The sequence below is a fragment of the Paralichthys olivaceus genome, chromosome 14 (genome assembly GCF_024713975.1).
Source record: "Paralichthys olivaceus isolate ysfri-2021 chromosome 14, ASM2471397v2, whole genome shotgun sequence".
Classification (NCBI taxonomy): Eukaryota; Metazoa; Chordata; class Actinopteri; order Pleuronectiformes; family Paralichthyidae; genus Paralichthys; species Paralichthys olivaceus.
The window spans coordinates 852,074-924,162 of NC_091106.1; the positions used below are offsets into that span (position 1 = coordinate 852,074).

At 41.1% G+C, this 72,089-nt stretch overlaps 2 protein-coding genes and 1 long non-coding RNA gene across 9 annotated transcripts; 1 reads left to right on the plus strand and 2 right to left on the minus strand.

Moving 5' to 3' along the window:
- Positions 1 to 11,757: 11,757 nt before the first annotated feature.
- tlx1 (T cell leukemia homeobox 1) lies at positions 11,758 to 25,469 on the minus strand. Of its 7 annotated transcripts, none has more exons than XR_011246103.1 (13): positions 24,883 to 25,469; positions 23,568 to 23,805; positions 18,963 to 20,830; positions 17,982 to 18,051; positions 16,436 to 16,534; positions 15,496 to 15,608; positions 15,233 to 15,328; positions 14,914 to 15,143; positions 13,502 to 14,816; positions 13,308 to 13,385; positions 12,952 to 13,107; positions 12,759 to 12,828; positions 11,758 to 12,656 (listed from the first exon to the last, which is right to left on the minus strand). XR_011246103.1 is itself a non-coding variant. In XM_020110024.2 (3 exons), the coding sequence occupies exons 1-3, from the start codon at positions 25,313 to 25,315 to the stop codon at positions 20,620 to 20,622; spliced, it is 882 nt and encodes a 293-aa protein (XP_019965583.1). In that variant the 5' UTR covers positions 25,316 to 25,469; the 3' UTR covers positions 17,557 to 20,619. The 7 variants fall into 7 exon arrangements, 1 of the variants encoding a protein (XP_019965583.1); XR_011246106.1 differs by having other exon boundaries at positions 13,502 to 14,550; positions 14,638 to 14,816; positions 17,982 to 20,830; XR_011246107.1 differs by having other exon boundaries at positions 11,758 to 12,076; positions 12,445 to 12,656; positions 17,982 to 20,830.
- A 15,820-nt stretch (positions 25,470 to 41,289) lies between these two features.
- On the minus strand, positions 41,290 to 43,925 carry LOC138413657 (uncharacterized). Its single transcript, XR_011246068.1, has 3 exons — positions 42,501 to 43,925; positions 42,030 to 42,341; positions 41,290 to 41,846 (listed from the first exon to the last, which is right to left on the minus strand). It is a non-coding gene; the product is annotated as an uncharacterized lncRNA (long non-coding RNA).
- An 18,089-nt stretch (positions 43,926 to 62,014) lies between these two features.
- On the plus strand, positions 62,015 to 63,642 carry LOC138413685 (E3 SUMO-protein ligase ZBED1-like). Its single transcript, XM_069539073.1, has 5 exons — positions 62,015 to 62,153; positions 62,259 to 62,490; positions 62,593 to 62,730; positions 62,851 to 62,916; positions 62,999 to 63,642. The coding sequence occupies exons 1-5, from the start codon at positions 62,023 to 62,025 to the stop codon at positions 63,404 to 63,406; spliced, it is 975 nt and encodes a 324-aa protein (XP_069395174.1). The 5' UTR covers positions 62,015 to 62,022; the 3' UTR covers positions 63,407 to 63,642.
- The last annotated feature ends 8,447 nt before the right edge of the window (positions 63,643 to 72,089 follow it).

The window sequence follows — 72,089 nt, forward strand, 5'->3', positions numbered from 1 at the left end:
TTATCTCAAGGCACTTTACATAGAAGGTCCAGACCTTAAAATCAAAATATAGAGAAACCCAACAGTTCCCACAATGAGCAAGCACTTTGGCGACTGTGGAGAGGAAAAACTCCCTCATTACCGGGAGAAACTTCTAGCAGAACATAATGATTTGTCTATCATTATTAATGATACAGTGATCTGACAAAGGCCAGGCTAATATTTTGCATGAGGGCTGCACAATATTAGGACAACGTAGGATATGCCATCATGTTTATTCCGATGACGATATGACTTACGATAAATAAACAAATGGTGAAATATGTGCTGTTTTTCTGCTTTGGTTTCACTGCTTACATAGACCCCATACAGTGAGGGGTCTCTTCAGACACTTAAAAAAACAATTAAAAGCAATATTACTATTCCAACAACATGGTTTTATTCAAAAAATTCCACCTGGCTATGGATTCAGGGACCACGGATGGCTCCACAGTCTGAGGGAGAGGGCGCACAGCTTGGCTGCAGTGGCACCAAGTCTAGGGCATTGTTGTATAAAATTCTGTATTGATTATATCTACATTGATTCTTTTCAAACTTGTGTACTCATTCTGCATGACAGTGCTGAGAAGACCTCAGAAAACTTCATGCAGCCTGCTTGAACAAGATCCAGGGAGAAAGGGAAGGCTGCTAGCATAATGAGAGCCGCGACGCTGTCTCATAAGCTGGAGCCAAGTTAGACCGACCCGGGTGACTATATAATCAGGCCAAGGGTGTCGCTTTGTGGTGAATCTATGCATAGCACCGAAATGACAGAGATGGAAGATGGTGTTTGAAGTTGTATCAATCGTAGTGTCAGAGTTGTATGATTATTAATATCATTAAAAAACTAGTGATCTAAAGCCAAAAATCTGCAAAGAAAGTGTGAAACGGTTAGATTCAGATGAATCAGAAACTTTAAAACAAGGAAGGAGGTGGGAAAGACACATATCAATCGATACCATGAACATATATACCAAGGTTTGTAACTTATATTTTCAGTTAGGTTCTGGAGCCTGCTCAGGTTTATTGCTTGTAAAAGAATGAACTCTACTGCTTTGAATTTTGATCATCTCCAGTGAATTATTTTGACCGAAGAGTGAAGACTCCAGTAGAGATAAAAGACAAATGTTGATGAAGAAGTCTGGACTTATTATCTGGACTTTTTATTTCCAATATTTAATGGTGTCTGAATGCAGGATTCCGCCCAGGTGAGGGAAATCAGAAAGTCTTTTCTCTAAAGGAACCTAGCTAAAATTACTGAAACAGATTGATTTGAATACAAAATCTTACGAAAAACTAAAAATCACTGGTGGGGTAAAAGTTCAATGCAGAACATATCTGATGCATGATTGATGGCATGATATGATGAATACCATGGTGCGGAGAGAATGGATGAGTTTCTACTGAATGTATGTATTGCATGTTGGATGATTGCATGCTTTGTATTTGCTGGGGGATTAGTTTTGGTTAACATTACAATCCTCTGAACAAAATAAAGCACTGAATGGGAGTAATTAAATAGAAGGATAAGAGTAAGTGAAAATAGAAAGATAAGAGTAAGTGAAAGTAGAAGGAGAAAACAGTGTGGACACACTCTTAGTTTAAAGCACTCCAAGTGCAAAATAGTTTTAGTTTTAGTAAAAGAAGATAATACAGGGTCAATGGATAATGCCTTTCGTTACTGAAGGGTTTCAGCTGCGTCTTGTGACACTCCAAAGATGAGAGGGTCTGCCAGGTAGAGGGCTGATGGAAGTTAACTGCGCGTGTGACAAAGGGACCTATTTGGACGGCGACAATTAACTGCGAGCGTCGCCTATGGGCCTTTTTGGACGGCGACAAACTGGTATATTAGCAATGGCCAGAAAAAGTGTATATTAGTGCATGTAAATTCTGCTAAATAATAAACGTATAGAACTATTTAAAAATTTGAAGGTGATTAATGTGTTAAAGAGCAATAATAATAATAATAATAATTTGGGTGTGTATGGCGCCTTTCAGGGTGCCCAAGGCAAACACAAAATAAAAGAAACAAACACAAGATAATAATACTAATAATTGGCTGAATACTGATGGTTGACTCAGGCTAGAGTCCACAAGCTGTGGTGAATAAGTGGGTCTTCATGAGTTTCCTGTAAGTGCGCTAAAGTAGTAAAGTATAAATTATATGTAACTGTAAATAAACAAATGATAATAAATTGACGTGGGGAATAGTGAAGGGGACGAGATAATATCACCAGTTGTGGACATAGAAACACAGGGGATAAGAACGTACTTCTGTAAGAGCAAACCCATATAAATGAGAGAGGCAAAGAGTGGTGGCTGCCTTTAAAAATAAATAAATAAATAAATGTGGAAATAAATACGTGGAAATAAAATTAGAACATTTATTTATTTATTTCCACATTTATTTATTTATGTATTTCTGTGTCATATGCAAATGAGTAAGGGCGGTCCTAACCTCAGTCTCATGCAGAATTGTTCAATTGAGCAATCCAGACAGAAGCAATCTGTTCTTAGCCAATCTTCTGTGCCTGTGCCTCCCCCGAAAACAAGTCAAGACTTAAACTGATGTTTTCTCGAGTTTATTGAAGTTCTCTGTGAGAGATGGATATATAGACTCACAAAAAAGAAGACTGCACACGTTAGCCATGTTTCTTTAGAAATACATCGTGTTTCCATAGCTCGGAGCTGGGTTAACTTAAGCTAACATCAATTCCGTTAAAGACGTATATGGTAAATGGTTGTATTTGTATAGCGCTTTTCTAGTCTTGATGACCACTCAAAGCGCTTTACACTAGTTTGCCATTCACCCATTCACACACACATTCATACAGTGCATTAGCAGCACTTTTTTTGTTCTATGGGGCAATTCGGGGTTCAGCATCTTGCCTAAGGACACTGTGACTACGGGAGGAGGGATGTAGACACCAATGGCATGAACGGACATCAGTAAAATTAGGATGGCCAAGAACTGGCATCTTTGACGAAGACTGCTTTGATGAGGTGGAAGCTAACAAAACATTAAAAAGTAAAAAACTCAAGTGACAAGCTGGAGGGAAAGCGTTTGAGAAGTATTGGGGTGGTTCAGACAAGGGAGCAGATAAAAACAACACAGATACAGGCACTGATGAAATATATAAAAATACATAAGGAAGAGGAAAAAGAAGGAAAGATAAGAGAACAGGGTCAACAGCCCTCTTCCCCTCTGTGGCCTGACAGGCCACCACCATATGCCCCCAAAGGAGGACCTCACAATGCAGGACAGTTACCATTGACACAATCAAAACACGATTGCAAGAAGGAACACAAAGTAGAAGGAGAGGTACAAGGGAAGTTAACTATGACATGGAACAAGGAAGAAAGTGATGAGGAGAAGTTTAAAAGACACCAGCCTGGGCACCCTAGTGGCAATTATCACCCCAGAAGACAGCCAGGAGAAAGAGGTAGTTCACCCCGAAGAGGAGGGGGAAAAGATTCCCCCAACGCAATACAGGCACTCTCAATCACACCCACAGATAAACCAACCTCAACCTAAGGAAGCACTGTGTTGGCGATGTGATCAACCAGACTACTATCGCAGAGACTGCCCAACCAAACCTAGCATAGGCTCATTAGCAGACTGGCAGTAGGGGGCCCCAGAGAAGTCAAAGAGGGATTTAATGGCACCTGCAGACACCTATCAATCTCCTGAGAAGAGATATTTTGTGTCCCCTTAAGGCCAATATTATGTGTACATGAAAAGGCCTTTATGTAGACTTCCCTGAAGATGTCAAAGCAACAATGATGCCGTTCTAGGCATCCAGAAAGATTAAAAATCAAATTAAGTGCTTGGTGTATTGGATCCGCTTGATGTCAAAACCAGAATTGTTACACTAGTGGGAAACATGGAAACCATGAGTATGGAAAAAGGTTAATCTCAGCTTCAAAAATAGATGCTATCATTTAAGCTCCAAAACCACAAATGGTTGGACAGATGCTCTCGTTTCTGGGAATGGCAGGATGTAGCCATTCATGGATTTGTGATTATGCATTTAAAGCTGCACCATAACGAGCCCTTTTATGGGCAACATGAGAAACTAATAACTCTGCTCAATTACAATGGACGAAGGAAGCAGAGGGAGCTTTCCAAGCACTAAAAGGAGACTTGCAATCTGCCCCAGCACTTGGAAACCCAGGTTATTCTAAAGCATTTCACTTGTATCTTGCAGGACGGTTGGGTTATGCAACTGCAGTGTTAATGCAGGAAATGCCAACAGGTAAACAACCACTAGCCTATTATAACACAAAATTAGACAGTATGGAATCAGGACTGCCACCTTGCTATCAGGGTTTTGCTGCAGCAGTTTTTGTTTTTCAGAAAGCATCCTCAGTAACTATGGGACACTCAGTGATCCTGTATACTTCTCACCTCAGCCTTGTTATGTTCAATTAGCAGACATTCATGCATTAACAGCAGCATATAAATTAAGGCATGGGAAACCCCTTAATGTATATACAGACTCAGCCTAATAGCTACGTTGGTCCACTTGGAAAAATGTAGACAGGCCAAATTGTGAGATGTCTACGTTTTTGTCTTCCCATTGATTTGCATTGGCCTGTGCGCACGTCACATGACTCTCAGGTTCCCGTCTGCGAAAACGAAAACATGGCCGACATTCCTTGCATTTTCAGATAAAAATGTCATTTTCTAACATAGTTTGGGCATTAAAATGACTTTTGATAACATTTCTAGCGAGAAATGTGCCCTTTACTTTCACAATCTTCCACCAGGTCATGCTTATGGTCTGTATTTTATTAGTTATCGCGGATATTTTTTCTGATCACGCCAGAAAATTGTAGAACTGTAACGTTTTAATCGCCGCTATGGAGTTGCTACGGACTCTGCGATCCCAGAAACGCCGTAGTCGCAGGTTGTTTGAATCATCGTCCATGCGTTGTGACCAAGCGGCAACATCCCGGGCTGAGCGCTGAGGCCAATGCGGAAGTGCAAAACACTGCAATTCACTGGGTGGCCAATTGAGGCTGGCTCCAAGAAGCATGTTAAAAAGCCCGACTTTAGAGCAGAATTAAACGTGTTTACAGCCTGGTTCAAAAAACGGTTTTAGTCTCAATCAGTAAGTTCTTCCTTCATGACAACTCTGGAGGGGGTGAATTTTTTTCTAACTCACTCGTTTAGATAATAAAGAGGTTTGAAATTGTGAATAACAATCACTTGATTGACATGTGATGTCACCGTTAGCTCGTCAGTCTGGCTGTTAGCCTGTGGTCTGCTCGGCTTCACCTGAGCTAACAGGCTAATCCCCATCACCGAACATGAGCGGAGTCTGTGAAGGAGTTTTCACTCACATGTCGGATGATTATTATCGTTTGTTGTTCGGCTGATTGTCCTGACAGAGAAGTCGAAGACGTCTATGCTGCAGTGTCTGTGGTGAGTAAAGTACTGTTTTTTATTTACGTTTCAGTAGCATAGAATGTATATAAAGAGGTCAGTAGTGATGAGCAGGTATCATTATCTCTGTACCTGGCTGGTTAGCTTAGCTCCACTAACCTCCAGGCAAGATACCAGCAGTAATGGCGATGCTAACGGGAGCGACGGGGGTTATTAAACCGACATGAACGTCCACACAGCGGAGAGAGAAGCGTTAGAGTTTATGGTGATAAATCTTTTAAACTGAAGGCGACTGTGTGTTTAGTGAATATCACCAAGTTAGATATTTAATCCACGACGGGTACTTACAGTTTATTCTGTGTTCAGCAGGTGGAAGCACCACAGATTTCAGCCAAACTGATGTACTAAAATAAATAAACATTGTACAAATATATAAAATGTCTTTCTACCACATCTGTAATATTCAAGGTGATAATCTCTCACAGTGCTGTTGATAATAGTCCACATCAAGTCCCTCAACTTCTCTCAGTGTTAAAACAGATACATATATAATAAATATGAGCGCTGTTTACAACAGTGGTGTGTGGAGATTATAATCACATCTTAACTGTCATATAATTACACATCTGCACTGAGTCTAATTCACTGTGAATTCCATAACAGGCTAAAAAAAGAGGTTGTGATAGTAATGGTGGTTATACGAGCCTGTATCAGAACATTTGTGAAACATAGTTACTATCACATGCAATTTACACATGCAGCTTATGAGTATTAACTAAAAATTACAATCAAATGACAAAACACAACCTTTTACTAAAGGTAGTTAACTTGCTTCAAACTTCATTAGACGTGTTAAATAAACGGTAAATTACCACAACAACATCAAAAACCACTTGAGGCATGTAAGTATATGTGGTATGATTATGATAATGAATAAATCAATAGGTTTTGTTCTTGTAAAGTTTCAGGGTAACTTACCTCTGTTCGGTTCGTTGTTACGACTGCGACCATCCCGGAGCAACAATACCGCAGCGTTAGCCAGTTAGCAGTCGCGGGAAGCATTTAGCCTAGCTCCTTAGTAACGATAAGCTCAGTGGGCGTGGCTCAGTTGTCAGTCTTCACTCGGCCCACTTAGCGTCCACTCGCGTGCCACCTCTTTGCCCATTTATGGGTTAGCCAGGAACTAGGAGGAGTCAGGCCCCGGGAATATGGCGCTGGGTGAAACGCCCACTACGAGCCTCATTTTCACTCTTCAGAAACCAACGGGTGACGTCACGGACACTACGTCCATCTTTATATACAGTCTATGGTTGTGACGTTCAGTTAGCGTGGATGCTATTCCTGTTACTTGGTTACCATTAGATGATAGATTACACAAGCACTTGGACAAACTAAATGGGGATGGAAATGGCCTGTGCCCATGTCATGTGTTTTAATAGTCTATAGGCCTATTGTGTTTCTGATAAATTCGATGATGATTAACATGGATTATTTTTCTTATATTGCATTTTTCTCTTTTTCAATAAATTTTAAGTATTTGTATTTCTGCTATGTACAGTTTTGTTTGTACACACTGTTAATCTTCATGTGCTCTGTAACAGCAATGAGTTAACAGCTCCCTATCTGATGTTTACTTAAAGTTGTTTTTATACAATAAAAATAAAGAGCAAAGAATTAAAAAAAAATTTTTATAAAAAAAGGAATGCTGAGTGTGAAACATTCTGTACAAATAGGATGATGGTTGATGGCAAGTAAAAATAGTACTAAAAATAACTGTATAACTGGGCAAAAACAGATGATGATAGACAAACTGTATGTATAAGGGTAAAATTAAAAGTTTCAGCATTTCACACAATCACACAAGGCTTTGGGGTTTTTAGGTATTTTTAATGTTTAATTTATACAGAACAAATTACAACATTCCAAAACCACAAAGTTAACAATAAGCTTAAATATAAATAATATTATTAATATATATATGTGACATGTGGTTAGGGCGCCAACTGCTGGACAACAGGGAGGAGGTGGCTCAGCTGGGGATCGGACAGCTGTGCAGTATCAGGTAATCAGGCAATCAATAAGAGCATGCTGGTAAACTGGTTCTGTTCTCTTGTAGTAGGCTGGGTTCGAGAAGCTTGAGCAGCCGTGTGAGCATGTGAGGATCCACAAGCCGGTGTATATGTCTGTGGTGTGAGGATCCACTCCTCCTTTGATTGAGGTACCTTTTGAGAGAATGGGCATGGACCTCATCGGGCCATTAGACCGGAGCGCACAGGGACATCTTTGTGTTGGTTCTAGTGGATTACGCAACGCGATATCCTGAGGCTGTGCCACTGCGAACCATCTCCGCGAAGAGCGTTGCGCAGGCACTGTTTCATGTCATCTCCCATGTCGGGATTCCAAAAGAAATCCTGACGGATCAGGGCACATCTTTTATGTCATGTACACTACGCGAGCTGTACGAATTGCTGGGCATCCATTCAATCCGGACTAGTGTTTACCACCCACAGACTGACAGACTGATGGAGCGGTTTAACAAGACACTAAAGAACATGATTCGTAAGTCCGTGCACAAGGATAGCCGTAAGTGAGATAAATGGTTAGACAGTTTGCAGTGTGGGAGTTTCCCCAGTCCTCCACGGACATTTTTTACCCCCAATTACAACTAAACTAACCTTAAGTGTTTTTTCTTTTCAGTACCCTCTTCACTGGATAAAAGTGTCCACCGGTAATTGAATGGTTGCATTCTGAAAGAGCATAACAAGTGTACAATTATTCTCAATCTGACCTCATATATATGAATTATAGCATTGTTGCACAATCTGATAATCAATTGTCATCGAACATCCTAATACTCCTAGACCTAAGCTATGCATTCGGCACATGCATCATGGAGATCATGGGACCCTACTGGAAATGATAAGAATCTGGGTGTGTCAATCAATGGCTGCAATTAATCGATTAATAATCCACTTCCACTCCAACAAAAAACAATTAGTGTGTGTGGCACTTTTAACTTTTACATGATTCCCCATGGCTTTATCATCAGCAAACATAACATCTCATTATCTGCTGATTACTTCAAACCCTAAACTAGTCAGCTGCTCTGAATAAATTAACCACTAGATGGCAGCAAACCTTATATAGCTTTATAATAGAGAAAAGGCTTAGATCATGGTTAATGGTTTGAAGCGCAGACACTAGGGCTGCACAATACATCAAAAATTTTGTATCATCGCAATATCAACATGCACGATATATGTATCGCAAAATACTGCTTGGACTGCAATAAATGGTATGCCATGTTCCATGCATTCACGCTCTGCTTGTCAATATATTTGGCCAAATAGATGGATCTCTGCTCCATCTAACTGGGTCTAACTGGGCTCCAACTGGGTGGCTGTGGCTGAGGGGGTAGAGCGGTCGTCCTCCAACCAGAAGGTCAGAAGTTTGATCCCCAGTCTTCCAATCTGCATGCCAAAGTGTCCTTGGGCAAGATACTGAACCCCAAACTGCCTAATAGAACAACAAAAAGTGCTAGCTATAGAAGCACTCTGTGTATGAATGTGTGTGTGAATGGGTGAATGGAAAACTGTTGTGTAAAGCGCTTTGAGTGGTCTTCAAGACTAGAAAAGTGCTATATAAATACAACCATTTACCATTTTACCATTTAGAAGCGGTTGGTTGGATGGTGGGGGTTTGGTGAGTGGAGGGACGTTGGTCACTTCAACCTCAATTGGACAAAAACATGGTAACGTTTTATGGCACATACTTGCAAATTCATCAATTGCAATATATTAATAAAATATATCCATACAAATGTATTTTATCTATGCTTTATTAAAAGTAAAGTGTGATATTTATGAGTTTTTGCAGTAGACTGAGCTATATATTCAAATTATCACAAATTAGACTTACGTTGTATTAGCACCTTAAATAGAGCCGTCATCCGATCAAGACATTAGTCAGCCTGACCAGACAGCTGCCATTGGGGGTGCAGGACATGGATAAACCAGGTGGCAGGCTTTTTTCCTGGTTTAGCATGTAGGATTTTTGCCCTGTGCCCCAAAGTGTGCAACTTTTCAAGCTAAAAAAAGAAACAGTCGATAAAAAAAGTCATATAGAAATATCACAAGCCTTACTTTTGTGAACTTCAACTACAGACGTTAAAAACTTACCAAAACAGATGCCTCATCCATAACATGTGAGGTGTTTTTTTTCTTTTTGGTTTTCCAACCAGCCCTCTTTTTTTGCTTCAAAAATCTTAAGTTTTTTTGCCAGTCTTTGCTTGGCTGGGCTGCACTGCCTTGCAAGACTTGCAGGTCTTGGTAGCCACAGCAATCATGGCTTTGCAGCCAACGCATGTTGTTGTTGTATATCCTCTTTGCATTTTAAATCTGGAAGAAAAAGACATAAACAACCAAACTGACAAAATAACTCAATTAGTTTAACTATTGTGTTTATTTTTCATTTTCAGTTTATGATCTTCAGTAAAATATAATTTCTGTCTTTCCCTTTATAATCACACAAACACATACACACAATAATTTCTCAGGACACACATACACACTATACTCTGGCATTCATATCGACACACCCACACCATTTAAGTTGCATACATTTATTCCTTTGTATTTGCTCATAGGTCAAAAATGGCTTAATCTGATGGAAAATATATGGATATAAACTGAATAATTACAAATACAAGATTTTATGTTGTAATAGGTTTCAATGGGGAGTGTAGCAATGTGTATTATATACATTATGGAAGCTGAGGCTGAAATCACACAGGAACTCAGGTGACCATAACGTGCCCTCTGCTAGCTACATACACTGTATATACAATGCTCAATCTCAGTCACACCAAGCTGAAATGTTAGCAGCCAATATATATGTCTGCCCCCTACTCTGGTTCTGACCTAACCCTTACTCTGACCAATCACATATCTTTCCTAAACATTGATTTTTGACTGTATAGCTCTGGTGCCAATTAGGACTAGTAGCCAATCAGAGGGAGAGTAGTGCGGGCGATGACTTCCTCATGCAACACATGTCTCTCCACCACCACCAGCCCCCCTCCAGCCACCCCCACCCACTGTTGTACATACTTTTTGGACTGCTAATTAATCAACTTACAACAATATTTATACTTGTGTCCACATATTATGTCCATATACTTACACCAATACTATTTTTGACTACTGAACATTCTTAATGTTCTCATTCTGTATGTATCTTAATGTTTTCATTTCCTACTTTCACAACTGTCATTGACTTTGTATAAATCTATGGTATATATATCTAAATATATACACATATCAGCATTTAAATTTGGGCAAGTTTAGACCTAATTTTCCTTGCGAACCACTTCATATCCCCATTTTCCCTTCGATTTTTAACATTGTGGCTCCCTTCCCCTAGGCCCCCATGCAGCATGGTCCTCGATTGTCAGTAATACAGTATGCAGTACCTAGCGGGTGCATGATTTTAAGATAAGATGTCACATTATGTCTCTTGAGCTCATGGAAATGACCTTCACCTTCAACCTATTGTCACCTGCATAAGTACTTTGTTGAGGGAAACATAATACAAACATAAATATGAAAAAAATAACAAACTAAATTAATGTAATCTCTGGATGTGATTGAAGGTTTTGAGTTGTGGTGTGGGACAGCCTCACATTTGGATGAAGACCAATTCATAACATATTTGCTTATACTGGAGATCTTTTAAATTTATTTCACAGAAATGATTTGTGATCATTCATTGTAATATCAATTTGGTTAAAGCCAGACTGCTGCTTACCAGCTACTAATTTAACAAACAGATGGGAGAGTGATGGGAGACTCAAATATAGGTGGCAGAATTGATTGTGTGAAGTTATGCAGGTATGCGTACCTGGGGCTATGATCATTTAAGCAGTGCTGAAATAGTAAACACCTATGTATTGATTTATGTGGAAAGAAACAAAGCAAAGCTGTTTCTCATACGACCTTTATAAGATTACATTGTGAAACAGCTGGGCGGCATAATTTTAGTGTAACCAAGAGGATGGACTGACTAATGAATGAATTTAGCACTGATATGCAAGCTTGATGTTACATGAAACAATGATATGGTCACCACTTGGACAACCAGAGCTTTGGGCCTCGCTATAACTAAATAACTGAAACCTCAGATCAGGAGAAAGTTATTCTGTTATGGTTGTTTCAGTAACTGAGGTACTCTCCACAGAATGTAGTGTACCCTTATATTTCAAATATATTTGATTTGCTTCCACTGCATAGATGTTATGCATCTTAACTTAGCCAATAACATGGTGTAGGAGTGCAAGGAAAACTCACAATATGTTATATTAAATGTAATTTATTATGCACAAAAAATGACAGTAAGGTAGTTGCTTGAAATTATATGAACAATGGTAATGCAGAGTACAAAAATAGTGGAGCAAAATAAAAATGAAAATCTGGGGCATATGAAATAATTCAGTTAGAGCACTTTAAGATACTCAGACACTTTATAAAGGTTAATACAACTATAAAAACACAGCTGCAGTTCCCCCAGTTTGTGTGCGTGGTCCCAAGTGATGGAGACAGGAGGTTAGCATCAGGAGTGTGGTGGGGGAGCACAGTGGTACAGCTTCACTTGAGAAGAACTGAAGGACACACACTAACCATAGTGTTAGAATTATGAAGAATTTTCCCTGTGGGTTTTTTTTTATTATTATTATTTATTATTTTATTTTTTTAAAGACAGGAAGCTAAAAACTTAATATATTGAAAGTAACAGATACCTACCAACAAGCTAGAGACAAATGGCTTCAACCAAAGCCTGTACATATACTCGGCATATAGAGTCTATTCCTCTTTTCTACCCACATGTTAAAATGACAGGCATACAAAGTATGTGGTAAAGGAAGACATGACACTTTCTTACCTATACAGGACAGGGCATGTCAACAATTTGCCACTACCATGGCACAGACAGACATACTGTACTGACATCATCATATAACACCAGGTCATTCACAACTTTACCTAGAACTCCAATCACAGTTCTTCACCAGTGGAGGAGTTACTCTCCAAGTTTTCCTCTTCAGAGGAGGTGTCATCCAAAGAAGTTTGCTGTTCCAGGATGTGTTGGTACATTCTACCCGCTGCAGCCTGCTGAGCTTGAACTTCGTGCAATCTTCTCTTCAGCACGCAGAGTAGACCCTCACTTCCCATCCCTGTCAATGCCTCAGTACTGCCTGAGAATGTATGATAAAAAAGAAAATGTTTTAATAGTGTGTGTGTGTGTGTATATATACATACATACATATATATATATATATAAATAAAATGTATATTACCGATGGCCTCAGAAAGCTGGGAGGAAAGCTCTCCCACCATACTCCTCAAGTACTCCCAATGCTGTTTGACCTCATGAACCACAATAACAACTTCCTCTTTAAGTCTCGACAGCAGCATTACCAATTATATCACATTTATAGCAAGGGTTAAGTGAGCAATTTTGTATTCAGTGGCTTTCAATACAATACTTACATTGCCAGGAATAGTTGTCATTAGCCAAGAGTTTGTTAGGAGGAGGGAGTTTGTCGGCTTCCTCCACAACAGCATTGTATTGAGCAATGGCATCCTCCAAGGCTTTCTTTTCTACAGCTATCTTTTTCCTGAGTTGATGTCTCTGCTTATTGCCATCTAGAATGTGAAACAACAAAATATTTAGTGTACTGTATAAGATGGCCAATGTAACACCAATAAAATCAAGTCTACTACACAAACATATTTATGGCTCTGTGTCAGTGATAGCTAGTGACTATTAAATAGTAATCAGTAACATTTGTCACAGCATGTTACATAAAGAAATGTGCATTAATGGTGGCATCTTGTTGTCTCACCAGTCTGACGATAAAGCTGCTTAATGCTCAGATACAGTCCTTCAATGGTCTTCTGCAAGTCATTTTGACTGGTTGCTCCTTGTGAAGAGGAGAATTAAATTCATGTCAGTTTACAATCAAACTTTGTGTAGACTTTGTGTAAACACAGTCAAAGGACATTTTGCAAGAATTACAATATTTTCTTGCCACAGTACCTGCCGTCCACTGCTGAACATCTGACACCCATTGCTGGACTGTGTCTTCCTCTAGAGACAACTCAGTGGTGATGTTCTCAACATCCTATGTTGCTTCTGTAATCCTTTGCACAGTCTGTCAAAACAAAATCAAAGTTACAAAATGATGACACACCCCTTCCACAAAAAAGTATAAAGAGGATGTTTGTCGGCTTTTCCACAGACAAAAGATCAGGAAGGCACCCGGCCCAGACGGTGTGTCACCCTCCTGTCTGAAGGTCAGTGCTGACCAGCTGGCCCCCATCTTCACCCAGATCTTCAACAGATCCCTGGAGCTGTGCAAAGTCCCCTCATGCTTCAAACTCTCCACAATTATCCCGGTCCCCAAGAAAATCACAGGACTGAATGACTTCAGGCCTGTCGCCCTCACTTCTGTAGTCATGAAGTCCTTCGAGAGACTGGTATTGTCGCACCTGTAGGACATCACAGACCCCCTGCTGGACCCCCTGCAGTTTGCCTACCGGGCAAACAGGTCAGCAGATGATGCTGTCAACATGGGACTGCACTACATCCTGCAACACCTCGACTCTGCAGGGACATACGCCAGGATCCTGTTTGTGGACTTCAGTTCCCGTTTTAAGAACAGCTTTTTCCCTCAGGCTGTCTCTGTGTCAAACAGCTAAAACTGGACTCAAATATCAGAAACATCACCTGTAATATATCTGTACATTCAATATACTGTACAAAGTGAATATGTATATTTATAATTTCATCCTTGCACTATGCACCATTTGCACCAACTATTTAGCTTTTTTGTACATGTACATAGCTTTTGTTATTGTCTTTTGTCCTTGTTCATCTCTGTTTGTTTGTTGTTTTTTTAAACTGTTGTACTAAGAGAACAAAGAAAAACCGGAGTCAAATTCCTCGTTTGTTCACATACCTGGCAATAAAAGCGATTCTGATTCTGAAATGTACTTATGTGTTTTGTCGTCCCGTAGATGTAGTCAACAAAGGTAGACACCTCAGAGTCCTTGGCCAGAAATACGCCATCAAAAAATCCATCAGGTCTTACACATAAAAAATAAATAAATAAAGATTTACAAATATTTATTTCATGGCACTCTGAATTTTCTATGGACAATAATTCTACATACCCTGGTTGGCTCTTAAAGCATGACAGTTTACGGTTCCCATCCACTGCAACAGCCAACATGGTAGGTGTGCATGCAGGGCACTGAAAATACTGCACCTGAGACTGTCTCTCAACCTCAAATTTGGCATAGATCCACTCCAGAAATGCCTTCTGCATGGTATCCCCACATATCTTTCCACTCTGGTAGCAAAAGATAGAAAAATCCAACAACATATGATAATACATATATGGGAAACTCATTGCAAGCAGTGGGCAATCAATACCAACTTATACTCACCCGTCCAAAGACTTAAGTGCGATGTGCAAGCATGCTAACAAAAGCTTGCCGTGACATTCCCGGAGCCGTGACCTTGAGATCCTCAAATGTAGTGAACAAATCCACTGCATACAAGGTTTCAAAATTGACTGTGGCTGGCCGGTACCCACTTTCAACCAGAGCAGCAATGTCCACCGAACAAGACTTTCCACAGGAGCAGCTACCATGTGGGAGAGACAGATTATATCGCCCTGAAATTCCAAGACAAAAAGAATTTACTTCAGTGCACCAGCAATTTAAAATTACATTACTATATGAAAAATGTAGTAAAAACCATTACCATTCATTCCAATCAAAATGACTTGCTTTCATGTGGAAAAACTTGTTTTCCCAGTTAAACAATCACAGCAGGGAAGCATGATTGGTAAGAAACATTCTAAGAAGCAAGAGAAAAATAATTTTATATATTCAATTCCAGTAACATCAACTTTAATCAGTGGAGGTATTCTTTCAGTGTGATAACTTATTTCACCCAGCATATTGCATTAATCAAATTTACTATATTATATAAAATGGCCGGTGTGTTTTGTAACTTAGAAGTACCTCTTTCATGGTAGGAGAATTGTCCTCCCTCATCTTCCTTGATGTATGTGGATGGTGGCAGTGGCCTGAAGAACCCCTCTACCATGGATGCTCTATTATGGAGCACCATAGACCTGTGCATGACAAAATAGCAGGTTGTACAGTAAAGTGGTCTTGGTAAACAATCTTGACACCTTACTACTGCAACCTTTTGTCTGCATTGCTGGCAAAGCAATGCAGACTGTCTGAATCACACTCTTGATCTTGTTCTGACATATGGCATAGACATTGAAAATGTAATAATATTTCAACAGAACTCTCTTCTCTCCGACCATTTTTTAATTACATTTGAATTTACAATTACTAATTACACCGATTCTGGACAGAAATTCTATTATAGTCGGTGTTTAAAACTGTGAACAAATTTAAAGAACTGCTTCCCTCTACACTTACCTCTCAGCCATGTGTCAGTACAATACAGGAAAGTTATCAAAATTTTACCCCCACATTAGTTGATAACTTAGTTAATAGTACAGCAGCTTCATTAAAAACAATCATTGACGCTGTCGCCCCTCTAAAAAAGAAGGCAAATCAGAGGAGATCAGCTCCGTGGTATAATTCTCAAACACGTTTTCTAAAACAGACATCGCGGAAACTAGAGAGGAGGTGGCGTTCCACCAATAATCATGACTTTCACATAGCCTGAAAGGATAGCTTGATATGTTACAAGAAAGCACTTAGAAATGCCAGAACTTGTTATTATTCATTTTTAATAGAATAAAATAAGAACAACCCCAGGTTCCTCTTCAGCACTGTAGCCAGGGTGACAGAAAGTCACACCTCTACTGACGAATCTATTCCTCTAACCCTAAGAAGCAATGATTTCATGAGCTTCTTTACAAATAAAATTATAACCATCAGGGATAAAATCCACCACCTCTTCCAAATGAATATCACATACATAGAAACATTGCCTGGTCCTGGTCCTGCTCCTGTGGGGCTGAGGCTGCACGTTCCATCATTATCAGTTCTATGAAGTCCTTTAGCCAGGTTTTTTTTTCTTAATAAACAAAAACAATTCGATTTAATTTCATTTTTTTACAGATAGGAATGCCAACATTATCAAACATTGTGTTACTGCAGATTGTGAACCATCCATTTGATTTCCTAGAAAGCATACTTCTGGGGAGACTGATACATCTTCCTTCCCAGAATTTCCTTACTTCTGGGCAGAGAATGACTCTTAATAAACAGCAAAGCTTGGCCAACTGAAGAAGATCAATCAATTAATATATATACTATATATGCAGTGGAGCTTTGCTGTAGAACCATTTATACTGCGATGATTGTTGATATTGTATTATTCCCCAGAGAGCATTTTTAAAACCATCTGTGAGAAAAATGTATTTAAAGTGAACTTTGACATTTCAGCTTAGTCAATATCCGTTCCACTCTGATGAAGCAGATGTAAGACCTACACCACAGTTAGCCACCATGGTGCAAATGAATTGGCTTCATTTTTGAAGGTGTCATGTCATCCATCTTTATAGTCTGGGTTGCATCGCTCCTCTGCATTTTCAAAGTATGAGCTTAAGACTTAATGTGTGCTTGTCACTTTCTAATTTAAGAACATGATTCACAAAATAATTTGAAGTAAAGTGTTAGAAAATGTTTCTATAGGGACCCACTTCAACATAGACCCATAGTTGCTTAGGCTACAAGCTCATTCCCTTCACTCAGTATACCTTCAGCTGCAGCAACAGCTGTTCTCAGAAAAACAGTTGTAAAAAGCCATTGTCCGCCTACTCAGCAGCAAGTGAGAGTTATCAGACAGCTGGTGAACACAGTGGAACAGCTGACAAGCCATATATTCAACATTTAGATTCAAGATTAATTTTATTGTCCCTCAGAATAAAATGTGTCCTGTAGGCTCTTAATCCATGTTGCAGCCATAAAACAACAATTTATATGATATACATATGTGATGGGTCACAGCCATCTGTGAGATGCAGCTCCACACTACTGTTGCTTCTACAGACCACAGACTATGACCAGGTGGATTATGGGGTGTTTTATTACAGCTCTGCAACACAGCATACAGCAGCACAGTGGTGAGGGAAAGTTCCACCATCACAGTCTCGGGATAATAACACCACAGTGGAGTCCTCTTTTCTCTGTGCAGCATTATACAGTTAAATAAAATACCAAAACCTGTTCATATAAAATTAAAATTACATCCTAGTGTGATCGTATAGTGTATATTGTTATTCCATAAATCATAAATGAAAAATCCCCACATAACCATTATGTGACATGAAATGTCTTTTAAGAACACATTCAACATTTACCTTGAGGTAAGTATAAAAATCACAAGTAGCTCATTAACATTAAATTCAGAGATAGATAACAAATGTGAGCCATTTATCTGAACAATGAAAAAGGCTGTTCACAGACTGGTATACAAAAAAACATATGAAATGTTACATAAGAAGTGCACTACATATTACCTGCAACACAGCATACAGCAGCACAGTGGTGAGGGAAAGTTCCACCATCACAGTCTCGGGATAATAACACCTGACACGAGGGAAAATATTTAAGCTAGTTTAGCAACATTAACAAGTCTCTAACATCATTTTACGGTCTAATAAGTCACAGTTATTGCTCAAAACTGTTAGCATAGGTCACAGTGAGTACTTGACACGGTAGAATATAAAGTATAAACATCTGGAACATTAAAGGAAATAATTAATTATCCCGGACCATGCGAGATGACGTCTTACCACAGTGGAGTCCTCTTTTCTCTGTGCAGTACCCACACCAACCACTGCGCCAGTAAAAGGCGGTGTTGCACATTTTTCTGCCATAATTTAACAGGCATAGATCTACTCCTTTACACATATGAAGACCCAGGAGGCAGTGGAGACCAAAAGCAGTGTTTTTCTTTTGTCCACATGGGTACATGTAAAGCGCCCTTAGGCCTCTTGAAAGGCGTTATTTAAATTCAAGCTATTATTATTTGATTATTTCAAAAAAGGCACTAGAAATGTCAAATGGACAAATACCAGTCCCAAATAATCATGTTGTTATGTTCCTACTGAATGTGAAAATGAACAACTGTTTGCTGACAAGTTCACCAAAAATGTGATGTGTCAATATGTAAACAAAAGTGAAAATATGCAACAATCCTGCAATGGGTTTGTTGGACCGTTTATTGTGTAATTGTTTGTAATATTTCGGACAGATAGTTGATCTGTTGTCTTCCAATTATGGATATCTTTTGTTGTCACTGTCATCATTCTCAGATAAGAGTAAAATATAGTCAATTATTGCAGCTCATGAATATCAATGACTATATATTGTGAGATCTAAACATTGTACAGTTATCAAGGAAGACGCTGATTTGAATGCTTCTACCCTTTTTGCCTTTCGTTTACTTTAAAGGGACAATTCATCCAAAAATGAAAATTCACTCATTATCTACTCACCACTATGCCGATGGAGGGGTGGGTGAAGTGTTTGAGTCCACAAAACACTTCTGGAGTCTCAGGGGTAAACTTTGTGAGGAGAATCCAATACACTTCAATCAATGGTGAGTCATTCTTCGGACGTAATAAAACAAAAAAACTAACATAATATGCCTTGGGAGACTTGGATGTACCACACCAGCAGTACATCCAAGTCTCCGCAAGCCCCGACATTCAAATTCAACTCGAAGAGGCATCATTTACACCACGTTGCAAGCCTAAATGTCCATTGATAGCCTTCAACGAGGTGCATTCATGGACCGTCAGAAATGCTATGTTCGCTAGCCTAGCCAATTCTGGTCGACTCTTAGCCTTTAAACCAGTGGCGGTTGGTCAATAGAGTGCGTTAGGGCGCCGCCCTCCCTCGTGGAGAGTGTTTTATTTTTATTATTAAAAAAATATAAAAATAAATCTAAGAAATCACCACACGAGCATTATGGAAGCATGTTGTGTTTTTTCTGTTGTTTTATTAAGTCACTAGTGAAGTAAAGTCACTAATGTTTTCAATTGTATGTATTGGATTTGGCTGCTACACTAATTAAGAAGAAACCCATTTTATATTAGGAATGCAATAAACTACTATTTCAATTTTCAATAAATGTATTAACAGTTCTGTGATTATGGTTTGTGTATAAAATAACAATAAACTGAACATATCTGATACAATATTTTCAACAATCCAATGTGACATTTTAAATGGGTTTTTTACAGAACAACATTCAACACAAAGATATATTTGTGGCATAAGACAAATAAAAATCATAAAAACTGTGGACACAGCAAATGTTTGACATTTCTGTTTAAAAATGACTTGACTGATTAATCACTTATCAAAATGTTTGATTTCATTTTCATGTAAAATGTCTCATCAATTAAATGACTAATTGCTACAGCTGTAAACTAAACATATGTATTTAATACTTCCATTATCAACTCTGCAGAGAGAAAAATATATTTCAGTCGTCAGAATATATTATGGTCATTAGAATATTATCAAATGTTTTAACTGTTTCTATTGCATTTTTAATTTCTTTTAGCAAGCCCTGTATTATAATACACACACATATCACACATGGAAATGGTGAGATAAGATAGAATATGCCCTGTGGATATAGTAAAATACAGTGAAAGATTTGTATACAAATTTGAAGAAGGAAATGTGAAATACTACACTGTGGTCAAAAGTATGCTTAGCCATTATGTTTGTATTCTAATGTGATGGATGTTTGATATAGGCCTATGTCAAAACTGCTACAAGTGCCCTGATATTTTGCAGTTAAGTAAAAGGTCATTAAATATGGCAGATAATGAGTAATATGCTGTAAGTGCCAGTTCTCTGACAAAGGATACCTCCACAATGTTTCCACAAATGTCAGTCCTACAGTTTGCTCTGTGCAGGGCTGAATCTACCATTCAGTTCAGTGCTTGGAGGGATCCACACCAGACCATGATGGAAGCAGTGCTTGATGTTAACTGCAGAGAGCAGGCGAGAAGAGTGGTTGGGGGATGACCTGTCTATCAAACATGTCCTGCGGGGTATAGCCTACAGCCCTTGTATTTACCCTCTAGCAGACCATCAGTGCCGGCGCGGTTACCAGCTGCAGTCTGTGTGTTGTCTCTAATCGCAGGCCGACACGCTGCTGATCTTCGCGGTATTCTCGGTCCAGGGCTGCAGGTTCTGCAGTGCGAACAGAGAGCTGTTCTGCAGGCACAGCGGGTCAGGGGTCAACGGCTGGTTGATGGTTTTCTGAAAGGCTTCCTGATGAAGTTGCATAAGAATCCGGTTGGCCTGCTGCCGCTCGGCCTCCCGCTCCTCCGCAGTCTGCCGCCTGCAACAAGGAAACACCGCTGAGTGCTCACATACCAACGCATGTCTTGACATAGTGTTTATACCTCAGGACCTGCTACTCGCGCCTTTGTAATTTGAAAATCGAAAGATATATGATCATTATCGAAAAATAAAATAGATTAAGACAACAGTCATAAAAAATAAAAGAACCACAATGGAAATAGAATATTTTGAAAATTAATGTTTTTGAAATTGGCCTACAGTAAATATAGAAGGACATTTCAAAATGGAAGAACGTTACTGTGAAATAGACTTTTAATTAAATTGTATTTGTATAGTGCCAAATCATAATATACATTATCTCAAGGCACTTTACATTGAAGGTTAAGACCTTCAGGAATATTGAGAAACCCACAATGAGCAACCACTAACATCCTCTCTGTTAATAACAAGTTCTGTCTCTCACGTTAAAAAAATTGAATTTGCCCAAAACGCTACTAAAATTATGACAAATGCAAATATAATGCACAATATTTAATGTTAACGTTTTTGTGCATTCTCAGATTGTTGTTTTTAAACAAAACATTGCGGCATCTCAACAAACTCGAAATGATGGAAAGTAACCAACACTTATCTTGTATTTATGAAAATCAGTCAAAACTCATAAAATGTTTAATTATCCATATACATATGTACTTTACTTGTAATAGGGGCTTTCTCTCTTTTCGTTCTTTAACCTTATTTCATTTTCAATTAAATTATATGCTGAAAATAATAGACTTGAAATAATATAAATCAGGTTGTCTTATTTCTGTAGTTTTTTTTTTATTCAACAAGAGCCTTGTCTGTCTTGTTTGTCAATTCACATATTTTAGACGCTCAGTTTGTTAGGTGCATCCAGTTTTGCAATAAACCCATTCATCACGACAGCCGTTTCTTTTCTTTCTTTTTTTTAATCCACCCTATTAATATAAATGAAGGTAGACAAAAAACGTGTATTTCAGTACAGCTCAGTGAAATCCTCCATAATGATCCCAGTTGAATCAGCTCCTCTGAAGCAGTTTTCAACAAATACTGAACATTAGAAGGATTTATTAGGCTTACAGTAGTGTTGTATTAGACAACATTGGTCTGAACAGAGTGGACATATAGCCTAAACTGATAGCTAAATGTTTTTACTTATATTTTGCATTAAACGCTCTGATAAGGCCAAGGGAGAAAAGAGGTGTTAGGTAGTAAGCTAATGATCAAAACAGTGATTATGTATAACATTACATAGCATAAAACATAAAATTTGTGCATTCAACATCAATGAGGGGCCATTCGAGGTTCAGCATCTTGCTCAGGTTTGGAAATCCAGGCCCTTGAATCGCATTCATACATTGTGTTACAGTAACATCAGTCCTGAGAGGTGAGATCCGATCACAAGTCCCATGCGACACACCCAAGACGCATTTTAATACCAAATGCACGCGTGCTTAACGCTGCCCACTTGTGCTAGGATTTCTCAGGAAGGATACTAATACCAAAAGACATGCAGTCCTCTTTAAAATAAAAAACGTTGTTTAAAATAGTCAAATCTCAATATCTGTTTCAGAGATTACAAGAGGAAAACAATATGCTTCATGTTAGAAAGTACTCCTAAATGTCTCTTAAATTTGTTCGTATGGTGATTTCGAACGTGCCATGTTAGATTCAATAAACGCTTATAACTTCAGAAAAGTGTGCGAATGACCTGCGTAAACATCGCAGTATTCAAAGGCCCTGTAATATCATGAGGTTACAATTCCTGTACCATGTGTTATGAAGTGTTTGTTGATTAAGTTGGTATCAAAGAGTAAAATTAGATCAGAAAATATTTCAGAGACCTAGAAAAGATTTTAGCAGTGGAATTAAGAGACTGACTTAAACGAAATAATCGCAAAAATAACAACAAGAAAATGTTAGTTGGGAGAGAAGGAAGATAATTGGATAAAATGGAACGATTAGATGAACAGACACGTGCCATAAAGGTGGCGCATTTCTGTTGTTGCGGGTTCAGGCAATGTGATACCTTCGTTGTTGCAATATTGTGTAATAAACAGCATGTTAAAATAAGTAGACATGCCTTCTCTGGTATGCAGAGCAGCCACCAGCTGTGTCAACGCACATCCACTTGACCACCACCACCACCAACTATGCGCGGCACGACTGCGCATTTGACGCTCGTTGTGTGAGCGCTCCAGTCTTGTTTGAGGGTTGACTAGATGTGTCATGAGCCAGGGACTTCCAGCATAACATCAATCACCTGGAGAATGTAATTCATTTTGGATAAAATGCTCTGAAAAAATATAGCTTACATGCATGGCAACAATTAACATTTGACAAATCAAGCCAGCCGTCTCCGTGCGCGCCTTGCTCAAAGCACATGTCAAGTTGTGCACTCCTAATAGCGCAGCGACATTTATAAAGTACCAATTATTTTAATATCATTCAAATTGCGGAGACTAATGTCAACATAAAGATGAGTTTGAATATCCTATTTATATGTATTCATAATTGCTTCAAAGTAATGAAATACTATCAGTTTGTGAAAAACTTGATTTGAATAATTGCAGACTAATTTCGCTTGACTCACACGACAGGTCTGGACCACACGTAAATTGCGTTCGCACCTGAAAAAAACCTCAAAATATGAGAAATTGTCGAATCACTCCTGAACCACTCACACATCAGATCTGTTTGTAGGAATGGTTCATAAATCAGGCCCTTTTATCTTATATTTATTTATATTTCACCTCCATTTGGTCCGTCTGTTTTGAAACCAGGTTTTGACCTGAGCATCAGTCATCTTCAGAACTTTGGCTAGAGCAGCTCGCTCAGCAGACGCCAGGTATTTTTGCCTGTGGAACCGTTTTTCTAGCTCACAGATCTGCAGGCGTGAAAAAGATGTCCGTGGCTTCTTCTTCTTAGGAGGGTTCCGGGTCTGATAGGGATGACCTACGCGACGTGTTACTGTGAGGGGTGAGAAGGACACTGGACAGCACACAGGACATGACAGAAACGAAAACGACAGGACAGGATAGAAAATGACAGGACAGGTCAAAGCAGGGTAGACATGCTAAAAGGCAAAAACAGCAGGAGAACGGAGGCGTTGTACCAAGTAAAGACTTCGACAAAACACATTTGATCTCAAGATAGTCCGTAGGCCTATTGAAAATATTAACACAGTTCAGATAATACACTTAATAATGCCCTTTCCATATATTGTCAATTTAGCAACCTTGGTCAAACAGCATTATTAATATTTTTAATTATTAAGTTTTATAAACAATGACACCTTTTGCATGTTTTCTATTTATTTAATATTGAGCCTTAACCACCAAACAGTTTTGCCTACTTTGGAGAATTTTAACTATTTTTAAGTTTAAGTATGTAAATAAAAATATGCATTTATTCATGTTTTATGAATATTTTTCATTTTTCTATTTTTTAATGAGGGACGGTTCTATGAAATGATTTATCAGAAATATTGTGTCAATGTAATGTCAAGTAATCAGTGGTAGGCATATATCAGTTAAAGTTAATGAGTTGCAAATCAATATAGGGCAACTATAATTCACTCGATAGTCTGCGAGCATATCCTCTTGCACAAAGAGAAGAGTTACACAGCTAACGTTGTTCATGACAAAGAAAAAGTAATACACTGAAAAATGTCAGACAACACATTTAAAGAATAACACCATTCTTTCCATTCATATAGCATAATAATAATAATAACAAAAATAATCATAATAAATGTTTTTCATGCTTTTGAAACGGGACGCTTTTTGGGTTTCTTAACTTGAATTACTTAAAGTGAATTTAGTTGATGTGAATCGTATTCTGGTGGGTTGAGAGACAAACATCAAGCTAAAACTGACAGAACATTAAACTGTAAGGACGTTTATCTTTGACTTAACAATATATCCATGATAATCTATTCAAGTGAAATTATGTCAAGGTGTGTGACTAAACACCTATCCCATCTCGGCCATTTAAAATTGGACAACCGCCGTAAAATTACATATATTTATTCCTTGTTAGGTATATTACATTACATTATATTATTACCGGGGAACCTGTCTTTGGTGTAGCGTCGGTTGCTCTCCATCCAGGGGAAGGTGAGTGCAGTCAGGTTGTTGATGGTCCCGCTCACCGGCGGCATGGAGTTCCCTCCGTTCAGAGGCCGTTGTGCGGGTACACGGATAACACCAGCGGCATTCGCGTTAGTCCCGCTCACATTGACACCCATATTCATGTGATAAGTCGAGCTACCAGTTCCATTGTATCCAGTGCTACCGCACGCGAATCCGTCGCTGTCCCCGCCACCGCTCACGTTGCCGCTGTACCCCGGATGTCCGTAGTCTGGCCCGTGCATCTTTACGCCCAGCATGCAATTATGCTCCACGTTGCTGAGGATCTGATCAATGCCAAAGCTGATGGGCTCTAGGTGGGCATGCTGTTGTAGATGCGACCCCAATAAGCTTATCCCTATGTGATCCATGGCCTCCCCTCGCAGCCGCGGGGAACCCAGCTTACTCTTCGCGCTGCTTCAGACTTTTCCGTCTGGGCTTTTTCGAGCTCGTTATCTAGTGGGCACGGGCTCACGGATGCACGTCTGCATGCACATCAGAGAAGCGAGGTTACCCCCCACCTCCTTAGTGGGAGAACATCCGTCCGCGTATACACGGCGCGAAACAAAGAAGCGATTTTAGGCCTAACGACTGCATGATTTCTGTGATACACATCCTAAAACACACTCTAACGCATGCACACACATACACACACATTTACAATTTCTTGCATCAGAGAATGTTTTAGACACATGAAATATGCGTGTGAGATCTCTACTGAGTACAAAATAAATCACATAGACAATTCTCTTTTTTTGGAACACTAATAAACTAGCCAAATTACTTTAAGTTTTCCATAATAAATAGGTTAAAAATGATTGATGTTGTCTATACGCTATACTCTAAATATTGTCATGAACCAGCTCCATTATTAATTCATGCTCAGACTGATGACATGGCTGCAAACACTGGTGCGTTTTTATTACTCTCACTGACAACAGAAGAGAACTGAATGCGTTGCTGAAATATTTCACCATTGTGTCTCTTTAATATCTCTGTCTCTATAATATTAATGTTAATAATAAAATGATGAGTTAGTTTTTGACATTAGGCTACATTCATAAAAATGTCATGAATTCGGATGTGATCAAAGACTGCAGCAGCTTTACATGGGAGGGATATTAATGTACCAGAACAAACGTTTAAAAGTAAATCATAAATAACTGTGCATTTTACTGCTTTATTTCCCATTAACAAAAACGTGGCTGTACTGCTCCAAGACATAAACAAGGCACAATAGTTAAATGACAAATTATTTTCTCTCCTTCTACAAGCCATTTGGAGATAATTACTTAACATGGGGCATTAAAGTATTAATATTTGATATGCTCTCAGTGTGTTTTGTTGAACAGACCAACATCAAATTTTAATGCATGCAGTAGCCACACTGCAGTGCACATTGAGATAGCCTACACCTATTCATTTAAGTGTCAACTAATAATGATATCTGTAAAATGTCCACAGATTTTTCTCCACAAAAGTATCTGTACTTATTCAACACCCACTTGTAGTGACTCCAGTATTGTTTAAGTGGTTTGTGATTCTGATCTATACAAAAAAGTTCACAGTAACTTCAGACACAACTCCTTATTTACATTATACCTCCACCACAATTTGCCACTAACCTGTGAGTTTATGTTTTCTACTTAATATTTTTACAGTTGCATTTAAGTTGTAGGCTATATAAGTGTGTAGTTATTAGCTGTTATTAATTGTAAAACCAATTCTAGATTGGATATGATAGTGGACTGTGTGTAAAGAACTTAATCCTTAACATGGAGCCAACATGTGTATAACTGTTTAATCCATTGTTAAGTGGCAAACACATCCCATTTTCTATTAACAGCAGCTTAATGCATTGATTTGTTGCCCCTTTATGGAGCAGAAGCTCCACAGGCCACATAATCCAGGTTCTAATGTTTGAATAAACATGCTAATATAGGAGCTTTGGTTTGTGTTGTTTTAAAGTGGTGTTGGATCCCTGATTGGTTTGTCTAACTGTCTGCTACATATTACTGTGAAATTCCTTATTCCTATCGATATTCTGCTGGCTTTATAGATATAAGTACTGTGGACCATATCTTAGAAACACTTACCATTGTCGGAGCACAGCCCCTACAATTAGCTTCAAGATCAACTCTGAAAACTAAGCATTAGAACTTTGAACACCTAGTCATCCAAAATAACATTAAACACGTTACAACACAATGATAGTTTGTTTCTGCCCCTTCCATAGTCACTCATCCTGTGTTCTGATCCTTCCCAAATCGTTTATGTTGTCATTATTATACCTTAAGCGTGTCACCATTAAATGGTGTGCTTTTGGGCATTCAATAAATATGGCTATCAGAAAGATATTGAATAATAATAAATACATATAAATAATATGAATAATAAACAATAACTTTAATTGATTAAAGCTACCTCAAGGCACCACCCTTCAAAGGAAGGGAAAAGATAGTCCATTTATTGATTAGGTCTCATGAAAGTACTAACTACAAATCTGGAATTCTGATCAATAATTAAATTAATAACTTTAACCAAAATGACCACATCAGTAGTTTGCAAAGTTGAAGGATATAGAGTTTAGAAGTTGGCAAAATTCACCCTTATGCAACATTAATGAAGGCAACATGTGTGTTAAAGAAAAATATTTATTATGAAACTAACAAAAGTATAAACACACAAACTAACTAAAGGTGTACTTACTGTATACAGATGTGCAGATGTGTATGTGAGTATGCGTATGTGATTTTGTGTGTGTGTGTGTGTGTGTGTGTGTGTGTGTGTGTGAGTGAGTGAGTGATTGATGAAGTTCTTAGGCAGGCTCTCGCGTTGCTGCCTTTTGGAAGGTTTTAGCAGCCTGCTCCAGGCAGGCCTGCTTGAAGGATGAAAAAGCTTTGGTAGGGAGAGGTCTCCCAGGCCGGGTGAGCAGAAGAGATACACCTCTCGTCCTGAAGAAGTCAGTAGAAAAGAGATAAACCACAGCCACCCCTAGATACCATGCGTCATGTACAGTAAAACAGAACTCAAACCAATGTTTACAGTGAAATATACCCACTGACCCACAGCTTTACATACTTTTCCCATACAAGGCCTCATGCCAGTCTTGTTCAGTGCTGTTGACCTCTTGACGAAGACAGACTGAGTAGCTGGTGGGAGGAATAGTTGGCTCTATCTGAAGGAACAGGGAGGAAGCTAACATTGCTTGATGTTTGGCCTGAGCTGAGATGAAGATGAGACATAGCTAATGAGGAAGAGGTCTCTCTCCACTACGATCTCTTTGGGATTACAGAATAATTATTAGAATTTCCACAGAGGAAGACACATGTTGGCATCAATCAATCAAAGTGACTGAACACTAAATGTGAATACTCCCCAACATGCTTGAAGAACTAAAAGAGGAGACACAATGCTCCTATTAGAGACATGCTTTAATTTCATCTGCAGTCCACTTAATGTTAATACATCATCCATGTTTACCCGCTTTCTTGAAAAATTTAATTTAAAATGGCATTTCTGTTACAGTAATTCATTTGCACAATAGATGTCATACTCTCCTCTTGGCTGCTGTCTCTTTTCTGACAGACACAAATCTGGCCTAATGCAAGAACCATTTATACCAACAGATTTTTTCCAAAGTAATGCATACAAGTGATTTAGGAATGCTAAACTGACAGTGATAGTAATCACCTATTATCTGGTATTTAGATGTATGAACAGAATTTAGGTGTGTTGTAGGAGTCACATGAAATTAGTCTGCTAGTATTCAGATCAAGTTTTTCACTAAGTAATTGACATTTCTAGTAATTTCAAGCAATTAAACATACATGTGTCATGTATCTGTTTAACCCTGCAATTTTAAATATAATTCTATTCTAAATATATTTCATCAAATTACCACTGACAGCTGTGCCCACAGTGTTTAAATGATGTATGATGGAGAAAGGGCTGCAGATAGATGCACTGCATGAATTTGGGTGTGAAAGGTAAAACTATACTCTAAAGGGCTATACACGAATAGGAATAATATAAATCTTAGAAATAGAACATTTCTCAAGTACAGTTTCCCTACATGTGTGCATATGTCAAATTATACTTGCACCATCATTACTTAATGTGGACATAGCCTTATACAATACATACTATAGGAACACAAGTGGGCTTGCATTTTGAGGGCAGGGTATGCTATTATAGTGGCTTCCCCATTTCGCATGCCAAAGTGTCCTTGGGCAAGATGGCAGTAAACCCTAAAATTCCCCCTTGTCATAGAGAACGTGCTGCACATAGATGCACTGTGTGAATGTGTGTCAACGGATGAATGACAACAACTGTACTGTAAAGTACTTTGAGTGGTCTTAAGACTAGAAAAACTACAAATAAATACAATCAATTTACACTGTACCATGAGCAATGGAATTTTCTCATTAAGGCTTGGCATGTAAGAAGAAGGATTTATAATTCTGTTTAAATTCAATTTTTTAGTTCCTGTCTGTACTCATACTGCAGCATTTTGAATCAAACGGAGAGCCCACAACCAGAAGTGGACTGGGCCAATAATTCAGGCATTTTTTTTCAGGCTATTCTTTTCATGCAAAGCGCCTCTAATTTTACAGGTTAACCCTATTTGTTAACAGGTAAACAAGTAGGCGGAGCAGTAGCTCACTGCCATCTGTCAGCTTTTCAATGATGTCATCTTTGTCAAGTGCCATAAGAATTTCCTTCTCTGTTGCCACAACCAAAAGAGTGACATTTTTTTTTATTTTCAAAGGGCTTTTACATCAGAATTTCCTGCTATTATCAGAATGAGACAGTTTGTCAATGACAGTGTTATTTTGTTGTTTGAAAAGTTTTTCTGCATTATAAAGTTTGAATCATATTTATACAGTGGTAATGAGATTAATTTCACCGGCACCACAATATAGTGCCACCTACTGATTCCCCATGAAAAAAAAAGTCCACTGTGCATTTTCCAACAGGCCCGAAAATTCTATCACATGATCAGAGTCCAGGCCTGAACAGACCTATTAGTCTGTATGAAGTGATAGTGATAGCGCCACCTACTGATCAGCGTTAAAATTAAGTTAATTTAAAGTACTTTGTCCTACTGGCCCCAAATTGGTCACGCTTCATCAGAGCCCTGACCTGAACAGATCTATTAGTCTGTAAGTAGTGATAGTGCCACCTCCTGGCAACAGGAAGTAAGCCTTTAATTTCAATTGACATAAAATTTTCACCATGTGGTTGTGGTCAGCACTTGAGGTCATGGACGATGATGTGTGATTAGCGAACAAAATGAATACAACACCAAGCTGTTTTGCCCGGTCCCCAACCGCCCTCCCCTGCTGCGTCTGCATCAGGTACCCAAGTTCACAAGTGCTCAGGCTAGCACAGTGCTGCTTTACATCCCTGGTTTATATTAGATTTTGTTTATTATTTATCAGACATCATTGACTACAATTTAAAAAAAAACTGAACAAATGTGATCTCCCATTCACAGGAAGGTCGCTTTTATTTTGAAATCACTCTAACATGATTTTAACTTAATGATTAAAAACAAGGCACTTCGTGAAATAACTGGGGGCTAGTTTGACCATTTGTATTCAGACTGGAGGCTGGCTTGACTGCAGTCCTGGTGAACATATTTTGCAATGTTTAGCTGCATTTGAGGCAAGAACTTTTCTCTTGGTTATTCCCTCCCACTCTTCTCCGTCTTTCCTTTTCTTTTGACCATAACCTTCCATTTTACCAGCAACTTGTTGTAATACTATCAGAAGCAGGTGCATGGCTACAACAATTTCAGATTGCAGAGCTGTAATATCTTTGGCTGCTATGTGCGTTGCAGAAAGTTTGCAAGTCCAGTGCAATCTCGTTGGTTTTGACAGTTGCCAAGTTTCTCAAAAGGTTCTCCCACTACAGGAATAGGCTGCAAGGGCACTGGGAGAATAACCTGGTTAGGTTTTCCTGCTAATTGAAATACATGGCATGTGAGACAATATTTAACCACATTAGTCTTTAAGCAGGGCCAGAAGAAATGTTTTAGAGTTCAATTGTAGGTCTTAGTGAACCCCAAGTATCTGTGAATGATACATAGATGGAACTGGGGAAAACCTGGTATGATTAGGAGAGATGGCATTCATTCCACTTTTGATGGGGGGGGGTTAATTAGTTACACAGTCAACACGATGACAGTCAAGGAGTAAGAGTGAGTAGTGAGTGAGTGTGTAACACACCCTCACAATATCTGTGTCTGCCCCCGACCACCTAAATTCATTAAATCAAAAGTAAACATGAGAGGAGTAATACATTCAGACTTAACACAACCAATATATCAGTAACAAGAAACAGAAGTATAAAATGCAGTTTATTAAATATCATGTCACTCAATCCCAAATCCGTAGTCATTAATGATCTAGTTACTGATCAGATTGATTTACTGTGTCTAACCGGAACCTGGCCAAAAGATGAATATGTGGGTTTAAATGAAGCAACGCCCCCACGCATATTAATATTAATATTCCTCGGAGCACAGGCAGAATAAACCCACTCACTGTTTCAGTCACACTCTTGATCTTGACATATGGCATAGACATTGCAAAGGTAATTATATTTCCCCAAAACCCTCTTCTGTCCAACCGTTTTTTTATTAAATTTGAATTTACAATTATTGACTACACCGATTTAAATTAAATTATATTTTATTTGTATAGCGCCAAATCATAATATGCATTATTTCAAGGCACTTAATATAGGTCATCACCTTAAATATCCAACAGTCCACATGAGAGGAAAAACTCCTTAATTAACTGGAAGAAACCTCTAGCAGAACCAAACCCATCTGCCTCGACCGCTTGGGGTGAGCAGGGATAAATGGGGAGGAGAGGAGAGCTGGGTGGCAAAGGGAAAAGAGAAGAGAGAGAAAGATAGTTGAAGGGGGAGAGAGGGGAAAGAGAGACCAGGAACACTTGTGCACCATCAGGTATAAGCTGTTACTAGTTATGATTAAAACAATAAAAGTGTAAAGATGTTATTTATTATTAATGATAGCAGCAACAATTTATAAAATATTTAATCAATAATAAGTATTATTGTTAATAATTAGAATAAGAATAGTTATCCTGCAGCTCTGGAGACAGAGATACCTGCAAAGAGAGAGAGAGAGAGGTATTATGGGGGGAAAAAGACAAATTAGTGACATGTATTAAAATAAATAGCTGAATGTTGGGGCAGAGAGACACAAGAGAGCCTGTTTTTTGCCAGCGAAGTGATCTATTTGGATAATATGGTGTTATGAGCTCTTTGATATATGAAGGGGCTTGATTGTTTATGGCTTTAAATGTGAGAAGCAGGATCTTGAATTCTATTCTGAATTTTACAGGGAGCCAACACAGAGAAGCTAAGACAGGAGTAATATGATCTCTCATTCTAGTTCCTGTCAGCACTTGTGCTACAGTATTTTGTAACAGCTGGAGGCTTTTCTCCAACACTTTGTGACATTCTGATCATAAAGAGTTACAGTAATCTAGTCTAGAGGTAACAAATGCGTGGACTAGTTTCTCAGCATCCTTCTGAGACAGGATCTTTCTAATTTTCACAATATTGCGCAGGTGGAAGAAAGCTGTCCTAGAGACTTGTCAAATTACAGATGATGTGACATGATTCTGGACAGAAATGCTATTATAGTCAGTGTTTATCTGATAATACTGTAAACAAATTTAAAGAACTGATTCCTTTGACATTGACCTCACAGCCATGTGTTTGTGAAATACATCACCTTGTGATGCACCTGGACACATCGTCAATGATGTTACCTGGGGTCATTGGGTGTTTCGGGTCTTTCAACAATCAGATCACCCAGGCGACCCAACCAAGGTTAATCAAGCTGTCACAGTCAGTCACCCATCCTCCCACTTCTCAGTCAGTCTCCCATCCTTCCACCTCTCAGTACTTTTCCATGGACTCCGCCTCTGCCTCATCTGCCAGCCAAGCCACACCCTCTCACAATCCAACACTGCTGCTCCTCATCACCTGCAATCAAGCCCAGTATATATTCACCAGCTCCACTCGCAGTCAGTGCCAGATTGTTCTACGCCTTCATGCCAGACTTTCCAGCGTTTATCCCCGGACTGATTCTTCGTTGCCGACCCTGCCTGTTCCTGACTATCCTGCCTCGTCCGAAACCGGGTAATCACCTCTGCCTTCCGTCCCTGACCAAGTCTTCTGCCTGTTGCTGTCTGACCAAGTCGTCGGCCTGTTGCTGTCTGTATTGCCTGCCACCTGATCTGCTAAGAGCCGACAATAAAGACTGTTACCAACTGTCCATGCTTGTTGTGCTGCATTTGGGTTCCAAAACCATACCCGTTACAGTACAATCTGGCCACAAAATGGACCCAGCGCACACAGCGTCACCACAGTCACGCCTGGAGAGTGTGGAAAACATTCTTCAGCAGCATTAAGCTCTGCTCAACTCCACTGCAGCAGGAATACATCAAGCTGTCGCCACCCAGAAGCAAGCAGCTGCTAGCCAGGAGCAGGCGCTAGCTTTGTTAGCCTCACAAGTACAGCAACTCACTGCTATCCTCTCACAGATGACAACTCCAGCCCCCACTGCAGCGTCCTCCTCTGCTACACCTCCGCCAGCATCCCCTGGGCCATTCTCTGAGCCACGGGTGGGGGCCCCGGAACGCTATGCGGGGGATCCTGAGAACTGTAATCCTTTCCTCACAAACTGTTCGATCCTGTTTGCCCTGCAGCCGCACACCTTTGCTTCTGAGGAGGCCAGGGTGGCTTTCACCATCAACCACCTCACTGGGAGGGCTCGCCTGTGGGGAACCGCCGAGTGGGAGCGTCGGACTCCAGCCTGCATCTCCTTCCAAGCCTTCGCCGCCGAGCTACGCAAGGTATTTGGGAAGGTCTCCCGGGGTCCGGATTCCACTGGGGGTCTGCTGAGTCTACACCAGGGGGGTCAGACCGTGGCCGATTACTCCATAGACTTTCGCACTCAGGCCCGTCTGAGCAGTTGGAATAGTGAAGCCCAGTGTGATGCTTACCTTCTGGGTCTGGAGAGTTACATCAAGGATGAGCTGGTCTCCTATGATCTCCCCACTTCTCTGGATGGGCTCATCGAACTGACGACACGGCTGGATCGACGTATCCAGGTCCGACGTGGGGAGAGACAACGAGGACGAGTCAACCAATGCTTTCCAGACCAGCCTTGTTCTTTTCGAAAGAGGCCAACTCCCACGACTGTGCCACAGAGCGGGGAGCCTGAAGCCATGCAGGTCGGCAGAACCAGCCTCTCATCGGAGGAACGCCAGCGCCGCCGCCAGGGGAACCTCTGCCTGTACTGTGGCCAAGGCGGTCACTTCATCTCTGGTTGTCCAGTAAAAGCCCGGACTCACCAGTAGCGGGGAAAATACTGGTGAGTCCAACCTCTGAACTATTCCCCAAAAGGCGGCCTCTCTGCCATGCCCGCTTACTGCTGGCAGGGGGCACACACACCCTGTCTTTATTCATTGACTCTGGGTCAGACGTCTCCCTCATTGATGATGATCTGGCTCAACAGCTCGACATCGACAGGGTTCCACTGCCCCAGCCAGCCCCTGCCAGTGCCCTGGACGGTCATGTTCTGGGGACCGTCACCCACCAGACCAGACCCGTGCGGATGCTCCTGTCCGGGAACCATTATGAGACTATCAGTTTCCACATCCTGAAGTCACCTCACATCCCTCTCATTCTGGGGTACCCCTGGCTCCGCCGCCATAACCCCCACATCAACTGGACGACGGGGTCCATCCTAGGGTGGAGTCCCGGGTGCCATCAAGTCTGCCTGAAACAAGCCTCTGCCCCGCAGCCCCGGTCCAGTACCTTCCCATCTCCTGACCTCTCCAGGGTTCCGCCAGAGTACCATGACTTCCGAGAGGTTTTCAGTAAGGCCAAGGCCACCTCTCTGCCCCCTCATCGTCCCTATGACTGCGCCATAGACCTACAGCCTGGTACCAGTCCACCTCGAGGTCGTCTGTACTCCCTGTCTGCACCTGAAAGAAAGGCCATGGAGGCTTACATTAATGACTCCCTGGCAGCAGGCATCATTCGCCCGTCCTCATCCCCTGCTGGTGCAGGGTTTTTCTTCATCGAGAAAAAGGACAAGACCTTGAGGCCCTGCATCGACTATCGGGGCCTGAACGACATCACGGTGAAGAACCGATACCCTCTCCCTCTCGTGGCATCAGCCTTCGAGCTCCTGGAGGGGGCCTCCATCTTCACCAAACTAGACCTCCGCAATGCCTACTACCTGGTCCGCATCCGTGAGGGGGACGAGTGGAAGACGGCCTTCAACACTCCTACCGGGCATTATGAATATCTGGTCATGCCCTTTGGCCTAACCAACGCCCCTGCCGTCTTCCAGGCCCTAGTAAATGATGTGCTCCGTGACATGCTCAACAAAAATGTCTTTGTCTACCTGGATGACATTCTCATCTTCTCCCGAACCAAGGAGGATCACGTCCACCATGTCCAGGCAGTCCTCCAACGACTTCTGCAGAACTCCCTCTTTGTAAAGGCTGAGAAGTGCGAGTTCCATGCCTCCTCGGTCACCTTCTTGGGGTCCGTCATCAGCCAGGGGAGCATCCAGATGGATCCCAGCAAGGTCTCTGCTGTCGCCGCCTGGCCCATCCCTGAGTCCAGGAAGCAGTTACAGAGGTTCCTGGGCTTTGCAAATTTCTACCGCCGCTTCATCCGTGGGTACAGCACGATGGCCGCCCCGCTCACTGCCCTTACCTCCTCCAAGATCCCCTTCAGTTGGTCTCCTCCTGCCGCTGCAGCCTTCAAAGCCCTCAAAGCCCGCTTCACCTCTGCCCCCATCCTTTGCATGCCAGACCCTGACAGACAATTTGTGGTGGAGGTGGATGCCTCTGACATTGGGGTAGGGGGGGTCCTCTCACAGCGGACAGCCTACGACCAGAAGCTCCATCCCTGCGCCTTCTTCTCTCGGCGACTCTCTCCAGCCGAAATGAATTATGATATTGGCAACCGCGAGCTACTAGCGGTTAAGCTGGCGCTGGAGGAATGGCGCCATTGGTTGGAGGGGGCCAAACAGCCATTCCTGGTCTGGACCGACCACAAGAACCTGGAGTACATTCGGTCGGCCAGGAGGCTAAATTCCAGACAGGCTAGGTGGTCCTTGTTCTTCACACGGTTCAACTTTACTCTCTCATACCGCCCAGGCTCCCGCAATGTGAAGCCTGATGCCCTGTCTCGCCAGTTCCTCAAGGAAGAAGAGGAATCTGCTTCTAGTGGTAACACCATCCTTCCGACCAATCGCCTGGTTGCTGCCCTCACCTGGGGGGTTGAGGAGAGAGTCAAGACAGCCTTGGAGAATCAACCAGGGCCCAGCACCTGCCCTCCCGACCGGCTCTTCGTCCCGACTGCTCTACGTTCTGAGGTTCTGCAGTGGGCCCACAGCACTCACCTAACCTGCCACCCTGGGATCCGTCGGACCAAGGAGGTACTGCAGCGGAGGTTCTGGTGGGCCTCTCTGGACAAGGACACACAAGAATTTGTCAAGGCTTGCCCAGTCTGCAGCCAACACAAACCCTCCCATCAGGCCCCTGCTGGACTCCTGCAACCTCTTCCTGTGCCCCATCGCCCCTGGTCGCACATCTCTCTAGACTTTGTCACAGGTCTACCACCTTCTCAGGGCCATACCACCATCCTGACTGTTGTGGACCGGTTCAGCAAGATGGCTCACTTCATTCCCCTGCCCAAGCTCCCCTCGGCCAAGGAAACGGCTGAACTGATTCTCCAGCATGTCTTTCGCCTCCACGGCCTTCCTGTCGACGTGGTGTCTGATCGAGGACCCCAGTTCTCTTCGGTGTTCTGGAGAGAATTCTGCACCCTCATTGGGGCCTCGGCTAGCCTGTCCTCCGGATTCCACCCTCAGTCGAATGGGCAAACCGAGAGGAAGAACCAGGAGATGGAGGTGGCACTCCGCTGCATGGTCTCCAGTCGCCCCTCGTCCTGGTCACAGCAGCTGCTATGGGTGGAGTATGCCCACAACACCCTGACCAGTTCCTCTACCGGCCTTTCACCCTTCCAGTGTGCTTATGGGTACCAGCCTCCACTGTTTCCTGCCCTGGAGAAGGACACATCCTGCCCCTCCGTCCAGAGCTTCATTCGCCAGTGTCGCCGCACCTGGGCCAGAGCCAGAACCACCCTCCTACGGTCTGTGGGTCGCTACACGAGGACCGCCAATTGTCGACGCACCAAGGCTCCCACCTACCAGGTCGGCCAAAAGGTTTGGTTATCAACCAGGGATCTTCCACTTCGGGTCGACTCTAAAAAACTGGCGCCCAAGTTGATTGGTCCCTTCAAGATCCAAAAAATCATCAACCCAGCTGCGGTTCGGCTCCAGCTCCCGCGCTCCATGAGGGTCCATCCCACATTCCACATCTCCAGAGTCAAGCCTGTTCTAGAGAGTCCACTGGTTCCCGCTACTCCTCCTCCTCCGCCTCCTCGCTTGATTGATGGAGGTCCTGTCTACACTGTGCGACGTCTGATCCGTTCCCGACGACGTGGGAGGGGCATCCAGTATCTGGTCGACTGGGAGGGGTATGGGCCAGAAGAGAGGCTATGGGTTCCTGCTCGTCACATCCTGGGACCCAATCTCATTGCTGACTTTCATCGGCAACACCCAGACCAGCCTGCTAAGGCGGCTGTCTCGTCTAGGGTGCCTCGTCACAGTGCTCCCACTGAATCCACGCCCTCTGCTCCAGACATGGAAGACTCCCTCTCCTCTTCAGGGGATTCCTCATCCGACGATGAGGGATTCCCCCCGCAGGCCTCCCCCACCCGCCCTGCTGAGGGTATGGACTGGTCCGGCTCGGAGGAATTCTAAGTGCACCTTCAGGCCCTCCCTCCCTCCCTTCCTCCCTGCATTCCGGCTTTTTGGGACGTCAGGAGCCGTCCCTTGATGGGGGGGCTCTGTCACAGTCAGTCACCCATCCTCCCACTTCTCAGTCAGTCTCCCATCCTTCCACCTCTCAGTACTTTTCCATGGACTCCGCCTCTGCCTCATCTGCCAGCCAAGCCACACCCTCTCACAATCCAACACTGCTGCTCCTCATCACCTGCAATCAAGCCCAGTATATATTCACCAGCTCCACTCGCAGTCAGTGCCAGATTGTTCTACGCCTTCATGCCAGACTTTCCAGCGTTTATCCCCGGACTGATTCTTCGTTGCCGACCCTGCCTGTTCCTGACTATCCTGCCTCGTCCGAAACCGGGTAATCACCTCTGCCTTCCGTCCCTGACCAAGTCTTCTGCCTGTTGCTGTCTGACCAAGTCGTCGGCCTGTTGCTGTCTGTATTGCCTGCCACCTGATCTGCTAAGAGCCGACAATAAAGACTGTTACCAACTGTCCATGCTTGTTGTGCTGCATTTGGGTTCCAAAACCATACCCGTTACACAAGCCCTGGTTTGTGTCCAGGTAGCGCTACCCCACCCACCACTCTCCTCTCCAAATCCACAGCCACCTTGATGCAGCTTCTGTTGCCTCGGTGGCCAGCTTTTTGGCCCTTCGCCTTCTGGCTCCTATGATTCCCAGCATGTTATGGGCCCTGCAGAGAGACTGGCCTGCGAATCCTCTGCATCCTACTTCAATGGGCTCGCAGCTCGCTCACACCTCACCCGCCACCCATTTGTCCCTGTCTGAGCCTCCCCCGATAGTAGAGGGAGAAGCCACATGGACTACTCCTCCGTCGGCCAGCCGCACGCCTCCGCCATCGACTGGAAAATTTCAAGGAATGACTGCAGATCATCGGCTTCTGACATTTTGTGGAGGGTGATGCCGGCCAACAGGGAGCGGACCACGGGCCCCGGGTCCACTGCCGACTGGAAGAGAAGGTGCTGCAGCATGCCACCTTGATGATGTCACGGACACCAAGACCATCACAGTACGGGCCAACCAGAAACCATGGCTGACGGGGAAGTCCATCGGTTACTGAGAGCCCGGAACGCTACTTTCAGAGCGAGAGCCAACCTGTCCCAAGGCATGAGACTAGCAAAGAGGCAGTAGAGCAGCAGGATAACCCACCACTTCACCGACAGCAGAGACATAAGGAGCCTGTGGCATGGCATACAGACCATCACGGACTATAAACCTTGACCACAGACCTGTGACAATGACACCACTCTGTTGAACAGTCTGAATAACTTCTTTGGACGGTTTGAACCACCGCTTCTTCAGCCTCCTCATTCAGGAGAATGAGGAGCCTCCGGGCGACAACCAGCAGACTGAGGGACAGATTCATCCACCAAGCCTTCAGGATGCTGAACTCCCTCCCAGCACTCCCCCCCTTCCTTTCTGCCCTCTGCCCCCACAAACTCTGGACACTGACACCCCCCCCCCATGCACAAACCAAATGGCACCAGTCAGTTTTACAAACTCAAAAAAACCCAAAAAAACTCTTACAGGTGTGGCGCTAGGTTAAGGTTATGGCCCCCCTGATTGCTGGGCGGCGCCGGTCGACCATTAACCGGGTGAGTGGCCACACCACACCCTTTCCTTTCCACTCTTTGATCCCTCGGGTGGTGGCTGCGGTGTGGCTGTGGCGTGGCTGCAGCGTGGTGTGTTAAGCTTCTGGGCACATCCCCCATACATACAGGTACGGTTGCGCACTTCCTCTTTCATCCATGACCAGCGCAATGTGCACATTGGTGACACTGACTTCCAACTCTTGCAGCACGACAAGTGGCCGGCTATATCGGCGGGTTGGGCGCTCCCACTTGGAGCTCTGTTGGGGATTTAGTTCGTGTCCGCAGGTAGGCTGGTGTTATCTGCCTGTTTGGATTTGTCTGTCGCTGGGTCCTCTGCTGACTGTCGCTGGTGCGCTTTCTGTCTGCAGTGTCTCCGTGTTGTGGGCGCAACACTCTTGCCCTTCGGTGCACAGAAAAAGGATGCAGGCAGTGGTGTGGCGTGTCTCGTGCCACCGCCCCCTGGAATCGGTTCTGCTGTTTTGGCTCTGGGGGTTCTGACGGGATCTGTTTGCTCCGTCCTGCGCCGGTTCTAGCTGGCCGCCGTACTCACGGCCTTTCCCCTCGTGTCGGACGGCCGGTGGCGCAACATCAGGAGGGCAGCTTCGCAGCCACTCATTTTAATCACTATTATATTAAATTGTTTAATTTGCTTATGTTTCTTTCTATCAGTTGTAGGATTTATTCTGTTTCGTATTTTCCTTATTTTGTAGTTGAGTTGTGCATTATCTATTTTCTTTCTTTGAGTGTTTATTTTATTTTGCTATTATTGATTCGGAGTGTGTGCATGTGTATGCATGTGCGTGCAGTTAATGTGTTTTAATTAGTAATTAATTAGTTTATTTCTGTTATTGCTATCAGGCTATATTTTAAGCACTTATGGCATTATTTTAACTTTTCCTTTTGTGTTGGATAGGTGCTGTGGGCCCCCAGGTGGCAGCCCAAACTCCCTGGTGGTGGTGTTCATCACGATCCTCTTTTTAGTTGGTGTGCAGTGTCACGGGTGGCTAGGTTGTGATCCCTCTTCCCTTTTTGCTCCCCTGCCGCTGTGGTAAGCCCCAGCCCTGTCCGTCCTCCTTATTTTCCCTGGTAGTTAATATTTATTGTCTTTTAGCCAAATCATAATGTGGAATTTTCTCATCTCACAAAGTGAAAGTAAAAGCTTATGTTAAGCTACCTGCCATTAGATAGTATCCCTTGCCTCCCAGAGTGATAATGGGCATGATTCAATCACTGCTGGACTGAGGTGTGTTGGTAGAAACCACCAGACTTTTCGATCACATCTTGCAGATTCCAAACCAAACAAAACCAAACTGATGAGTAGATTTGTTCAGGATTTGCAAACTATTAATAATATCCATAGTTCAGATACCCATTAGATTTATTCAGAGGTGGCAAAATTACTCCTATTCTGTACTTAAGTAGAAGTACAGATACATGTGTAAAAAAAATACTCTGGTAAAAGTACTCATTCAAATCCTTTACTCAAGTAAAAGTAAGAAAGTACAGGTTTTGAAATGTACTTTCAAAGTAAAAGTAAAAAGTAAAAATGATTTTTTTGCCGTTAATGAAGCACAATACATTCTTTGATAATTTTGTTAAACGAAAAAAGTTCCGACAGAATAATCAAGATTGAATTGACCAGAGGTACTGCATGAGCATCTGGATAACTGTTAACAGCTTTGGTACTCTGAATACTATAGGTTGTTTTCTTTTTCCACTGCAGCACCACCAAACTGTAATCAGTAATAGTTATGACCAGTAAGCCATATTGGATGTTTACACTCTTAATAACAAAAGACCAATGTTATTTTCTACCTTTTTATTTTTTTCTGTACTGAAAACGTACTGAACCATGACCCCAAAACACACATGTAATGGGATCAAGCATTACACACAAAAGGCAATGAATGCATCCAAAGTTGATTTTGACTTTAAAGTCAACAATATTTTTTGTTTAACATAGCACAGATTAATCAGGTTCTCCTGTTCTGCTCTGTTGTTCACAATAAAACAAACCAACTGCTTCTGTGACATATCTCTACAACAGATGTAACCATGGCATGAATATGAACCCATGGAACTTATTACACTGTTATCGCACTGTGAAATTATGTCAGCTGTATATAAACACAAGTGTAACTGAACCATTAATTACTTTTAACAGAATGTGTATCTTTTACTATATATCGAAAAATTAGCAGTTTGATTCCTTACTTTACAGCAATATGCAAACCCAGATTTCCATTTCAGAAACAGGTACATTTCCATGCTTGATGGGGGAAAAGAAGTCATCCTCTGAAGAATGGGAAGTGTCACTTGGATGCATCATAGGTCCCTCCTTCAGATGGCTTTTGATGAAATCCAGGCCTATGGAACACAAAACCACAGAGGATTTTTTTTAATTCTCAGTACTTTTACCATAGGATTGTCATTTGTTAAAATGAATGTGACTTTCCCTTGTTACTGTATGACAATTACCCAGTATGTTATGGATAATTCAGATTCCCAAATTTCGCCCATTATCTCATTAGCAAATGTTTCATTACATACCAAGTTTTAGGGTGTAGTCATCCCTTGTCCAGCATGTCCTGAATCTGTGGACAAGAATGGCCGCAGCAATCAGCTCTGGATCAGCAAGCATCTGCCCAAATCGCCTTTCAAGTCCAGCTTGAAGAGCATCCACTAAAGGCACACAGAACTTGGAGGAAAGTCGAAGGTTTTGTAGCTTAATCTTGTGTTAATGTGGGCAACAGCCATCCCATCTGCACGCCGACCTCTCCCTGAAGAAGATCAACTGCCTTTGCAAATGGGCTCATTGTCTTGACATATTCTGCGAGAAAAGCAATCTCAGCAGGAGTGAACCTATCAGGATTTTTTTTTTAAAACACAACATCTTTGGTTACAAAAAATCAAAAATGTAACACATGACTTTTGCATATTGCACACATGTAATGGAATTAATATTTACTAATTAATAATAATAATAATAATAATAACAGTGTGAAAATGTAAGTTACTCACATTGGAATTTTTAGCACACTGCACACAGCTGTAATGGCTCCTTCTCCTTGTTCTCTCATGATCCTCACAATCCTCTCCACAGCCAGGAAAAGAGAATTCCGCCTTGTCTCATTTGGCCTCAAGAGCTGGAGTTTGCATTTTTCTTCAATTATCTCAGCAGCTGTAGTGGATCTTCCACTTTTGTTCCATAGACTCCAGCACTTTAAAAATGCTGAACGAGAGATTCGCTTGTAGACGGAGTTGGAATTTGCCCCTGAAACATCAACTGTTGACACCAGGTTCAGAAGGTGGCAGGCACAGCGATGATGCTTTGGCAGTTGGTATTCCAGGCCCTCATCTTCTTCCAACAAGGTTCCTGCTTCAACAAACTCAAGACGGTCAATGTTTTCCTCCTCTTCCTCTCCTTCACTGTTCTCTCTTTCTGCCGTGGAATCTGGTTATTATTTTCATCCGGCTCTCCATAGACTCGAAAAGCTTTGATAAAATTAGAGCCATTATCAGTGGTTGTACGCACAATCTTGTCACGGATGTTGTACTCTGTTAGAATGTCATTCAGGGCACCAGCAAGTGCAGAAAAATATGTGTGACCCTGTGAGCTGTTTACATCCTAATGCAGCAGAACATCTGTCCATTGTTTCAGGCTCTATCCAGTGTGCTGTGACTCAGAGGAAACCCTGTCTGTGTGCAGTCCAGCAATCAGTAGTGGTAGCAATGAATTCAACCTCACGCATAGCAGCCTTCAGATTCTTCTTCATTTCCAGTGTTAATTTCTCAACTTTGTTTTTCATGGTGCCTCAGGACATTACAACCACATCCAGTTGCAGGTGATGCACTAGAGTTTTAAAACCCTGCTGTTGGAAAATACTGAGAGAGTGCAGTCCTTGAATGAGTTCAAGTTCAGGATGCCTTCATCCACACTTTTCTGTGACACTCTTTTGGTTTCCCACAGCTTGAGCTGCTTGGATGGGCCTTCATCTGAGGTGGACTTCCTCTTTAAAGTAGGTGCAGTGAGATTTTTGTATCTGTCCAGGTGAGTCACATGCTTTCTCTGGGAGTGACAATACACACATATGAAACACGGACATACACATAAAAGAGACAGGTGGTTAGCCTGACAGAATTATGGTTGTTATATAAATGTTTAACGTTGTCTTTTGTGGGGAACTGACAACTAGTGGCTCACAGGATTTTTTTTCTGCAAACGTCATACATGTAGGCAGAAAAAAATCCTGTGAAAATCAGTTTAGTATTCAGAGTTATGACAGATTAAATGCACTTGGGACTTAATTTTTCCTGTCTGTCAGAAACACTGAGTGGAGCAGCCGACCGGTCCAAGATTGCGGCCGTATTTGTTGCACCTCAGCTTCCAATGCGGCTTCTTCTCTTTATTTTGTCTATGGGAATTACCCCCACAGGCAACGTTAGCCTTCAGGGCTACCAGCATAAAAGCCTTTTTCTGCCAGAAAATGTATTTATTTTAACCCAAACTACCATTCAACCCCTAAACCTTTATGGCAGATAGCCCTGATAAGGTCTCACATCAGTAGCACAGCAGTTAATTGAGGGTTACTGCCTTGTTGTTTTTTAAACCGAGAGCTAACTAGCTTAGCTATATACCATCAAAAAATGTGTACACACATCATTGCTAACATTGAAAACAGACTTCAAAAACAAAAAAAATTCTCAAAAAGCTATTAGAAATTACACCTTACCTGTATGTGTTTCTTCAGATTCGACAGCGAATTCTTGAACGCCAGCAGCTCGTGATTTTTGGGTTCACACAGGACACAGCGCATGCGCCACGAGTCCTTTTTGGAGCTGACAACAACAAATAATTCGTTTAAATCGGGCCACGGATGAGGAATGTCTTCTTTTACTGAGTCCTCTGAAGCTTCGCCGTCGGCAACACTCCCGGCTTCGCGTCCTTCCTCCATGCCGCTGCTACAAGTTCTCGGTTCTCTACTGTCCCCCTCACTCGACTTCTTCCCGCAGTAACGGAACGTGGTAACCCTGCCCCCTCCCTGTCTCCGTCTTTCTCCGGAGGTTTAAAAAAAAAAAAAGTAACGAGCCTGTTTTTACAATGTAAGGAGTAGAAAATACATATTTTTGTGTATAAATGTATGGAGTAAAAGTAAAAAGTCATCAGAAAAAAAAATAGTCAAGTAAAGTACAGATATCTGAAAAATCTAGTTAAGTACAGTAACGAAGTATTTGTACTTCGTTACTGTACTTAACTAGATTTACATCTACATTCAAGAGTCGTCATCTGACTTTTGCCTGCTTTCCCCAGGGACTCTCAGGAAAGGTATGGCAGTGTATGCAGCAGTGGTAAAACATGACCTGATAACCTGCGCCTGTGCGGTGGCAGCACACTCCTGCAGAAGGCTATTGACCTGTTGATAGTCTCCATGTCAATGCTTGTTGCTCTTACTCTCTTTTGCTGTTGCTGTAACGTAGTTACACTAACTCTTAGTTTGTTTTTGTTCTTTTTGTTTGGTTCCATGTCTCATCACTAACTCTCCTGTCATTTCAGGGCCTGCCTTTCTTCCCTGCCTTGCAATCATCTCATTTCCCTCACTTGGTTTTCCCCGCCCACCTCCTCACCTGCAGTCCATTTGCTCATTAGTTCCTCAGTATATATTCCAGTCATTTTCACTGGATCCCTGCCAGATTGTCTAGTGTGTTCTTGCCTAGCTATCCCGTTTTGTACTCTGTGTTCTTGCCTGCCTGTTCCTGACCTGACTGCTACCCCGCTTGGATTTTGGATTCCCTTCTTGCCTGCCTGTTCCTGACCTGACTGCTACCCCGCTTGGATTTTGGATTCCCTTCTTGCCTGCCCCTTCGGATTTGTTTGCTGTACGGACTGATATCCTGGTTTTGACCTCTGCCTGTCTTTTCTCTGCCTGTCGGTGAATAAACCACGTTGCCCACACTAAGACTGTCTGTTGGCGTGCTTTTGGGTTCTCCCTTGCCAGCACCAGTGTGCGTGACAATTGACGAAACTTTGTGAATGTGGTCACAGAGCATCCCTGGCTAAGCTAAAGATCTGCTTTCGGTTACATATTTGGGAAATGCCTTTTGTTGCCTGAAAGAGTATAAGTCTTGAACAATATGCCTCCACTTAAGACAAAAAGGAAATCCTCTATTTCTTGGGAATTGCGAACTATTTGAAACACTGGATCAATGAGTAAGCTGCAATGGACTCCATTGTGTGCACCGCCACGCTGCAGGCTGTGCTGACCACAGCACAATTCAATTCAATTCAATTCAATTTTATTTATATAGCGCCAATTCATAATTTACATTATCTCAAGGCACTTTACATTTAAAGATCAAGACCTTAGAACAATATTAACATAGAGAAACCCAACAGTTCCCACAATGAGCAAGCACAGGCAACTGTGGAGAGGAAAAACTCCCTCATTAAAATGGAGAAACCTCTGGCAGAACCAGGCTCAATGTGGGCGGTCATCTGCCTCGACCGGTTGGGGTGAGGAAAGAAAAGTAAAGGGGGAGGAAAGGAGAGATGGGTGGAAAGCGGGGGAGAGAAGAGAGAGATGAGGCGGAGAGAGAGAGACCGGGAACAATTGGGCACCAATCACTATCAGGGCTGACTATAACAATGTAGTGATCTACAACAGGATTATATATATTAATGAATTACTGAGTTATTTTAATTAATGCTAACAATGGTGATGGTAGTCGTTGTTGTCCTGCAGTCCCGGTGCCGGAGTTATCTGAAACGAGATAGAGAGAAGAGCCAGAGGGACTATGGGAGGACAAAGTGACACTTTGACATGATGACATGTTAAAATGAATAAATAAATAAATAAATAAACAGGTGTGGGGGGGCAGAGGGACAGAGAGACAGAGGGAAGTGAAGAAGTGCTCAGTGCATGATGGGAGTTCCCCCAGCAGTCTAATCCTATAGCAGCACAACTAAGGGATGGTTCAGGACTCACCTGATCCAGAACTATAGGCTTTGTCAAAGAGGAAGGTTTTTAGTTTTACTTTAAATGCTGGGACAGTGTCTGCCTCCCGAACCCAGAGTGGGAGCTGGTTCCATAGGAGAGGAGCCTGATAGCTAAATGTTCTACCTTCTGCTCTACTCTTACAGACTCTTGGAACCACTAGAGAGCCTGTGTTTTGGGAAAAGAGTGATCTACTTGGATAATAAGGTGTTATCAGCTCTTTGATATATGAGGGGGCGTGATTGTTGAGGGCTTTAAATGTGAGGAGCAGGATCTTGAATTCTATTCTAAATTTTACAGGGAGCCGATGTAAGGAAGCTAAGACAGGAGTGATATGATCTCTCCTTCTAGTTCCTGTCAGCACTCGTGCTGCAGCATTTTGGACCAACTGGAGACTTTTATCAGTCTTCATGGAGCATCCTGCTAATAGGGAGTTACAGTAATCTAATCTAGAGGTTACAAACGCGTGGACTAGTTTTTCAGCGTCCTGCTTAGACAGGATGTTTCTAATTTTGTTAATATTGACACAATAGAGAGAGGAGATTTACAAGGCTTTTAGGCTGTAGACAGCTGTCTCAATCTTGCTCTCAACATTGAAAAAAACCCAAAAAACATTGTTTTGGATCATGATTATGTGGTTCATGTTGCCCATTCAAATCATGCCAAATTTAATTTTCAATCCAAAAGGGCAGACTTTCTGTTGGGTGGGGTGAAGAGTGTCAAGAGGATTTTTTTTTTATTATTCTGGGCATTTCGAGCCATTTTTGGACACACGTTCCCACACATTAAAATACGTACATTTTCCCTAGACCTGACCCACCAGCACAATCTGGGGAGGTTTTGAGTATGATAAGGCACAGAAAAACGTTTTTCAATATGCAGAGAAAAAAAAATAAGGTCCTTGTACTGTTGTGCTCTGGCCCTAATAATCAGAGCGAAAAACAATAAGTCCTTGCACTGTTGTGCTTGGGACCTATTAAAGAGAGACAAACATGGAGACAAAAACCAACAAAAGTCTGACTGGCCCTGCTTGTCCATGCTCATCTCCTGTGTTGGCTTTACCTGATGAACCATGTCTGAATGGTTGAGAAATAATATCGACTTGCTTTTGGTATCACTGGGTTCCTTTTACAGTGGAAACTGAACAACTGAATTTTTGATAGGGCATGCCCGGTTTGGCTCATTAGGAGCAGTAAATGACTGACAGAGCCAGTAAAACTGTATAAAATAATGTTTTTACAGTCCAAACATATATGAAAATACCCACATGAACACTGTTAGCTGAATACTTGATCACTATAACCAAATTAGTTAACCCTTATGGCTCCATTTTAGACAGTGTTTTTTCTTTGTAGGAACCTTGCCTCTTATTAAAGGACACCTCATAGTAACTTTTTTTGCTCATGCATTTTTGGGTCCACCTGCTCCTTAAAGGTACAGTGTGTGAGATTTAGAGGAAAGGGATCTATTGGCAGATACTAAATTTATAATAATTCTGGTGATGTTTTCATTTGTGTGTTTCATCTAAATTGTACATGTTGAAGTTTCCTTTACAATAGAACAGGCTCTTTATATTAAACTACATCTGGAGGAGGGAGCAGGTAAGGGAGCAGGTGGACCCAAAAAGGCAGAACAAAGGTTTTAACAAAAAGAGTCCTTAAGGCAGGTCATAAGAACTAAATCCCAAAACAAAAGTAACTCAAAAATGCTCTTCAACAAAAACAGGGGAGACACAAGGAGACACTAGATAACTTAATGGAGGGAGTAAAAACAACGACGAGTGGAGAAATGACACAGGGGACACAGAAACTACAAAGAAAACAGGAAACAGAGATGAACACAGAAGAACACTGAAAGGGACACAGGGTGAAGCACAAGGTGAAGCACAGGGTGGAGCACAGGGTGGAGCACAGAGAGGGACACAGAGAGGGACACAGAGAGGAACACAGTGAGGAACACAGAAAGGAACAGAGTGGGGCACAGGAGAAAGACACAGGAGAAAGACACAGGAAGCAACACTTTAAACACAAATGCAAACATAAGAAAAACACATAATTAAAATGAAAACTCCAAACACAGGAGACATGACACCACCATGTTTTTTACATTCGTCCATTTTATGACAACTGAAGGTTCTCAGGTTCACATGTTTTCTCTCATGTTTGGGAGGGGAGGGTGAGGGGAGTTATATTTAGCTGCAACATGCAACTCCACAACCAGATGTCCATAAATTCTACACACTGAACCTTTAAACCTTGACAGACCAGATATGGACCCAGTTGAGCTTCGCTATTTTGATCAAAAGGTCTCTGAATTTGAGGCAGTGGTAGACCATTTGATATCATCTAAAAGCCAGCAGCAAGCGGTACTCCTCAAGAAGATTTCAATCCAACAGGCTTGGCTCAAAGAAGACCTGGGTGAGCCATTTTGTACCCCACCTGCTGGTAGTTCAGATCAGACTTAACAACTTCCTTGTCAGGGCTAATTAAGCCTTGACAAAAGCATTTTCTAAGTACAGACCATTTTCCATAAATGCTAGTTTTAAAAAAGTGATTTCATATTTTTTTACGTAAAAACCCCCACAAAACATTTTATATTTCCATATACTACATGATAATGTATAATATGTGAATACCTGAATAATAATAAAGATTTCCTTTGGAGGGTTATATATATATATATATATATATATATATATATATGTATATAAAACCCTCCAGTACATTAATACTAAATAATTATTAATTTCCATTATTTTAACCTTTTAAAATACCAAATTCTTTTCACGATAGCCTTTGTTGTTATGACAAAAAAACACAAAAAAATTAATTCATTTCCATTTATTACATGATAATGAGATTTTTTTTTGGAGGGATAACATAGCCTGGCATACTGTGTGTCATTGATTAGCAACAACATTCATTTTTGTGTAGTGTCATATTAAAAGGAAAAATGTATCTTAATGGCAAAGACAAACATGCCTCTCGCCCAAGACTGCTATACAAATAATATATATTAATATTTGTTTTCACATATAATGACTATATAAGTATATAATATAATTTATTTTCTACAACTTTACCTTTTTAAAAATACAAAGTATTCAATAATTTTAATTTAATTATTCATTTCCAGTTTCTTCACTAAAAATGTTTCATATGAAAAACAAAGCATTATTTTCAATATGACAGGGGGAAATGTATGTATATTATATTTTTGGGTGTGAGTGGTATAAATGGTGATGATGTGTGAGAGAGCAGGAGAGGGAGAGAGACAGGGAGTGAGGAATTATAACATTAAACAATATTATTGGTCTGATTTCTTAACTCTGTATACTGTCATACCTGCATACACACAGACACACATGCACACACAAACTGACAAATTCAAATTCAAGATGGCGCCGTACTAACGGGTGCCTGTTGTAGCAGCTCTGGGTATTACTGTTGTTTATCTGTGTTTTTATTACGTATATTGTCTATTTTTTATCTTTATTTTTTGCACTGTCCTGTCCTTTAGATCAGGGGACAGGGCAGAACTCAAATGGGTACAAAGGGAGCTCAAACGCAGTATCAGGGAAAGCAAGGACAACTTCAGAAGAAAACTGGAGCACAAACACCAGGGACGTCTGGAGTGGGATGAGAGAGATTGCCGACTTCCAGAGGAAAGGTGGGGTTGCAGCTGAGGGGAATGAATGACGTGCCAACGAGTTGAACCTGTTTTTCAATAGGTTCACCTCCAACCTCTCCACCCCAGCGGCCCCTCTACTGCTTCTCCGAGCAACACTTGGTTACTTGGGTCGATGTCTATCTGACGAGCAGATCAGTTTGTGAGATTACAGAACTGTGTACACTTATATTAAGTACTGCACTGAGTCGTGTCATCTGCAGAAATTCTCTGATGACACGGCCATTGTGGGGTGTGTGGAGGGCGGGAGGGAGGCTGAGTACAGGGACCTGGTCGACCACTTTGTGAAGTGGTGTGGGGAGAACCACCTGTAGCTGAACATGACGAAGACGAAGGAGATGGTGGTGGACTTTAGGAGGAACAAGCCCCTCCCCTCTCCTGTCTGCATCGGTGGGACGGATGTGGAGATGGTACCTGCATACACGTACCTGGGTGTCACACTGGACAATAAACTGGACTGGTCCACCAACACAGAGGCCGTCTACAAGAAGGGCCTGAGTCGGCTTTACTTCCTGAGGAGGCTCAGGTCCTTTAATGTCTGCAACAAGATGCTGCAGATGTTTTATCAGTCTGTTGTGGCGAGGACCATCATCTTTGCTGCAGTGTCCTGGGGTGCGGGCATCAAGACAAAGGACACCAACAGACTGAACAAACTGATCAGAAAAGCTGAGTCTGTTGTTGGCTCTAAGCTTGTCAACCTGGGGAGGTGGTGGAGGACAGGATGCTGGCAAAACTGCTGGCAATCATGAACAATCCCTCTCACCCCTTCCACAAAACACTGGACAAGCAAAAGAGCAGCTTCCGCAACAGACTCATTCAACCCTGCTGCTCTAAGGAATGATACAGGAAATATATATATATATATATATATATACACATATATACATGTGTACATATTATATGTTGCAGTTATGTACGTATGCACACCTTGCACAGGCTAAATATATGACACATTTCTATGTGTATATTATTATTATTATTATATTATTATTATTATAATATACAGTTGCTTCCATTACTACTATATACTGTTATTATTTATTATATACTGTTATTATACTGGTATTGTATATATATATTATTTTTTAGTATTATTATTATGTATTATATTATATACTTTATATACTGTACTATTATTATATACTGTTTAGTAAAAAATAACATTACCACCATATCATCAGTACTATTACCATCTTCTTGCCACTGCACCTTATCTACCTATTTATCTTGTGTTTTTTAAGTGTCCTTGTCCTATTCTGTGTTTTTATTTTGGTTTTTATTTTTTCTACCTCAGTATCTTATTCTATTGTATTTTTATCGTATCCAAATACCGGACTGCTATGACAACCTAATTTCCCTTTGGGGATGAATAAAGTAATCTATCTATCTATCTACACACACAGACACACATACACACACCCCTAAAACATAGATACACTCCCCCCCGACACACATACAGACACACACACACACACACACACACACACACACACACACACACACACCTTCAAAGCTCAGCACGCTGTGAATCATATACAAAAATATTTGAGGTGTGGTTTATTATACACACATGCATGTGAAGGCCCTCACATGCATGAGTGTTTGAACTGGTGATGGTGTGTGCAAGTGTGTGAGAGAGACAGAGAGGACAATGGAGTAAGGAGGTGTAATTATTGCACAAATGTTATTTCTCAGATTTTCCTACACACACACACACTAACATACACACACAGTGGGATGAGTAATTGTTTTTTACTCATCCCACTCTCTGAAGTCCATGTCAACACACAAGCATTATTCATTAGTGTTAGGGAAGTTTTCTGGAAGGTGGTGAAAGGAGAACTCAGGCAGCAGCTGATTTTAATGTAAACTTGATGCATCAAGGATACCAGAGAGTGAAACAATATACAAACACGAACAGGGTAACATGAGCAACTGTCACCTCCAAGTCTGAAGATGTCTGCTACAGCATCCCCATTCATCTCCCACTACTTGCATCATCCATTCTAACAGCACATCAATAAATGGCTATAATTGCTGTCACTCTCTATGTTACATGTAGTTGTTCTCATCCTATTGGATATTTAAGTCTAAATATGCATTCCTAAACGTCATTGTATTCTTATGTCTTGCCACTGGTGATATACGCAAAAGTGTGCCTCTCTGTCTGGGGCATCTGAGTTAGATATGAAAGTGTAGACACTACAATGCACTGTTGGTTAGTCCTGGGTACTGCTTAGAGAGAGAAGGCAGAATCTGTGGAATTAGACAGGCACTATTCTCTTAATGATGTACAGATATAATGTAATATACACTATATATACAAAATACAGTACAGTGGCATATACAGTAATGTGTGAGGATATACAAAAATTCCTTAACAATTAGATTTATGGGTTCAATTATACAGAAATAGTGCCACTATAGGAGACCAGGAAATAGTATGTATTTTACTTATGTGCCAAATATGGGAAAATGGGTCAATATGATGTTGAATAGTAAAAAAAAAAATTTTAGCCCAGGATCTCAGAATAAAAACATAAAAATGTGGAATGAATGATATTATGTTCTTACAGCAGAGATATCAAAAAAGCAGTTATAATGGGTTTCAATGGGTGGGAAAGGTACTTTTTGTTACTCAGTGGAAAAAAACACATATCATAGGAAACGAGGTTACATTTTTAAAATTCCTCAAAAAATACAGACCCTTGGAAAATGTCAAGCCAGATGCATTAACACAGCCAAAACTATCCAAAAAGGAAAACAAAAGTGTTCACAAGGTGCCCCAAAGGTTAAACAGCATTTGCAAAGGAACAATTCTGTCCCAGGTTTTTCGATTCATACAAATGCTTGATCACTATATCTGGTTTCCACTGCATTTGAAAATTTTAATTGACCACACACACACACACACACCATGCAGGCTATGTACAGTATCAGTAGAGGAGCAACAACCATTCACCAGGCTAAAGCAAATACTATGCCAAGTTAGATTTAGTTTTCCCAAAGAAGCACATCTCTAATATTTAGCTGTCAATGTTTATTAGGCCAAAACATTATGAAACCTACCAGACACCAAATATATTAAAACACAGTGTTTGTTTTAATTATGTCTTTTTTTCAATGAATTAAGTCTTCATCTGATTCAACGATACATGAAGTACACCATGGCAGACATTTTAAATGCAGAATTGTTTTGGGTAAGTTAATCTTAAATATTATTGAAATATTAGTTTAGAACATATATATAGATATATATATATATCTATATATATAGATAAAGCAAAATGTTTCACTTATTCTTTAACTATTACACTATCCACCATGTGTCATGTATTACTTGTAGTAATTTTATACTTTATTCCATTCTTTACTGTCATTCATGCATAATTAACTGTATGTCACTATTTATCTCATCTACAGAAATGTATACTACTCTGGGTGCTTAAAGTAGAACTGTTAGAAGTTGCACAGACACGAGCACCTGTGTCTGAGGGTCTCACACCTCTTGTGCACAGGCCGCTATGTGCTGAAGAGGCAGTTTTGAGAGCCTGAGACATGGAGCTGAGGAGCAGATCCTGAACATAGGCAGAGCCCCGACTGCACTCATGGCAGGTCTCTCTCAGATCTTCCACAGCATTGTGTGTGTACTCACTTTTGCCTGTGTAGACCACATGATTAGCATTTTAGTGGCAGCGCACCAGGCTTTATAAAGTGACATATCCTGGCAGGCCTTTTCCTTTCAGGTAGAGGGTGGCCAGTAAATCAGAGCAACTTCACATAGACACCCATGAGAACCAATCACATTTCAGATGAGAGATCATATCACAGTAAAGAACCAATCCTGTAATACTTGGGTAAAGATTCTACATGAGCCGTCTGTATACTGTATAAAAGATACGGTTTTCACCGATTTCTTCAGGCTGTTCAGACACGCTCACTCTGGTTTATTAGGATGCTGTCTGATAAAACCATATAAACTCTATTGCAATGCACTTTTGATGACTCCATCAATTTGACCCCCGACAGCAATATCATTGATTATGTTTGCAATAATATTGAGGGAGATGCCTCTGGATTTCACTGTGGTCAAACCAGCCATTGTTTGCTTTACCATAGTCAAACCAGCTGCCTCTAAACTTGGAGTGTGTCTGTGTTCAGGGCTTTACATTACATGTTGAAACTGCACAGAGTAGCTGACAAGAGCGACTTTTTTAGTCTCTCTCTATCTTCCAGAGGGCTTAAGCTAGGACCTTGGCTTGTGCTGCATATGGTATAATGTTCCAAGCTGGTCATAATGAATGACTAGTATTATCTCAAGATGGGTTCACTTGATGAAATGGCATGATGCTTGTATCCTGAATCTCTCTCTCTCTCTCAATTAACCTCCCTCTCATCACTCAACTCATGCAAACTTGGATACAATTAACAATTCTATTTTATTTATCGGTTATATGGTTAGGTGGTGTTTGGTTTCTTTGTCTTTGTTTCTTTTAGGCTACACACACATCCTCACACCTTCCCGGCACTTGTGATAGCACTGATTTACACAATTTGTAGTTTATATTGTATAGGATTCAATGACTTAGTGAAGCAAATCCTGCAAGCTAGTTCAGGCAGCCAACTCGAGCTGCGCTGCTCCAATCATGTGACACACATCATGTGACATACCTCATTCTCCACAATTATCTATTATACACACCCACCTTATCAGGCAGCCTATTTAAGCAGAGAGAAATTTCCCATCAACTCCTTTGCTCGCACTGGTGCTGCAGTATTGTGCTTCTGTGGGTCATTTGTCTCTCTCAACCCGAGCAAGTCTGAGTCCTCCAGGGAAGTGGTCCGCTTTATTCTTGAAACTTGGGTTCAGAACTTCGAGATCCACTCAGAGTGTGAATCAGACGTCCAGTGTCTGCACCTTGGCTCCCGCAAACATCTCGGATGTGTGGCCCATGCACCACCTCCTGGAAGAGCTGAGTGCCCTCAACATTCATTCATCAGGCTTGAACCACGAGGAGGTCTTCAACTACTTTGGACTCAAGGAAAACTCAGTGAGCACTGGTAACAGCGTAATCTACAGCCTCCTCGCAAAGCCTCGCTGCTCCACCAACTTCCCCCTCACCTTAAGATATTATCCCTCAAAGAGAGGAGAAACACACAACATTCTACTAAATAACACCATTTCCCCTGCATGTATTGTAAACAACACAGATGAGCTGGCTTGTGTTTCAGTACTTCCTAGTGACATCACTTCCAAAGGATTTTGGGAGCTGTAGTCCCAGCTCCAGCCATGGGTTTGAGGCTCCTGTCTCCTGCAGCAACAATTCATGATTCCCATAGGAATCAAATTCTAGCAGGTTATCTGTTTTGTTATCCTAGAAACATTCAATTATTTGAAAATATTATCTATATGTATATGCAGATATACATATGAGCAACAAAAAAATATCAAAAAGAATATATCTCCAACAGGCCATGACCTCTGCTAAGAAAACCATATATATATATATTGCTCGATGTTCTCAGGTTGGTAAAGTTTTGTTACTTATCAAGAGTCATTCCCTCTGCACAGAAGTACGGAAATGCTGGGAAGGAGTAGAAACACTGAGTTCTATAATAAATGAAGATGTAGCGGTATCCCAGATATGATCACTGGGAATTAAGATTCCTAGATTAAGATTCCTCTTTATGGTCCCACACACAGCATGCAACATGCAAACATGGGGAAATTTGAGCTCTGTATTTAACCCATCCGTGTGAACGGAGCACACATGGAACACAATCCACACAGTGACCACACACAGAACAGTGGGCAGCCATGAAGGCGCCCGGGGAGCAATTGGGGGGGTTGGTGCCTTGCTCAAGGGCACCTTGGCAGTGAACTCTCAAACTTCCGTCCATGCTGGACTTGAACCAGCCACCCTCCGGTTCCCAAGCTAAGTTGCTATGGACTGAGCTACTGCCTCCCCATTTTTTATGGTTCACAATCTACAACACATAGTTTGTTATTATTGGCAATCTTATCTGCAAAAGAACCATACTTTTGAACTGAAAACTGAGAAACCTAATTGTTTCCATTTAAAAAAAAAAAAATCAGCATCAGTTTCTGATCCAGACCCATCTATTGGTTTAGGGGGTTTCTTCATTAAGGTCTGGCCAACCAAACCCGATGGTCTTTACCCCATGGTCTTCATCCGATTCCTACATAGTAGAAGATAGATCAAGAACAAATTACTTTGCCATGCATCAGTGCTGCTACAATGTAAATAATCTATAAGGCCTCAATAATGACACCCAACATTTAGCTTGGCTTTCAATATTCATATTACTAATTTGTTGTCAAGTTGAGTCAGAGTACTGTTATCTATACGATGATGGAAGCAGTCTTGCCAGAAATCTGCCAAGGTTATCTTCATCTACTCCTCTACATGACCTTGCCCTCATGACCATAGAGGAACATATTTCCAAGCACTCAAAGACTGATCTGGATCTTGTCAAGACTTCTGAATTATCATTGCTTAGAATAAAGTATTATTCTTAGCTTTTGTTCTTTCTCCTCAGTGAAATAACACTTGCATCAATCTCCAACCCATCTGGCGACACCCTTGCTCATCAACAATGTTTGAAACCCATGATGAGATCTCCTAAAAGCTTTGCAATCCCTGCCAGAGCTGTGGCCTGAACACTATTCCCTGCACTCTCTAAGAAGTGGCACAGCTATGACTGCAGCTCTCTATTATCCATGCTAACCATGCTATGTCAGACAATACAAGAAGGAATATTGTTAGAGTTGCTGCACCCTTGATTCTTTAATATGTACTCTCTGCTGCCTAATTCCATTGTTGCATGCCATATCTCAGAGTCCCCAATATATCACACTCGCGTCGGTCCTGGAAGAGGGATCCCTCACATCTGAGGTTTCCACATTTTCCCCCTGTTAATGGGTTTTGGTGGTTTTCCTTACTGTTGTTGAGGGTTAAGGACAGAGGATGTCGAACTCGTCAAGCACTATGAAACGAATCGTCTTTTGTGAATGTGCTATACAATGTGCAAAACATTTGATGAATGATATGTATGTGCTTTGCAGCCTAAAGATGATGTTGCATATCAGGTGGTTGCTGGGTTTAAAGCAGAGGTCTCAATTTTTCCTCAAACGCACCTTTTTGTTGAGTCGTTGCGCGGGCCATGCTTGCCCTTACAGCTTCCGGTTGTGTTTGTTGTCAAGTTAGCCGAAGCGAATTAGCAGCAACGACAAATCCGCTGAGGAACAAACTCTGGTTGTGGTGACTCTATTTTGTAAACGTGAAGTTAGCGACACCAGTGACCACAGTAAAATGTTTTCCTGGGGAAAGAGTGGGTGACATAGAGTCCTATTTAAAACTACTGGCTAATGGTAAGCATAAGTAAAGTAAGATTATTATTCACCTCGGCAGTAATGAAAAATCAATATTGATTCAGTTTGTACATATGCAAAGACAATGTCGGACTCTGTAATTTTCTCTGGACCCCTGCCAAATGTTACCAGTGATGACACACATCATCCTTTCACCTCTGGCTGTCGAGGTGTTGTCCAAATAACAACGTGGGCTTTGTAGATAATTGGCAAACCTTTGGGGAAAACCTGGCCTGATTAGGAGAGATTGTATTCATCCCACTTTGGATGGAGCAGTTCTCATATCTAGAAACATGACAACGTTTGTTAGACAGTCCATACCCTGATAATCCAGAGTTGAGACCAGGAGGCAGAGTCGCAGTCTTACACGCTTCTCTGCGCTTCTCTGCGCTTCTATTTGAACAGTCACCCTCACAATACCCCATAGAAACTGTGTCTGCCCCCCGACCACCTAAATTCATTGAATCAAAAGTAAACAGGAGAGGGGTAATACACTCAAACCTAATAAAAGTCATCACAACCAATATATCGGTAACAAAAAACAGAAGTATAAAATGCGGGTTATTAAATATCAGATCACTCAATAAAAAATCGTTACTTATTAATGATCTGATTACTGATCATCAAATCGATCTATTATGTTTAACAGAAACCTGGCTTCAAGATGGAGAATATGTAGGTTTAAATGAAGCGCTGCTCCCAACCCATACCAATACTCATACTCCTCGAAGCATGGGTTGTGGACGAGGTGAGGTGGAGGGGTTGCAGCAATCTCTTAATCTGATTTATCTATCAATCCTTGACCGGAAGATAGTTATAATTCCTCATCCATCCAAGCCTGAAATCACATAAACCAATTCATCTAGTTAACATATATCGTCCGCCTGCCCCTTACTCAGAATTTTTGTCTGAATTATCTGAATTTCTATCAGAAGTAGTTCTTAGGACAGATAAAATCATTATAGTAGGTGATTTCAACATTCATTTCGATGTTGCCAACGACAGCCTTAGTTCAGCATTCAACTCAATAATAGACTTGATTGGTTTCACTCAACATGTGAATAAACCCACTCACTGTTTAAAATCACACTCTTGATCTTGTTTTGACATATGCCATAGACATTAAAAATTTAATAATATTTCCCCAAAACCTTCTTCTGTCTGTCCATTTTTAAATTACATTTGAAATTTGAATTATTAATTACACCAATTCTGGACAGGAATTCTATTATAGTCAGTGTTTATTGATAAAACTGTGAATACATTTAAAGAACTACTTTCTTCACAGCCATGTGTGAGTACAATACAGGAAAGGAATCAAAACGTAACTCCCACATTAGTTTATAACTTTGTTAATAGTAAAACAGCCTCATTAAAAACAACCCTTGATGCTGTCACCTCGCTAAAAAAGCAAAAGGTAAATACCAAGACATTAGCTCCATGGTATAATTCTCAAACACATGTTTTAAAACAGACATCACGGAAGCTAGAGAGGAAGCGGCGGTCCACCAATCAATATGACCTAGCCTGGAAGGATAGCCTGATGAATTACAAGAAGCACTCAGAAATGCCAGAACCTCGTATTATTCATTATTAATAGAAGAAAATAAGAACAACCCCGGGTTCCTCTTCAGCACTGTAGCCAGGCTGACAGAAAGTCACACCCCTACTGACCCATCTATTCCTCTAACTCTGAGAAGCAATGATTTCATGAGCTTCTTTACAAATAAAATTATAACCATCAGGGAGGCAGTAGCGCAGTCCATAGCGACTTGGCTTGGGAACCGGTTCAAGTCCAGCACAGACGGAAGTTGGAGAGGTGCTAGTTCACCTCCTGGGCACTGCCGAGGTGCCCTTGAGCAAGGCACTGAACCCCCCAATTGCTCCCCGGGTGCCTTCATGGCTGCCCACTGTTCCGTGTTTGGTCACTGTGTGGATTGTGTTCCGTGTGTGCTCCGTTCACACGGATGGGTTAAATACAGAGGTCAAATTTACCCATGATTGCATGTTGCATGCTGTGTGTGGAACCAAAAATAGGAACATTAATCTTAATCCACCACCTCCTCCCAATGAATAGCACATACATAGATACATTGTCTGGTCCTGAAACCATAGCACCAGATTTATGTTTGAACCATTTTTCTTCTATTGATGTTCCTTAATTGACCTTATTAGTTTCATCATCTAAACCAAGAACTTTTCAATTAGACTTTGTCCCAACTAGATTTTTAAAGGAAGTTTTCCCCCTAATTGACAGTTTCATATTAATTCATATTAATATGTCTTTGTTAACCAGCTACGTACCACGAGCTTTAAATGTCGCTGTTATTAAACCTCTGCTTAAAAAGCCTACGCTTGATCCAGAGGTTTTAGCTAATTACAGACCCATATCCAACCTGCCCTTCATGTCCAAAGCTGAATAAAAGCTGTTGCTAACCAGCTGTGTGATTAGTTAGATAGTAACGTTTTTTTTGGAAGACTTTCAGTCAGGATTTAGAATCCATCACAGCACAGAAATAGCACTATTGAAAGTCACTAATGACCTTTATATGGCATCAGATGATGGACTTGTCTATGTACTCATCCTGTTGGATGTTAGTGCAGCATTTGGCACCATAGATCATAAGATTCTGTTACAGAGACTAGAACAACATGTAGGGATTAAAGGAATGGCACTAGACTGGTTTAAATCATATTTATCTGATAGATTTCAATTTCTTAATGTCAACAATAATCCCCTCCATGCACATGCAAGTCAGTCATGGAGTTCCAAGGTTCTGTCCTTGGACCGATACTCTTCACCTTATATATGCTCCCCTTAGGCAACATCATCAGAAAGCACCACACACACTTCCATTGTTATGCAGAGGACACCCAGCTGTACATATCTATGAAGCATGATGAATCTAATCACTTACTTCAACTTCAGGAATGTCACAAGTAGGGATGAGAATCGAAAACTGGTTCTTGATAAGAACTGGTTCCCAGTGTTTCAATTCCTTGGTATCGTTGCCAATTTTGCAAACGATTCCCTTATCGATTCCAGTCGGCGCGAATGACGTCACCATGCAACTTGCGTGGCGAGTCCAGTGCAGGCAGCAGTCAACAGTAAACATGGCGTCCAAGCAGTACAAACGTTCGAAAGTTTGGTATCACTTCACTAAAAAAGACGACAACAGGGCAATACTTGCAAGGTGGATATTTCATCAAAGGGAGGAAATACTACCAACATGCAGAAACATTTGCGCACACAGCATGCAATAACTATTAATGAAAGTTGCGTTTTCGATCCGCTCCGGACTAACGTTAGTGAATCTCAACCCAGCAGCAGCAACGTTGGCATGTCCTCGGCTAATACTGCAGGTAACTAACAAACACTGCATATCATGTTAGCGCCATTTGCCTCATTGTAAAACCTGCTATTAGTAACGGTTAAATGATTGCTTTCTACATTTAGATGACCATCAAGACGAGAGACAGAGTCTTACTGGCTCAGAGCCAGAGGCTGGCAGTACTACCTCCAGTTCACGTCTACTCTAGCTTCTCCTTTCACCGAAGCAGGCAAGAATAAAATGACCCAGGCCAGGATGGACGAATGTCACAGAGCAATGACTAAGTTTGTGGCAAAAGGCTTGCACCCATTTTCCACAGTGCCCCTGAATTTCGGTAGGTGAATGTGTTCAATTGTATGCTTAGTCAGAGAATGTCAAAGTTGCATGTTTTCCTCTAAGTTAACCAGATGTTTCACTCAGTCATTCATTCCCATTATATATTTTCTAGGGAGATTACAAAGATTCTCAACCCTAAGTACAAAGCCCCAAACAGAGACAGTTTAACTAACCACTTGATCCCTGCTTGGTATGCTGTTGAAAAGGGAAATCTGATCTCTGAGCTGAAACATGTGTCGAAGGCAGCCATCACTGCTGATGGATGGACAAGTTTTAGTCAAGATCATTACCTCACAGTAACGCTGCATTATGTCAGGAATGGCCAGGCTCAAGAAAAAGTCCTCAAAACCAAAGCAGTGTACCAAGCACAGACAGGGACAGCTGTAGCAGAGGAGATTGATGAGATCTTGGAGGAGTATGGTGTTTGTGTCAGACAGAAGGTTGTGGCAGCCATGGTGGACAATGCGGCAAACATGGATGTAACTGTGAAAAAGCTACAAATTGTCAAGTTTCCATGTTTTGCACATACGCTGAACCTTGGAGCTCAGAAGCTGTACAACTGCACTGCAATTTCCAACTGGGCAGCAAGAATTCGCTCTGTGATTTTATGGATGAAGAGGTCCCACATGGCAAAAGTGGTCCTTAAGGAGAAGCAAGACTTGCTCAGTAAGATAAATACTTTCTTTATATTGCAGGCAACAGAAATGTGTACATGTAAATTATTATATCATGATCAAATTAAATGCATAATATTACAGAAGCATTTAAGTTGTGTATGTTACCCCTCAGAGCTACCCAAGCACATGCTCCTCCTGGATGTAAAGATCAGATGGAACTCTCTATATTTGATGATGGAGAGATTCTGTGAGCAGTTTCCTGCCATCCAGGCAGCAGCCATAGACCCACGGATAAGAAAGCCCATGGAGAAGGAAAGGTGAGAAAAATTGATTTAAATTAAATTTAAACTTGGACTCAGGTTTTGTCTTTGTTTGTTTATGCAACATATATCTTTTGCAATTTTGTTTTGTTTATATTGCAGACTGGCCAAAATGGGCAATGAGGACCTAAGAAAAGCAGAGGAGTTTGTGCTGCTCATGCGAAAGCATTACACCTCCACACTGGCAGTCTCCAGTGACAAAAGTCAGACCTGTGGTGAGATTTTGCCCATCCTACAAAAGCTACAGCAACACTACACCGTGCAGGAAGATGAAACTGCCTTCACAAGGAGCATCAAGGAGAACATTTGGAAAGATCTTTCCACACGCTACCAGGTACAATTGATGATCATAAATAAAATGACAGTTATAATAAATACTTAAGGATAGTCACTCATGACTCATGATGTCACATTTTCCTCCTTTTTGAAATTTAAGAAAGTTGATATCCAGAGATTCCTGGAGGAGGCCACCATCTTAGACCCCAGATTTAAATCCAAAGTGGATAAGGATGAAGTCTGGGACAGGATCAGGGAAGCAGCAATGGCAGCAAACACAGAGGCAGCAGCAGATAAAGTATTTGAATTTGACAATGTCTTTGATTGTAGCACATTTCCATTGTGAGAGAGAGACTTTTCATCCATGGCTATGCGGTACTTAGATTTATTTGTGTTTATTTGTCACTTTCTTCTCAAGCTCCCGGAGCAAGGAGAGAAAGAGAGGGAGGGGTATGAAGATGAAGAGGAGGAAGAAGAAGACCATGTAAGTTTAGCTCATTGTCATGATCATTTAGATGTCATGGATTATTGAGTGATTTTTCGCTTATATGTCCATTTAATTTCAGGCGCCGCCGCCACCAGTAGAGCAGAAAAAGACAGCCTTGGAGGAACTCTTTGAAGAGGAGGACAATGAGCTGGAGTCATTCCAACAACGACAGCCCCTTCTTTCACTGGCCCAGAGAGTGGATCAGGAGATCCAGCTGTACAAGGATAATGCCACCCTATGGTGGTGGAGCAAGGGTGAGTCTCTGCCCCTGCTGTCAGGACTGGCTGAAAGCTTTCTGTGTGTGCAGGCGTCCTCCACCCCATCTGAGAGGGTGTTCTCCACAGCTGGAGACACCATAAGTCCAGAAAGATCCCGTATACTTCCTGAAAAAGCAGATATGCTTATTTTTCTGCAAAAGAATTGTAAATTCTTCATAGTTGTTGGTTGCAGATTTGCACAATGCACAGTTCCATTGGATTTGACTTGATTGTATTTGTCACTGGCTGACGTAGTTTTATTTTTGAGTGCTCAGCTCATTTATCCTTTTAAAAAGGAGAATTTTCTATTATTTCTATTCTATTAGAAAAATGTTGGACATTCTTGTGGAATTTCCAGAGAATAATTTATGTTGTATTTTGTTAATTTCTACAGAAGAATATTTATTTTATTATTATTAAAATGTTATATTTATTTTTTTAAACAAATTCTTTTTTCTGGGAAACCCCTGGCACTCCATTGAGGAGCCCTAGGCTGTGGGCCTCTTAAGACCTCACTGTTGTTGGGTTTGTAAGGTCATGATTATGTTACTTCTTAACTAAATGAAGTTGATGCTAATCGACCTGTTTGTTATCCTTTTTTTCCAAATGAGAATCCATAAGGGAATCGATAAAGAACCGAATCTAAAATGGAATTGGAATCGTAAAAATCTTATCAATTCCCATCCCTAGTCACAAGAACATCAAGGCCTGGATGACCTTAAACCTCTTACTTCTAAATTCAGACAAAACTGAGGTTGTTGTAAATGACCCTTTACATCTCAGAGAAACACTGTCTGACCCGATAGTCACCTTGGATGGTGTCAGTTTGGCCTCCAGCTCCACTGTGAGGAACCTTGGAGTAATTTTGGACCAGGACATGTCATTTGACCCACGTACAAAACAAGTCTCTAGGACAGCTTTCTTCCACCTGCGCAATATTAAGAAAATTAGAAACATCCTGTATCAGAAGGATGCTGAGAAACTAGTCCACGCATTTGTTACCTCTAGACTAGATTACTATAATTCTTTATTATCAGGACGTCCCAATGAGTCTGTGAAAAGCCTCCAGTTGGTCCAAAATGCCGCAGAACGAGTGCTGACAGGAACTAAAAGGAGAGATCATATCAGTCCTGTCTTAGCTTCTCTACATTGGCTCCTTGTAAAATTCAGAATATAATTCAAGAAACTGCTCCTCACATATAAAGCCATTAACAATTCATACTGTATATCAAAGAGCTCCTTACACTGTATTATCCAAATAGATCACTTCGTTCACAAAACACAGGCTCTCTTGTGGTTCCAAGAGTCTATAGAACAGGAGGAAGAGCATTCAGCTACCAGGTTCTTCTCCTGTGGAACCAGCTCCCACTCTGGGTTCAGGAGGCAGACACCATCTCTGCATTTAAAATTAAACTTAAAACGTTCATTTTTGATAAAGCCTATAGTTCTGGATCAAGTGAGTCCTGAACCATCACTTAGTTATGCTGCTATAGGTCTAGACTGTTGGGGGAACTCCCATCATGCACTGAGCACCTCTCCACTTCTCTCTGTTTCTCTGCCCCCCCACATTCATTCATTTATTTCTTTTAATACATGTCAATGACTATTTCACTTTGTACTCCCATAGTCTCTCTCTCTCTTTTTCTCTCTCAATTCAGATACAGTCGCCAAAGTGCTTGCTCATTGTGGGAACTGTTGGGTTTCTCTATACTAATACGATTTTAAGGTCTTGACCTTCTATGTAAAGTGCCTTGAGATAATGTATATTATGATTTAGCACTATACAAATAAAATTTAATTGAATAGATCTGACAGAATGAGAGGCTGGCAGCAATCATTGGAAAATCATCATTTAGTGGAATTTGTATAGAGAAATGTTGGAGGAAGTGATGACGTCCACCGAGAACTGTCACCCAGGGGAAATTTATTTAATAATTGTTCAGATGATATTTACAATTTCATGTGTCTTTTGTAATTAACCAGTGCACTTCAATCAGAACCAAATTTGAATTAAATGAAAACAGCATTGCTGCTTGCAACAGTTAATTAATTGCACCAAACAGTATAATTTGTAGTTGCAGATGATGCAGCAGCAGATGGTGACTTGCAGAAGACCTCTCACTCCCAGTTGCAAAAAACTGCTGGCTCTCCTGGATGCAGTCAAGGAATAGACAGGGATAGAAAACATTAATGAAACATTAATGAAACATTGAAACAGTTGTCCTTGCAAATAAATAACTGCATAGCTGAATGTCTGTGTGTGTGTGTGTGTGTGTGTCATTTGCTTCACAAAAAATAGAATAAACACATAAGGAAAAGTTAATTATTTCACAACTTTATTCAATAAACATTTTTGAAATAAGGCATTTTAACTTACCATTATTAAAGATACTGCATTAAGGCGTAGCGAGTAACCAGTGCAGCCCTGCCAGGAAGCCCCACATTGGGCTGTGTGTCTTTGTGCCTGTCTGGTTATGGTTCTGCTCCAGTTGGTAAGGGAATGCCATGAGGCATAGGTTGTGCAGGACACAGCTGTAATAACTGAATTTCAATAATGTTTTATCTTATCTGATCTGATATAGGGCATCTGTGTTGATGGCTTAGTATATTTCCATTCAGCAGACTTTTCAGGACTTAGTTTTAATAGAAAGTCATTAGAAAAATGTAAAATACTAAGCAATCTGCAGTTTCAGTGATACAATATTATTATCACTGTCAATCTGTAGTTGGCTCTCTGGTAGATGACAGCAACGTGTTTCATCAAAGCCTGAAGTCTAGACACAACACAGCTGTGATACTAGTCCATCACCAAGCCAGATTGAAATTTTCTCTTTAGACCAAACACAATCTATCACATGGATGTACAATAACAACCATCAGTCTGATGTGTCTATTTTTAAATACCACTAAGTTAATTACAGCAGCCTCAACACAGAATGAAAAGCAAAGCTAACACAAATGTTTTATATGTCTAATACACATCTCTCTAATGTGTAACTTTGACTGTGTTGTGATCTATGAACTGCAGGTTTTTAAGGTTACGGTAGTTAAATGTCTGCTTTAAACATCATCTTATTTTCCAAAGTCCTTGAAGTTCCACAAGGTTCTGTATTGGGATCAATATTTTGGGCAGTATTATCAGATAATGCCACACTGACACCCAGCTGTAGCTATCTATAAAGCCAGATGAAACTAATTAGGTAGTCAAACTTAAGATATGTAAAGGCATAATGACCCTAATGAGCTATAATATTTTTACTTTCAAATTTCAACAAATTAGTTTTAATAGTTTGTGAACAATAACAGAGCTCTTTTGCATAGAGGAATATAATGTTGTGCTTTTAAGTTGAAGTTAGTAGAAGCCTTTACTCTTGATTTGAGCACATAGGATTCAATGAAAAGCTTAACAACTTAACGACATATGGTCATTTGTGCTTGAGAATTGGTATGTGTGAAATGTAAAGCTATGGTGTAAGTTAGCTGTTTTTGGGGTATAAAATAATACCCACTATGTTATGTACTGGAATTAACCTACATGTTCCTGAAAGACCTGACTGTAAAAAACCTATCATTTGACTTTATGGTTCTGAGAGAATTAGCAAAGACACACTAGAGTTTCTCACACACACACACACGCGCACACACACACACACACACACACACACACACACACACACACACACACACACAGACACACACGCACACACATGCACACACATGCACACACACACACACGCACAAACACACACACACACACACAGACACACACGCACACACATGCACACACATGCACACACACACACACGCACAAACACACACACACACACAAAGCCAACAGATGGGTTGTGTCTAGTGAATGATGGTCCCTGTCAACACCCTGAGACTCCAACAACCACTACTATTCTGCTAGTGCATTCGTTCTGTCCAAGGCTCTCCAGTTCAAGTGTGTTCTTCCTGCCATCTGTATCAGACTGGATGGGATGAGTTGTGACTATTCTGGTTTCCAGTTCTTATCCATTGTGTATTTTGTGTCAGGTTTAGTGTTTAGTATTTATTCTCCTAAAGGTGAAAGAAGCAAAATCAAGGCCATCATGTCATCAGTGAATGTCTTTGACTGTCTGTGTTAAGAAAAACAATCATGCATAATTTCTGTGCAGCAATTATGACCCACAGTTACCATTTATTGTTCAGTAATATCTAATAGCCTTGAACTGATGTTGGTTCATGTGACAGTACCCTCCAGCAGCTGTGGTTCTTGTGTAGTATTAAAAATAATATTACTTTACAACACACTTGTACAATGCATGCACATGCGCACACACACAGATTCGTCCTGTAACACCTGACACCTGAAGTTCATTTGTGCTACAGGATTTGTTGAAACTCAGAGGAGTGAGTGCCAAAACTATAGCATAATGCCCACTATTTTATGAACTGGAACTGTCTTAACCAGCACGTTCCTGATAGACCTGACTGTAAAGAACTTAACCTTTCACTTTATGGCCCACAAACAATGGGGAAAGAGACACTGGAGCCAAATACCTTTTCTCGACTTAGTCAGTAGATTGTTAGCATACAGCAGAAATTGATTTCTTTCATTTACTTTAATTCAAGACAGAGAGAAAGAGAGAGAGACTGATGCCTGTGCCCCAGTGGTATGTGTTGCTGCCTTAATGATGTGCTGAGAGCCACATCAGAGCTGCAGTATCCTGCTCCTCCTCCTTCTACTACCTCAACTACTTCTCTCTCCTATCCTCTTCTCCTCTCCAAATAATTTTAAGAGATCTCTGAGCTCAGCTAAGACTCAGTCTGTCACTTCATTGTGTTGCAATACCAATTATAAACAACACACAGTCTTATTTTACCTTTGTCTTGCGTTTTCAAGCATGTATAGGTGAACTATGGTTTTCAGTGAAGAAAATCCCCCATTCAACTTTCTAATTCTATGAAACATTCTGTTATCCTGCAAATAATTTTCACCTGAACTCTGCGTGCGTCTGTGTAAGAAGTGACCTGGTTCGTGTTTAAAAAACAGGCACACGAGAAGAAACACACATTACGTAAAAGGTCAGAGTTTAACTGTAGAAGAAGATCTACATGTCTGTGTGAGAGTACATCTATCAGTACGTGTGTTTCATGAGATGGGGGGGGGGGGGGGGGGGGTCAGAGGTCAGAGGTTAGCATTAATTAAGTGAGTGTTCATACCTAAAGCAAACAGCAGTCAGGACAGCACAGATCAGAGGCCAATGGAGAGCAACTAACCAGTAAACAGGCTGGTGCTTGGCACAAAACTACCATCCAAAAGCTCTCTCTTTGAAATGCTGGAACCATGAATTGCTGTTGATGCACTTTACAGTACAGTTTTTTTTGCCATTCACCCATTCACACTGTAGAGCTTTGGGTGGCACTGTCTATGAAAATGGCATGGTCGACAGGGGCAATTTGGGGTTCAATATCTCGCAGAATGAAGAAGACTGGGATCAAACCGCCAACCCTGGTTAGAGAAAGACCCACCCATTCCCTGAACCAAAACCGCCCTGCTCAAAGATAAATGTTTTTGAAATATGAGGTAATTACAGGAGCCCTAATACTCTGATGTTAATTTTCTTCACTTAGTGACAATGCATTGAATACTTCATTATTACTGAATTGTCTAAAAAAAAAAGTGTTGCTTATGGCAGAGGACAGAGCAGCTATCAATCTATGTGTTAGACTCATTGTTGTTAAACATTGATAGAGTTTGATATCAATGTGCTGTGTGATATCAAATAACTGTCCAACAGAGATGAAAAAGTTATTAAAGGTTCTGCAATATTGTTTGTGACCAGTATGAAATAGATAGGTAGATAGACCTTTATTGTCATGCACACATCCCTGTGGAGACCCAGTGATGTGGAGAGATGAGGACCTACTCTAACTCTCTGAGCAATCAGACACGAAGTCTATGAACAAGCAGCAGATAGTGGGACAGTCCTAAATCCAGTAGTTTTTTGACCAGTCTGTTTGGAAAAATAGTATTGAATGCAGAGCTAGAGTAAATGAAGAGCAGTCTTGTGTAGCTGATGTTCCAGATGGGTTCATGCTTTGTAGAGAGCTGTAAAAATGAGATCTTCCATAGATATGTTTGCTCTCTAGGCAAACTAGTGTGGGTGGGAGGCAGGAAATCATGTTGCGTTGGACCAGTTTCTCAAAGTACTTCATAATAATTAGTGTAAGGACCACTGGACAGAAGTCATTGAGGCAGCTGATGGTGATCTTTTTTGTCAGCAGGATGATTTTGGCAGTCTTCGGGCAGGGTGGGATGGTGAAATCAGACAGGGACAGGTTGAAGATCTTTGTGAAGACCCCAGCCATCTGGTCTGCACATTCTTTCAGTACCCTACCAGACACACCATCAGGCTGCTGGGCATGGAGTGTTTGCAGTAAAATGTGTTTTTTGTTTTATCCTTTTGGGATGCTCATTTGTTTAGAATGTCGGTAAATATTTTGTCTCTTCTCACCAGAGCATGGAAGATGACTAATGGAGGGCTAATATGTTAAACACTGATACAGGATTAATGCCATGAGGCAGTGGGATGTCTATCCAGGTGCAAAAAAGTTGAGATAGGGCAGTTGTATGGTATGAAGAGAGTATGTACTAAGAATCTCAGGACATGCTACAAGCTAAAAGTAAATATGTAAATGGAAGTCACAGAGACCTTAGAGCATATAGTGGCCTTGATTTTGGAATGAACTTTCCAAATTGGAGGTCAGGGGATAGAAGCCATCATAACTCCTTACTTGGTATGTTTCTTCAGCTTCCTGGAGCTGGGCGGAAGTGTATAACTCCATGCCTCTCAAGCCTGTCACACTTACAGATATTTATGAGCTTGAAAGCCCAGAGTTCACCCACTCTGTTAGGCAAATTCATGCTGGTCTGTAATTATATAAGAAGCCAGTTTTATCTGGCTCCTAACTCTGTTTCCTAAGGCCCAAACTGCAGCAATTACCTGCACAAGCTCAGTCCATGTAAGTAGGCTAAAAAGGAAGACCATTAATGTACTGTACATGACTGAAGACCTTCATCTTTTTACCACCACCAAAGACGATATGTTTTTGCCCTGTCTGTTTATTTGTTGGTTTGTCAGCAGGATTACGCAAAAACTATTGAAGAGGCCCATGAACTGAGGATTGATTTAAAAAAGATTTTATTTGTTTTTAAGTCTCTTAATGGTACAGCACAATCATATATCTCTGACTGTTTATCAGAATATGTTCCAAACTGTTCCCTCAGGTCGTCTTGCTCAATATCCCAAAAACAAACTACAAAAAGTTTGGGGAAGCAGCTTGTTAGCATCTCTTGCTATGCACCAAAGGTTTGGAACACCACACATCAGACAACCTTCTTCTGTTGGTAGTTTTAAGAAACAACTCAAGACCTATTTCCACTATCTTGCTTTTAATACATTTTATCAGTTTTATTTTTATTCTTTAATTAATTATCATTTATTTGTATTTTTCCTCAGTCTTTGTTTTATTGCTAACATGATCTTATTGATCTCTTTTTTCTTTTTGTCTTTTATTATATTGATTTTATTGTAAATCACTTTGAGCTGCTGTTTATGTAGGAAAGGTGCTGTATAAATCAATTTATTATTATATCTACAACAAAAGGTTCCACAGTCCTCAGAAATAGGTCCAACTTATTTCTTAGAATATAAGTGCGCTGTTCAAGACGTAAAGCTTCATTAAAATTTTGTTTAAACAGATTGAAAGTTGGCGTTCTTTGGTGGTTCCAGTTCAACAAGATACATTTCTTTGCCACATGGGATATTATGGCACTATCTCTCCACTTTGTAAGCAGTGACTTTCCAATTAAAGATGGAAGGTCTGGGTTCTGAGAGGGAACTACACTGAATTTTGACAAAAAATCTATCATGGTCAGGCAGGTTGTAATAATTTATTTGGCATTTACTCCACTGCAGTGTTTAAAATAAACCAATAAATCAATCTCTCTCTCTCTCTCTCACACACACACAACTCATTCACTGAAAATCATTTTGACAAAACCATAAACTATCTTCACCTAGTAAAACATTATTTGTAGATCTCAGTCCTTCTTTTTGCAAAACTCTAAACACATTATCATGCAATAAAACACAGTTGTCACTGTGATGCACTTGTGATGCATAATGGTAAAAACCATTGGCAAAATATGAACACAAATGAAACACATGTGTCATCCATTGAACACAACGATTCAAAATTGATCACACTTGTTTCTCTTCATGTCATGACAATGTGACAACCAATATAAGCCAGTTCAGAGTGCAAGCAGGTTGGTCCTGCCAGCTCATGACAACAATGGATCAGAGACACAGAGGACGAGTGCGTGTAAGAGGAGGTAGAGGTGGTGAACAAGAAGGAGGAAGAGGAGGAAGAGGAAGACGAAGAGTGGCAATTTCTGATGGTGGTACAGTAATATAACACTGTGGGCTGCTATAAGCAACCAGGGTGTTCTTCACCATCATGCCACTCTGGGGCCATATACTGTAACACCCAGCACCTTCTCACCTTTCTTGGTGGTCTTAGAGATGTGTTGCCTCCAAATGAACAGCAGGAACACGAGATGATTGAGCAGCCTATTTATGTTATAATTTGGGACAATGTTAGTTTTCACCACGCTGCCCAAGTCAGAGAATGGTTCAATATGAATCAGAATATCATTACAGTAACCTATACTTGCCACCGTACTCTCCCTTCCTCAATGCAATAGAGGAGTTTTTGTCCACTTGGCGATGGAAGGTGTACAGGCGACAGCCCTACACCAGGCTTACAGTAATCTTCTTGAGGCCATGGAACTAGCCTGTGATGACATTGGTGAGGAGATGTGTCAGGGCTGGGTAAGGCACACTAGGGTTTTTTTCCCCGTTG

What these genes read in the sequence shown, in the direction of transcription:
- tlx1 (XM_020110024.2), bottom strand. Translation starts at nt 25,315, where the DNA reads ATGGATCACATAGGGATAAGCTTATTGGGGTCGCATCTACAACAGCAT. An exon ending in CACCAAAGACAGGTTCCCCG is followed by an intron (nt 23,806 to 24,882) that starts GTAATAATATAA and finishes TGTGCTGTCCAG; the next exon opens with TGTCCTTCTCACCCCTCACA. An exon ending in AACAGACGGACCAAATGGAG is followed by an intron (nt 20,831 to 23,567) that starts GTGAAATATAAA and finishes TCCTTGTTGCAG; the next exon opens with GCGGCAGACTGCGGAGGAGC.
- LOC138413685 (XM_069539073.1), top strand. Translation starts at nt 62,023, where the DNA reads ATGCTCCTCCTGGATGTAAAGATCAGATGGAACTCTCTATATTTGATG. An exon ending in ATCTTTCCACACGCTACCAG is followed by an intron (nt 62,491 to 62,592) that starts GTACAATTGATG and finishes TTGAAATTTAAG; the next exon opens with AAAGTTGATATCCAGAGATT. An exon ending in AGGAGGAAGAAGAAGACCAT is followed by an intron (nt 62,917 to 62,998) that starts GTAAGTTTAGCT and finishes ATTTAATTTCAG; the next exon opens with GCGCCGCCGCCACCAGTAGA.